Genomic DNA, 72,089 nt, shown 5'->3' with positions numbered 1-72,089 from the left:
GGATTTGTCTTGGTGACATTAATGCAGAGACGTGCTGACAACTAATGTACACACTGATAAGACAGTGCAGGGACAAGAGGGCCGAACACACAGAGGAAATAAAGATTTATCCGCCTTTAATTAAATATCAGATATCATCCATGGAGATTACTGCCTGCAAGGGCTGCACAGAAAGCTGACTGCTGCAAACAAATGCTGTTAATGTCTAAACTGGTCAGAAGTGTTTGTGGTTTTAGAGTTTTAAATATGCATGCATGTTGAATATGAAAACATTAAAAAATGGTACAGTTCAGAAATGTGTTGGAAATCTCTTATGAGCATGGAAACTGTGGTGGGATTTATGGTTAAGTATGGTGAAGGTCTGAATATTTAGTGTGTTAGAAAGTGGTATATTTGCACCTTAGGTCTGCTTGATCCAGATGAGAGCAGATGCAAATACATATAAACTGGGTTGAGTCATAGTTTCAATTTAGTCATGTTGTTCTAAGCTGCAGTTCCTCTAAAGTCCACTTGAGGTTGGCTTTAACAGTGAGTCACACCACATAAGCTATGCCCAACTCCTAGGCTGCGTCCTTCTAAGGACCCGGCCTTCGCAGTCCACGTGGGCCAGGTCCTTCAAAAACCGAGAAGGCCGGAAGTGCGAGGCTGTGAAATGGGACGGTCTAACCTTCAGATTTGCGTCACCAGTTGTCTCGGTGGAGTTTAATAAACTCAGCCGTCTGCTCCTTGCTCCGTAAAATATAACACGAGTAAATTTTCGACCATCTCACACTTCTGTTTAATCAGTTTTCTGTTTGACGTTTGTTCAGTTGCACTTTAATTTAGCAGATATCTGTGTCTGTGTGATGCACTCATACTGTTTATGCATTCAGCTTGCTAACCAAACTAGCTAGCATTACCCAGTACCTTAGCAAATCACATTGTTGTCTGGGCACTCCTGGCTCTAGAAAAACCAACATGGCGACAGATTTCAGTGCAGTAGTCTATATGCAGAAGATCCTGTGTTTTACTTATAAGGTGTGGATAAGACCAAAATCCTTTGAGAAGCAAATATTTGTCAGCAAACCAGGTAATGATGTTTATGGCGAGTAACTTTGAAGTCCTGTTCACCAAGATATGATAACAGTCCAAATCTGAGGTAAAACCCCACTTAAAACCATTGCTAAGGCCTAGAGTCACACAGGCCTAGAGGCTGGTTAGCGACCCTTTGGTAACAACAGTGTGTATTCCCCATTGGCAAGTGGTTGCTGGAAGTTGCTTATTATCACTGAGTGACACTGGTCGAAGAGGAAGGAGCTGCACCAAAAACCCCCTTGTGATGGCTTTGGTTGCTAGCAGATTGCTGTGGTCACATGTTTGCATGGGAGAAGCTGGCTTATTTGCAAACACTCGGTGTTTACTCTCTGAGTGTCAGGGAAGCTTGAAATAGTACAGCACAAACCGCAAGTGGGAAATGTTGCCTTTTAACGTAAAAGTTGCACCTTACTGCTGCCACCAACAAATTTCAGAACATTCATCTTTACTTTGAAGAAAAATGTTCTACATTTCTGGTTTGCACTGCAATCTTTAGAGTTTCACTGGTGCTTAGCAAGTTGTTTGTTTTGCACTACTTGCAACTATGCTAATCTGCTAGCAACCTTGCAATCATGAGGTTTTCCATGCAGCACCGTATACCTCTTTGCAACCTATTTGATGTGAGCAACTGCCAGCAAACTCCAGTAACCACTCACCAACTCCTGGGAGAATGGGCACTTTTCCCTACCAGGTTATGACTGCCAGTCTCTAGGACTGTGTGAATGAAGCATTAGCATTAACACTTTCATAGTGACTCCCAGCAAACTTCAGGAAAGACTCACCAACCAGTCAGGAAATACAAATTTGTCCATAGCGGATGCTAATTGCAAGCTAGTCACCGACCAGACTAGTCTGTGTGACTGAGGCCTAACTTTGCCCTAAAAAAAAAAGCTTTTTGTCCAACACTTATAGATCTAAATTTCAAAATATCACTCAAGCTCAGCACATTCAACAACTCTTGCTCCTCGCACGAGAACAAACATGATACTAAAATACAATGAATACAGTTTCCTTTTACTAGCCAAGACAGTCAACTTTACTACATTAACAAGTCGATATCTCTGCCACTGCACACCTGAAACTGTGGTGAACCTCTACCCTCAATCCAACAAGGCGACTGACTCTTTGAGGACAGAACCAGGACAACCGCTGCCTTTACCATATTCTCTGAATTTCTTTTCAAGAGCTGTTGAGTGCCATCCCTCTCTCTTATACCGTGTTGCTGTCATTTTACACCTCCTTGATGTTATTGTTAGTTTTTCTGTGGTTGTTTTCGTCCGTCTGTAGACATCAAGTAATGTCGGCAATAGCTTAAAAAACGGGGCTCTGCCCAAGGTGACCTCACTTATTTCAGGTAGTTCATTAAAACTCTTCATAATTAACTATATAAATAGTTATATAGTATATAACAGTTATATAGTATAAATAAATACACTATAATATTTAATATACTATATTTAATTCCTATAAGGGAGTCTTTCCTTTCCACTTTTGCCAAAGTGCTTGCTATGATTGTTAGTGTTTTCTCTGTATTATTGTAGGGTCTTTACCTTACAATATAAAGTGCCTTGAGGCAATTGTTGTTGTGATTTTGCGCTATTTAAATAAAATTCAATTGAATATGTACTACAGCTGCAAAAGTCCCCTCCAGCTGCATCAGATACTTTTGTCTTTGTCCATTTTTCTCCTGAAACTGCAGAGGTGGGACACTGTTGGTGTAAAATCCAGCCCCTTTCTCAGTTCTGCATCATAAATCAATTTATGATCGTCTTCATATTTTCCACAGAAATTCAGCTTCCAGCTTCCCCAGCTTCAGGGTTCTGCCTGTCACTGTTTCCTTGTCATATCAATGATCTAGGAAGTAAAGCAGAGTTACTTACTGGAAGTTGCTCCAGGTAAAAAAGCTCCAGCTAAGTGAGTAAAATGCAAATGTAAATGGGAACGTCCTGACTGTGGGGGATCAGTACATTTAATCTGCTTTCTGTTCGGTAGAGGAGCAGCGAATGACTAAAATGTAAATGCAAATGTGCCCGCTGCTTGTTGGTTGTGACGTTGGTGCTCCAGGAATTTAAGCTCACTGTAATGTCTTCCTCATTAGGAGCCACTCTGAATCAAAGAGTCAGCTGTAACCAGACGCCTAAATTACCCATTTAAAACTCCTTGTTGTTGTTAAATTGTAAAGCTTGTCACCCAGGAAAAGAAGCTTGTTCTGCGTAAAAGACTGAACTGTTAAATGTTCCAGTCACTTGCTCTGTGGCTTTTTCCTCCTGCACATTTTTTTAAGCAAACTATAAAAACTATATGAAACAGAATTTACATTGTTTTCTGCCTCTATGGTGCTCTATATAAATGACTCATTTATAAAAGTTTACACTTTTATGGCACTGCAAGGAAAGGCCATTTAAATGTCTGTATGCTGCATGTTTAATTTTTAACCTTCACCTATTCTCTCACTGTTTTCATCCACTAACAGATGATCAGTTCAGTGTCAGCTAGGTGCATCGAATACAACACTTTTCAGCTGCAGTTTTTTTATGTTCCAAGACCTAAAATGTGTTTTTCATTATGAATCAAAGCCACATTTCTAAAAAGAAAAGAGTTTTGTGTTGAAGAATAAACATTTTTACAAGGGACTCTGAGATTTTGAGTGTCAACATCAGAAAATACAAGAACGAATGAACCTTAAAGCCGGCATAAGCGAGAAATCTTAAAAAATCTCATGTAGGAGTTCCCAAACTATGAGTGAGTTTGTGTATAAACGATGGACATAACTCCCGGGTCTGAAAAGTGAAGCTGACACTGGAGAGCTTTAAAGCTGTATTATTTTTAATAGTCATGAGGAGATGAGACTCTGTGGATGCAAAAGATTTCATACCTGCCTCTTTAAGACCATTTCCATTCTTCTGTACGTGACCCTCACACTTTATTATCAATAATTATAAAAGAGAATTAGTGAGTTTTCTGTGTTCATCTAATGCTACCATTAATTTCCAGTCTACACACCTACAACCTGGCAACACCCAACCCGATTCTAATCTGAGCAGACAGATCGGTGGATACTTAGCTGCTGTTTGACGATCCTAGGTCAGTAAAGAACGGGTTTTCGCAAACACACAAAAATAAATAGCAGTTTTGATTCACTGCCGTGTGTGTGTGTGTGTGTGTGTGTGTGTGTGTGTGTGTGTGTGTGTGTGTGTGTGTGTGTGTGTGTAATGGAAGGGTTGTTGGCTTTGGTAAAGTTGGTTACATCTTAATAGTGCAAAAAACAATGCAAATACAGAAGCAATGTGTCTTTCCAACCATAGGCAACAAGTGTTTCCATCAAAACTTTCCAGCGTGTTGTGAGATGAGTGTGAAGAGACAACGTGCAACATTGTAAAAACTGACATGATACACATACAAGACAGCATGGTGATAATTTCAAACATCACTTAAAAGGTGTTTGCATATTTAACTTTATTAAATACAATATTTAATAACTGCACGAGTGCAACTTTCATCAGGTCATGTTTCTTGGTTTCCCAGCTCCACCCTAACTCATCATATCTACTCTTAAAAAGATGATTATGGTCAAATTGGTGATGACAGGATGGTGACGTCTTTCATATGGTATAATATTAACAGCATGGTAGTGAAGGGACCTTTAGATTTTCTTTGGCCAGTTTTCTGGAAATTTTGCTCTGTATTACTTGGAAATCTCCAATGTCACACTTCTGCAGCCTTTCCCATTGCTGAAAGTATGTCACTGACCTTTCAGTCTTTCATGATTATATTATTTTATTTATAGTCTACTTTATGAACCAATAAACAAATATTTACAAAAGTAGAGAATAGGAACACAAGAATATGCAGCGGTACCTTTAATTAATGTATCTTTTTTTCTCTTCTCTGAAAGCTAAAATGCAATTAGAGTTTTTAACAGAGACCTTGTATCTTTCTCCCCCTCACATCTGATTGGTTGGGAGAGATCCCTCCTTCAGCAGAAACTAGATCACAGTAAAAGAAAAGCTGTCCTTCAGTGACTTTAAAGTTCACTGGAGTGCCAGCTGAAAGCTTTCAGATGTAAAGCGTAGCTCTCCTGCTGTGCTGGCCCTGCATGCTGCGGGGGCCGGAGGAGGGCCCAGGCAGGGCTGGGCCGGCCTGCTGGGCTGCTGGGCTACCGGCCGCCCACGGAGAGGCCTGGCTGGGTGGGCGTCATCTATGGAGCGATTGATCCCAGCCAGGACAAAAAGTCTCCCTGTTGTCCTGCTTGAGCAGCAGCAGCAGAAAAAGTGCTCAGAGTCACTGAAACAATGATATATGACTGCAATATTTTTGCATGGTAAAACAGCATTGCTTACTCAGGTTCAATACCACTGCTAAAGCTGCTTCTTTATAGGCTAAACCTATAAAAGAGCTTTTGGGGTTTTTTTCTACTATTAACAGTGCTATCACTAACATTACAACTATTCATAAAATTTCCAGAAATAACTACCAATTTACTGTTTGATTGTTTTCTCTGTTGACTATTTTGTATTTACTCGATTGCTGCTCATTTCCAGCTGTAAAATTTACTGTACTCTACTTTGCATGAGTCACAATTCAAAACAATCCTTAATTATCTTTTATTGGGCAAGACCTATATATACCAGCTCCTTCCTTATTTTTTTAAGTTTGAAGCCCCACATACAGAAAAGATTTGAGCTGTATCTGAGAGGAACACATAAGGATGTCTCCTCTCAGTGACATAATGCAGGTCCAAGACTAGAAAAAACTGTGTGAAACTGACCATTTAGATCGGTCTGAAGCTTTAGCCTTAAGCTTAATATGTGTGCACACACTGACCTCATTCATTATTTGAAATGCTGACCTTGTTTAATATAAACTTCCACCAACGGAACAGTTTTGACAGAAAATGAGAAAAAGGAAAATAGGTCAACTTTAAATATCAGCAGTGAGTTGAAAAGAGTGAATCGAGTGGCTTTTGCCACGTCATAAACAGAGGCAGGAGTTCCCCAGGGCACCTGTTTTAGTCCTCTTGGATTTTATATCTTTTTTTGTAAGACTTCTTTATAAACTAGTTTTGGCTTGTTGTAACACTTTTATATTTCCACTTCCAGCAAGTTTCATTTTGTTCTTTGTACATTTTTCATCACTATGTGGTTTATTTTGTCCTTCTATTCTTTGTCTTTGCTTTTATGATTTTATTTTTGATTAGCACTTTCAGACTTTCTCTATTTATACTTTGCAGGCTTCTTTTGTGTTGTCTTTGTCTTTTTAATGACATGTCTGTCTCCTTCTAAAAGCAGAACAGCCCCATTACTATGAAGTATGTAATTAGTATTAACATGATTAAAACTGCCAAATGACAGCTGGGATAGGCTACAGGCCTTTTGTGACCCTGAATTGGATAAATAGTTAAGAAAACTGATGAATGGATGGATAGATGATTACATCAGAAATGTGTTGTGATGCAGTCTCTCATGTTCACCTCGAGTCACCCATCCTTAAATTTGCTGACCTCTTAGGGGAAACCTGGTTTGTATCTCATAGATATAAGATTACAAGCGCAGCAAAAGATTTTGCAGCCTGATTGCATTTGTGCGAAACTTCAAAAACAGTACTAACCATACAGGTCAAAGGTGAGAAACTTCAGCAGATGGAACAAACTGCAAACCAGTTAATACCCTTTTTGCTAAGATTAACGGTTTCCATTAATGTGGAAAAAGTGAAATGAGAAAGGAGACACAGAAGGTAAACTTTGTGCTGCAGTGCGACTTTGCCATCGCGCCACTCTTCCTCCTTTGAAGTCCAGGCAGCTGTGCCTGGGGGGGTGGGAGGGTGGTGGCTGCTGTGAGTACGGTGTGGAGGTGTTTGCCTGTACAAGGGGAAAGGTCACAGCTACAGAGCTTGCATCTTTTTGCACTTTCTCCTGCACGTCAGAGGTGTTTGTTTAGCTGCTGAGAAAAAAAAAGCACCTGTAGTTTTTTGGCGGTGTGGGCTACACGCTGACTTTTATGCACTGACAGAGTTTTGGAAACTTTAGGGCAGGAAACTAAAAGCAGCTTGTACAGTCTTTATAAATGACTTATCTCATTTTCTGTTTGCAGCTGCTTTATAATTAGTAAATTATGTCACAGTTTACTCATGTCGCACGTTTAAAAGCCTTACCTTTCCTGACATCACTACACAAAGCATCTTACATCATATCCTGTCTCTCTGCTAGATGCAACCAGAACCTCGACCCCTTTATCCCGAGAACAAAGAAGCCCTGTAATCTGACAACTGACTGTTCAGTCTTTATGTTACCTGTTTGACTATCATTTCTGAGCACTCCTGCCCTCTGGACTTCATGTTTCCTGTCTTTTTTTGTTTGCTTGTGAGGTATTCTTGAATGAATGTGGCCCTATGGAGCAGTAGTGGGGTAAACATTTTTTTTCTAGCAATTTTGATCATGTTTTTGATAAAACAAGTTTAGGTGAAAGAAATTGTTAAATTCTTTTGCGCTTCCAACAGGTCCTCTGATAATAAATGAATGGAAAACCAAAGGAAAAACATGCTTTGCACCTGATCCATGATGCTGGTAAGCCTTTTCTTGATGCTTTTATGAGTTTTAAGTCTTGCACGTTATGTTCTTATTTAGAATATAGTATGACACAATCACCTAACGTGCAAAAGATTTGTGTAAGGAAGGTCATCCAGCATAAAAACTGGTGCCAAATCAAATATGTGGCTCCATCTCATGTAGCTACACCTGCGGCAGCAGCTGAAAGCAGCTTTTCTCCAAGGCGGGGCCTAGCATGTGATTGACAAGTCACTATGAGCTTGCAGTGACCCTCAGTTTCTTAGTCAGGTCTCCCACTCGCCTCTTACAGCTTTCAAATAAAAAGGGGAACTCAAGGCTTTAAGATGGAACTTTACAAACCAACAGGTGACTACAAACCAAACCAACAGGTGGCATGGTGACTACATCCATATTTTATATACAGTCTATGTAATGGTGGGAGTAAGGACAACATTTTAGAGGTTTTCAATTTGTTTTTGCTTGTGGACTTGGAATAGAATGGATCTTACTGACAGCTCAAAGAGCATTAGAAAAACCACTCAAACATTAGATTCCTACACTGGTCAAACTTTATCCACCTCAAATCCACAGCCAATTTGGAATAACCAGTGGCAAACATGGAAACTCCCCACAGAAAGGCCCTGAGTCACCACCATGCTATCCTTCAAGCTCTTATTTGCAAAAAACTTGCAAAGTGTAATCACACAAAGCTACGAAAATAAGAAACAATTTGTACTAAACTTAAATGAGAGATAAGCTGAGAGACATATTTTAACTAGAGCGGGATAAAAGGCTTTAAAATGTGGCGTGTATTAAGGTAATGTTGTAGATACACTAGATATTCCCTTTTGATGATTCCGCTTTTGTGCAGATGTGGGTCATCTACTCCGTCTGACAGCAGCATCTGTTGGAGGCCGCAGATGTTGATACATCTGGAAAACAAGTTTTTTGTCATAATTAATCCACTCAGTGACACTATGCACTCTGCAGGCTCTTTAAAGCACTTCTTTCTCATCTCAAGTTAATTACTGCCATAATCCATCATTAACCAACCCATTGAAGAACACTAAGCTCACAGGCAGCCTGCTCTAACTGATTTTTAATGATTAATAATGCATATCCATTATAAGCACTATGTCTGCTCTGTAATCCATATAGTCAGGTTATATCTAAATGGCACAAACAGCAAAGAGAACAGAAAATGTGACTCTGAATCATTACATTTCAGCTTTTCTCTGCTACTCCTCTGATCAGCTCACAACAATCAATATAAAATGGAAAGAAGCAACACTGCCTGAAATCTGTTAAAGGTAGAAAAATATCACCAGCCTGCAGCTACATGCCCGTAATGTCCCATCCCAACGAGACTCCTTTACAGACATCATATTTGGCTGGTGAAATGGTGAAAGGCTCTGGCAAAATTTGGAAGGCACCAACTATTGCGGCCGGTGGATGAGAATGTTAATTTCCTCCCTTGATAATGATGCATGTCGTTCCCAAATGTGATTATACAGACAGAATGGTGTGCGGCACGCTCGTAATGTGCTTAAGATGTTTTAAAATACACCATCATGCCTGCACACTGTGAAATATGAAAGGCCCCAACAGAAACCTTTAAGGTTCTCCAGATTAAAACCACAGGGGTACCGGGCCGGTTCCCTGAGGAACTCCAGGATCAAAGGTTTAAGAACATAAAGGGAATTTGTGGCATTTGTAACACTTAAGAAGATTATTATTATGTGCAGGGTTAAATTATGAGAGCAAAGGGTGAAGAATCACAATTTTTACATGAGTGTACATGTTTACAGCACCTCAGTCACAATTTGTCTCTGGCCAAGAAACAGAACAACCAACACTAGTTGCATAAACCGCTAAGTTAAGTTAATTCATTACAAACCTTTTGGGACAGACAGAAGGGAATAAGGACAATAACTTCCTTCATGCTTTGGATGACTGTAAGTCAGCAAGAAAGATTTTTAAGCCTTATAAATAAGAATGTATCTGCCTCATTTACGATTATTATTACACATGTAAGAATATTATAGCTGATATGATTTATTGGACACAGTGGTGCTGAGGTGCAAAATACAATAACACAGAAAACATAGTTCAACTGTTTTATTCTGTTTTGTTATTGTTGTGTTTTTTGGTTTGTTGTTTTCTTTTAAACTGTGTTATCTGTGTGTGTTTCTGAAGTGTCATGTTTTCTAAACTGTTCCGCTTTTGATTTGGTTGTTATTTTGTGGTGTATTCTGCTTTTGTTGTTGGGTTTGTGTTTTCCGAAACTTTCCGTCACTGGTGTGGTGTTGCTCATTCCTTTTTGTTACGTTTCTGAAATGTTGCTCTAATGTTTTGGTTTTTGTGTTTCTGAAATGCCCAGTTTTGTTGTGTAGTTCTTGTGTGTTTTCTTTAAAATATTGTTGCGTTGTGTTGTGTTTTCTGAATATGTTCAGTTTGTGGTTTTGTTGTTGTTAAAATGTTGCAATATTTTTATTGTTATGTTTGTGTTTTCTGACACTTTTGGTATTTTTTTTTTATTTTTGATGTGTTTCTGTTGTTGTGTGTAAGTAGAAGTAGAATTAGTGGATATTGTCTACAAATGTAAAAACGTGTAATCTTTAAGTCACTGGATGAAAAAAATTATAACAGCAGGCTAATACTGCATACACACAAATATACAAAAATTTACGTCTTCTAATATCCAGTATGCATGTAGATTTGTGATAGCTGGTTATATTTGCTCAGTCAAAATGGGTTTAATTTAACCATAACCTTTAAACCAAGCAGCATTTGTACCTAAACCAAAGGAAACATTAACCACAAACACCATCAAATCACAAAACTAATTTCTTCAGTAATCCCTACCAACTAGTAATAACACCACAGTGATTTTACACAGTAACTGTGTGAATCCCAGGTTTGACTGGAATAAACACCTTAAATAACTCAACCATAACCTCCAAAGTGGAGATGACTAAAAGACTTACCCTCCATTTGGCCCAGCTGCAGTCATGAATATGGTAAACTGCTTGACTATAGAGCATCACGATCACCCAAAGCCTCCCTACAATAAGAAGACAACCCAATTATCATAACATACGACTCATGAATTTGACTTTGGGTTATTGAGGAGCAGGGGTGTGCTCTCTGGGGACAGGTAACACTGCTCTGCCCTCACTTTGTGTAAACAGAGGCGAGGTTGTGTGAACGCAGCCAGTGGGTTGATGCCAGACCAACCATGACAGCTGTCTGCTCTTATATATCGTAGTCTGCTGCACCCAGTTCACACTACAGCGCTCTCACTGCTCTGCACACAGATACTGTTAATGTTACAGTAACAGGAGGCGCTAATGATATTAAGGGTGGGGGTAAATGCCATATAAACACAGGCCTTTAGTTTCATTATGGCAAATGTTTTTCCAGCAAACTGTGCTCATAAACTAGAAAATTATCCATTAGTGAAAGAGACACAACCAGCTGTCTGCTTAAAAAAAGCTGTGGTGGATCCACAGCAGTAAATGCCCTTGCTGGTCCACTAATGGTAGGCGTGGGTTTTCTGTGGGGCAGCATGGTAGGGCAATCACACAATAATCCCACTCATTCTAGGGGTGCACACTGTATCCAGATGTGCCCAGTGGGCCCAAACATTAACCTCAGCCTGCACACACTTGGTCTGCTTTGAGGCCCAGGTGTAGCCCTAAGTGTGGGCCTACACTGTGGGTATACGGCCACTTCAGAGCTCCACAGTCATATGTCCTTAATAATTGGTGATAACATTGCTCAATATGGTCAATTTTCTAGCAGCAGTGGCTCCACAGGGGCAGTTAATCTTTTGTAAATTTTTACCAGTACTTCACTAACTACTACTAATACTTGTGTTTTATATAATAAATATTGTAATATATAAATTTATATATTGTAATATATAAATATATATGTGAAACCACAGCAGCCTCCTAGCAGAGGACCAAAAGAATTCTTGTTAGCAAAACTTCCAAGTATTTTATTATTGCAGTCATATAAAAACTATAATATGAATATGAATTACTGAAAGTAAAACAAACAAAAAAGCAAATGTTAACTTTTTTTTGTGTGTCTTTGCTTTTTTGTATAAAAAAGATACAATCATTTGATTCTTGCTTGTAATAAATAAATATTTATTGTAAGAGATTTGACCCCCTTTTCCCTTCAAACCAGTTTAAATTCTTCATGGCACAGATTCAACAAGGTGCTGGAAACATTCCTGACAGATTTTGGTCCATATCGACATGACAGACAACATGTTGCTGCATAGTTTGAGGACTGCACATTAAGCATGTGAATCTACATCAGAAGGTGTTTAAATGATGTGTAGTTAGTAATAATGGACCCAAAAAGTTCGCCCGTACGATTATACCACCAGCAGCCTGAACCCTTATAGTACAAGGCAGGGTGGGTCAATGCTTTCCTGCTATAAAAGTCAAATTTAGACCCTACCTACAGTTTGCTGATTTTAGCTTACAGGAGTGGCATTTGGTGTGGACTTCTGAGGCTGTAGCCAATCGGCTTCAGGGCTGCTAATAATGTGTCATGAGTGTAAATAATATAATATATAATAAGTGACTTCTCTAATTCATGTCACTTTCATTGACACGTATCAATGCAATATTTACTTTTTTCTTTTCGACTAGACTTTCTCGATTGTTGTTCTAACTTAAGAAGGAATTGATGTAAATTTTATCAGCTGTGAACTCATTTTTCTAGTTTATTCCAACACCGCATAAACGCAAAATAAGCCAACCTATGTCTTTTATTGATTAGCTGATTGGCCAAGCCGCAGGATGAGGGAAAAATCCCTTTGGGATTGTGTCAGGAAGGGCATCTCAGTTAGCACTGGATAAAATTAGCTCTATAAGCTGATACAGAAAAAAAGTGCTGCTGCCTAAGGGAATCCCATGTTAAGCTAGCTGATAATGACTAAAAATATTGAGTTAATTAACATTTCTATAATAGTTAGGTTTTAATAATACATGAATATGATAAATGTTTAACTTTATTTTCAACATTTGACAAATGAATGGTGACACGTGTTTAACCTCCTAGGATCACATTTTGGGTTGTCTAGACCACAATACTAAATTTGTTCTTTCAAATGGCTTTCAAATGAGCCATATTGCTTAAAGGGGCACAATTGTTGTTTCCCATTTTGTTTTTGTACTCAGGAAAAATGCTGCTGTTTTCAGACACCCAATAAAGAGGTTTTCACATCATTACTAAATTTTTTTCTAAATGTTTTACTGAATTTCATAAATATTTTCTATATAAAATATTGCAAAATTTCAAACATATAAAGCTGACTGAAGCAGATAGCCTCTGCTAAGTGTTAGCTAGTTTATTACCCAGCCAGTAGTTAAAGCAAAAACAGATAAAGTAAAATAATAATTACAAAGAATAGATGTAACATTTATACAACATTTAGCTATTAATAGTACATAAATTTGATGAACTGAAGAATCAGAATTTAATTTCAATGACTAACAAATGATGGTAGATATATATGATAATATCAAAGAGACCGATGGCTAGCTGAGCTAATTCTATTACAAATTACTGTTTACATTAGTATAAATTAATAATTCTATTACATTAATATAGACACACCTTTGAAGGAAATTAATTTAAAATTAATCCTTAAAAGAGTCAGAAGCACAATAAAAAAATTTTAAAACACACAAAAATGTGATTTAAATTACACATGTAAGATTTTTGATGCTCATCTTTTTAGTTTTAGTTTTAGTACAGTCATCATCTTTATATTTAAGTATTTAGAGAAAAGGGAGCGATTCAAGATGGACTTTTTAAAAGAAACTGTACTCCGTTTGATAAAATGAGCTCCAAACATAAAGACTATAGAGGTGCTGCTTTGCATTGAAAGAGTTTTCTTTTTTTATTTATTTATTTTTGCTGGAGATTGGTTGTCGTTTGTTTTCTGTGTAGCATCACATGGCAAACACAAACAGAAACTGGGATTTTCTTGTTATGAAATTTTCTCACGATAAAGAACTGTGGTGCAAACTATACGGAAATTCACCACCTCATGGGACTTCTTTTTGTGTGTAGCACTAAAATGAGCCTGTGTTCTAAAATAGGCACAAATTTCTCAGTCTAAAAAGAGAACAAGAGGCATGCAGCCATGTGATATTTTGTCTGCAACATCCTGCCAATAACATGACTCGCTGTGGTCTTCAGTCTGACTCAGACTTGACTCAGGTGGTCCCGATCACATCGCTGCATGAGGTCTAACCGGGGGTCGTCTGGGGGGTTTTGGAACGGAGTCAGCGCCGGGCTCATCTTTAACCCGTGACCTACTCTTCTGTCTGCTCAGTTACACTTCACAGTTTAGTCATTTAGCTCGGTGGTCTCCAGCAGTTTGCCTCGCAGGGCCAAGAGTCTGCAGGTTTCTGTTGTGAGCAAACACTGTAGCAGCAGCAGCAGCAGCAACAGCAGCTAGTTTCACTACCTGGTACAACTCAGAGAGCCTCAAACAGTCAAAACAAGACGTGATGGTGTAGCTGTGGCTTTGGCTTGGAATAAATGAGTGCAGTTACTCATTATATGTTTAAGTATCATTAAACCACATTAAAATGTGAAAATTATGAGAATATTTATAACTGGTAAGGATATTGTCTTCTTCTATTATCTCAACAACATTCAGTCGTTACTAATTTTTAGACTTCTCCTTAAATATCAAAACCTATTTCCTTTTTAGGCCTAAAAAGTCCTTCGAATTGTGCTAAATTTTGGCAAAAGACATACTTAATGAGCAGATCTTGCTTTACTTTAAAAGGTCATGGACTAAAAATACGCTGCTTTCAGCACATTGTACAGTAGGCACTGAAATAGGGTTTCAGCTCAAGATTCCCTCAGAGGATTCCCAAACAATTCTTCGCTTCGCCCTTCAAAGTTTGCTTATTATCTTTCAGTTTTCTCTTACATACCTCTAAAATTTATATATATATATATATATATATATATATATATATATATATATATATATATATATATATATATATATGTACTGTGCGTGCGGACATTTGATGAGGAGTTAGGAGCAGATTTTGCTTTATTTTAAAAGGCCACAGGGTTTAACAAAGAACCTGGTGCCTCACAGAGGTCGAATGCAAATATAATCTAATTTCCTCAGGTTTCAGTGCATCAAAGTCTGCATTTCTGAAGTCTAATGTTTACTGTGTTCATCAGCAGTGTGCTTGTTTAGGCATGTAAATACTGTTGTAGTGAATCTTTGTGCTACGACCCCAGTTGGATGGCTTGATGAATGGATTTTTGGATGGATCGTCACTCTTGATCACCTTTGGGGAACTTTGATGCGTCTGTCACAAAAATGCGCTGCTGATGGTTTCTAACTACAAAAATCAAGAGTGACTGGAAGAATAAAGGATGATCAAATACTCCAGTTCAACGCTGTAGCGTTGAACTGTCGTTTTCAAGCTTGAGTTGATTTAACTGAAATTTTTTAGGGTCTTTTTTGGGGAGGGGATTACTTTCAGGTGTTTATTGTCGTCACAGTTAATGAGAAGCAACCCTACCTCACTACTTCTGTGTTTTTAAAAGATGTTTTTTGGAGAAAATCCAGAAACTGCATGTTCTGATAGCATACGGATATAGAGACCTGGTATTTGTCCTTGACCCTTCTAAGCCAGGAGTGTCAAACACAAGGCCTGGAGGCCTGTATGCCCTACAAAGACACTAGTCTGGTCTCTTGGACGGCTTTGGAAAATGTGAAGGATGGCATAAATATTGGACTTAACTATATTTTCATGAGTTCTACAGCTTCCTCTACCATTAAAGACCTCCCCCATGGTCATTTGACACCAAAGCAACATTTTCTGTCTTTAATTATAAAACTCTCTGTTTTATAATTACAGAACAATCTGAGCAATGAGCTTCCAGAACTTCTTCTGTAATTTACACGTTTATTTATGTTTATAAATATTAAACCCAAAGTCATGCATACAGATTTCTTTCATTTTCTATTATGAAGAAAAACTGAGACGTACTGTTGAAATTACACTTGTTTGTTTATAATTATATATCTCAGATATCTAATTGATCAAAATGATCAAAGTGGACCTTATGTGGAAGAAGGGTATGCCTCTCTTCACTAACCTGTGTAATCAATACTCTTCAGCTGTGAACAGCTGTGCAATTGATAATGCTACAACACACACAAACGCACGCACGCACATTTATTTATATTTTTACACTGTTTTTTGTTAGAAATTCTCTTGTTTTATTTTTGTACTAAGAAAAAAGTTTTTAATAAGATAATGAGACTGCTTATTCACACTGAATGGGACTGCACACGGGTTTGTACTTTTTGTATAATGACAATAAAGATTGTGATTCTGATTTTTTTGACGTGGCCCATGATGTATAATCAGTTTGAGAGACTGAAACTAGCCAATTAGAAAGCGATAACAGTAAAGGTGACTCAGCATTTGGTCACTTTCTTCATTTTGATTTTCAGAGTCTTTGATGCATCTACGATGCCTCTCTAACAAACTGCACCACTGATGGTTTACAACCACTAAAAAGAAGAAAATCAAGGGACTGAAATGAAAATAGTTTGGGGGTAACTCAGATCTGTTTTAGCACCTTTCTGTGGGGGCCTTAAAACCACCTTCGAGAGCCTGGTAAACTTCCTTGGTAAAATCATCATAATGATGAGAAGCAACACTCACCCAAACACTAAACCATAAATTCTGATAGCTCTGGGTTAGAGGCACTAAATGTATTTGCAACCCTCAAATTTCAGGACTGGGTATTTGCCCCTGGTCTCTCAAAGAGGCTGAGAGGACACTGGCTGCACACACTTCAGATTTTAAAATGCTGGAAACTAGAATATGAGAGCAGAAAAAGGGGAGAAAAAGAAACCTAAATTAAAGCAATGACAGCCAGCGTGACTCATCCTCTCATTACTTTCTTCACTGCGATTTTCAAAACAGTATTCAGTCTCTGATGACATCATATGATGCGTGTCTCACAAATCAAACTGCTGATGGTTTCCAACCACAAAAATCAAGAAAGTCAAGGGACTGGAACAACAAAGATTATGGGTTAATGTGTTCATGCTTAATCCCATGAGGTCTAAGTCACCATCGATCTTTTCTAACCCTGACATGATTTTATTTATTTATGGTTCTTTTAAAATTGCTCTCCAAAGTCTTGGCAATCAGGGGACACATAAACTTTTCTTTCTTTTTTTTTTTGCTTCTCACCAACACTCAGGGTTAGGGATAGACTGCACTTTGATCTCATTTTTAAACTCGGGTTTATTTAAGCCAGAACTTTTCAGAAGAATTTGAGGCTTAAAAAGTCGATTCATGTGTCTGGGAAACCTCCTTTAACCCTCTGGGGTCGTCATAATAATGAGACGCAACAGTAATCCTAACCCCTAACTCCGTGTTTTACAGAAAAATAAAATAAAATAAAAAGAAAGACAATATTTTTACTACTATTGTACTGATAGCACAGGGTTAGGGTTACTGAAGGCTTGTAGCTGTATTTGCAGCCCTCGAGTTTCAGGACCGCGCACTTGTCCCTGATCCCTCAAGGAGTCTCGGTGGACATCGGGCGCCGTCGTCACCTTGACTCAACAGTTCCTCCTCAGGGTGTCTGTCTCGCCTCTCTGTCACGGCACAGTGAGGCGAGGGAACTAAAAATAGCTTCAGGTTGTATCTGGGCAGCAGCTGGCCAAGACTGAATGCTGTTTAATATCAATGGTAATTGGTACAATTAAGAAAATAGGCTCTGGATGAGGCTCTGTAGCATGTACATTAACATTAGCTTTTGTTCTTCAGCTCAAAGGGAACAAAGCAAGAGCAAAGGAGCAGGTTAGGGGAAAAAGAAAGTAGATGCTAAGATGGTGAGGCGGTGGAAAATGACCTTCGGGGTGTGAGGGCCTTATTTGACTCCTGAAAATTAGGAGAAAGCTGTTAGTTTACAGCAAAATGTGTTTTAATGTGGCTTTTGGGGACCAAAACTAAAAACTGGCAGCATTTATTTGCATTTTTACCCCCTCCTCCCATTAGTCAAATAATCAAGTTGCAAGATGCAGTAATGACCAACATGCACGACTCTCTTTGTTCGACTAATTGGAAACGTCTGCAGGTCAGCGCTGCAGTAATTCCCTGCAATTTTCAGAGACATGTCAGGGAACAGAAAAGCCGGCCTCTTCTCGACCTTCCGCGTCATTTGAATTAAAATGTGTGGCATTGTTCTGCAGCTCGCGGTCATGACACCTCAGAAGAAAAACAACACCATTATACTGTTCATTATTAAGGACCACGCAAGACAAAACAACAACAACAGCATCAACAGCACCGGGGCTGATGAAATTTCTCCACGGATATCAGACAGGCTGAGCGTGCCAAGACGGGTTTTGATTTTATTATTTCTTTTTTCTTCCTTTCCTTTCCTTTTTTTTTTAACGACAGCACATAGTCTAGTTTTTGAGGAAGCCTATTACTGTCCTCCCACACACACCCATCAGTAGCAGGCGCACCACGACCTCAATAACCCTCCACACACATATAGAGGCTGGCAGAGTCCATTTAAGACTCTGTAAATGCACCAGAGCGCTACTGCCATCAAGTGGCTGCTTTAGCACACAAACACTGAGCACCAGTGCAGAAATACCTCAGTGTGAATCCTGCACACTTACACAGATGAACTATGAAACATTAACGTACTTAAATGAATCACAACACCCCTCATTTAAATAAAAAAATAGTCATATAGATTACACTGGTGGGCTTTTACCTTTGGGGTACTTTTTACTGGAGTAGATTTCTGAATATACGTTTCTACTTTTACTCACGTAAAACCTACTGCAATAAAAATTGCACTCATTTTAGCCACATTAAGGCATGCTCCTTAGAGGAATGTTTGGTTTTTGCAGGTGATGTGGTCTTTCTGGCTTCATCAAAAGGTAGATCATCTCTAACTCACTCAGGGCGTCAGGTCAGCAGCAGATCAGAGTTCACACGTCCAAGGTTGATGTTGAGGTGATGGTTTTCAGCTGGAATAAGTGTGGCGTATCCACTCTAGGTTGGGATTAGTTGCTTTCGCAAGACGAGGAGTTTTTGTATCGTTGGGTCTTGTTCATGAGCAAAGGGGAGGTGTAAGTTTTGATTTACTGGTGGAGTTATAGTGCTGTGCAAAAGTCTTGAGCCACCCCTCATTTCTTTATACTCAGACTTTCTTGTCATTTTTTTTTTTTAAAGCGGCCTTGAGCAATAGCTCTCGAGGCTTTCCGGAGGTCTTTTCAAATTATTCTTTGGACATTGGCTGCTTTTCACTTATTTTCAGTCCAGTCCTTTTACCCGACCATTTTCAGAGAAATGACTTGTTGATTGTTAAGCCATTTAACACTGACCTATGAGTCATTTAAGCATTTTCAAAAGGCTCCTAACTTAACAGACATTCACAATTTGACTCACTCTCCAGTTTGTGTCTTTAGAGAAATTTGGGGCTTATTTTCATATTTGGTTTTTGATTCAGTGCAGTTAAAATACATTAAAAATACCCCAGAATATTTCAAATTACTCAACACCAAACACACCTGTGAAAGAAAAGCAATATAAGGCTATGTTTTTAATAAGAGAACACACTCATTTAGATCAAGTTAATTAAAACTGGATGATTACTGCAATAAAGGAGTGATATTGGCCTTTTCAAAAAGTCCTTTAATTGACCACACATCATTACAGTACATAGAGTAACTTCATCTTTAAGGCTTTCCTACACATACGGCACAAAAACACTCAATACTGAAAACTATTTGGCATGAAAATAAAAGACAGGAAGCAGAGAGTGTGTCAGCTGTTGGCAGTGGAGTGTAGTGTAGCACAGTAAAGGGGTCTTTGCTCAACATCTCATCATAAGAAGTTAGAACAATAATGATGATTAAGAAGTTTAAAGAGGCACTTCTTCATCAAAGCTCCTTCAGTGAGCTCTGACGAGAATTAACAGACTCAGCAGTTCCTCCTGTGAGACTTTAAAAATCTGATTTGTCAAGGAGCAACAAAGGTAGAGGATGTAACGTCTTTATGTGGACCAATTCTGCTTTTCCTACATTTTTGCATCCATCCTCTGTTCCAGTGGCCGAAGCTCATGTTAAACATGGGCAAAACGTATGTACAAGCAACCCTTTTGAGCCGCAAACTCCAAATGCCATCTTATCAGGTAGTTCTTTTGCTCTTTATGATATCAGTAAGAGCAGATGTCCTTATATATTGTCATCGCTACTGGGGATACACTAGGTTTGAGTGTGGGATGCTGCAATGTCTTCAAATCACATCAGGAGTGTTTTAGAAATGTAATCTTCAGTCTACAGAGGGTCTTTTATTTTGAAACTTTATCTGATTTCTATGCCCGAGCATAGAGACACTTCTGAAACACGTCTGCTGGAATCAAAGCGCTTCCTTAAGTGAGTGCAGTGTATTCCCAGGCTGGTCAAAGGGATGAAGTGAGACCCATTTTAAGATAAATACGGATTATTTTGAACTGTGAATCATACAAAGCTACTCTAGAGTCCAAAAATAAAAATATTCTTCCCATTTCCAGCTCTGTCCATTTTTAAGGTACCACAACCTGAAACTGCACTGAAAAAAATAAATTAAATGCATTTAAGGAATTTTAAAAAATACAATTTTAAGTATTACAGAGATTCCCAACAGACCACAGACGTAACCAAATTATTGCAAGCGTATGTAGAAAATACATAAACAACCAACAGTACTTGTTTTTGTAATAAACAGGTTTTCAGATAGTTCTTCTAACCACATTATAACTATATCAATGTCAACTGTCATATGAGGGGCAAACTAATTTACCATCCACCTGAACGTGACAGAGCCCGTTCTTGTTTCCTTTTACGTCCCGGTTATTCGCTTTATTCCCGCGACATTTGAGACATGAATATATGGAGATCGTGTTAACACCACACATGATAATCTTGCGAATAATACGGTGCCATTAACTACCTGAACTGTAATTATATTTCATGTGGTTGCCTTTTCATTAACCTGAATCATTCTCATTGTACAGTTATGGTTACAGACTGTCTACACTCAGATTTTCAGTCGGAGGTTATTTTATGCTTGAATGAATTAAACCCAATTTTAATAAGCACCAGTTTATATATTTGCATGTCAGAATCAGAAAAGATCACACAGGAGAAATAATCTTGATATTTTCAAGGAAATATCACAAATTAATCTGGAGACAGACATTTACTCACGCACTGTGAAGGTGTGCCATCACAGGCTGTGCTTATTATTATTTCAAATTTTTATCACCAAAGTATTAGAAATTATTTTGGTCCTGCAATTAACAGTTAGTAAAAATCAAATGTATTTTATTTTTTACATGTCCTTAGAATCACTTTGTTTAATAAACTTTATGTATTTTTACCTGTTTTACTGCCTGATTTTTATGCACTTTGTGACTTTTTCACAAATATATTTGCAGTCTTTGCAATTTGATTCATTATTTTATGCAACTGTTTTATTTCTGTTTCCTTTTTTTGTGCAACAGTGGAAACGTAGGGGAAAAAAAAGAAAACTTTGGTGAAAGTGTGCACATGTAATGCATAATTTATGGTTTGTTATTCACCTCCAAATTTACATTATTGTGCCTCATCATGACTCTACAAAGACAAGGAGAAAGGAGAGGTCTTTTCTATGAGGAGGGAAGAGAAAGGTGACATTTTTTTTTAATTACAGAAATCTTTGGGGATCGTAGAAAGAGCTCCAGAACAGACATTAGTTAACTTTTAGAGAAACATTAAACTGATACATTAACTTAAATGGGTTAAACTTCCCCAAGAAAAAAAATAAACAACACTGATTTTTAGAAAAGCAGGCCCTCAGTAGAAAAGATAGTCTCTGTTTTATGTGCATTAAAGAAAATGTTTCTGATTTTATTTATATACCAAGTAATCACAGGTTGAATTTAAACTTGTTTTAAAGCTTCTCTGTGTGCTGTATTTCTCATTCAGTATGTGGTAGTTTTCACGGTTAGTTACTTATGCTGCTGCTTCAAATTAAAAGCACTCAGCTAGACACAACTGAGAGGCTTTTATTGTGAATTTAGCCGCACACATTTGAAGCGTGGCCATGAAAATGATCTGCGGCACATTCAGATTGGGAACTGTTGTATTACAGTACGATTAACAAAAAAAACAATAAAAAAAAAAAAATACCTGCCACAAGTTAAAATCCTCAGCTACCCATGAAGTCATTTGTGCTGTCGTCCAGTCAAAGCTGCACGTTGTATCATTACTTCTTTTAAAAGCAGTTCAACAGTTTTCTTCCCATTTTAAAAGTAAATTAAGTTAAATAACATATCAAGAGGCACATTTACAAATGAAGGAATTTCCTTCACAGTCCACTGGAAGGTGTTGCAGTGCGCAGAGATCAGAGTTTCAAACCAAAGTGCCTGCTGCAAAAACCATCCATTAATGAAGTTTAGAAACCACTTCACCTCCAGAATTAAACCATTTCCAGCTTGCTTCCAGTATTCAAGAATAATCCCCCATTTCACGATCATATGTACACACTACACTAGCTTTAAGAATAATCTGGACACACAGTGTTTATAAACTGCAGAGGAATCACTTCACCACACAATAAGATTTTAACACTGAACTGGAGGACAGATGAACTTGTTTAGACAGGTCACTTTGCAGTAATGAAACACATCGGGGTTAAAGCCCTCTGTGTGTGCATTCAATAGTTTTTAAAAGAACACTCAATGTGCGTTTTCTTCTGTGAAGACCGGATTGTCTTTGGGCGCTCCTCCATCTGACGCAGGGTGCGTTTGGTCTTTGTCAGAGTCTGTGTGTGAGATGTGGGTGGTGTCTGCTTGTGTGGGAGTTTCCGTGGTGGATTTCGGCGGGTGTGCGCCGTCATCGCTCGAGTTTCTGTGCGAAGTTGCCACCGCCTCGTACTCGGCCACCGCCCGCTCATTAGGCACCTAGCAACATGAGAAACAAAAACATTGAGGGCGGCTGGCAGGAAGCCAGTTGAACATGTGGCACAATCGCCGAACAACAGTTTAGGTTACATCTGCTAGATCATGTGTAACTGCTTCCAACAAAAGGCTAGCTGGAAAAACCTGCCTGAGCTGTTACTAGCCAACAAAGACATGGATACAATGGTGCTAAAGCTAACACTAGCTGTTTACATAACGTATTAACTATGACAAGTATTTAAGAATTGGGTAACCTTCCCTGAACTTCCTCTGCTACTCTGACTGCTTCCAGGTCATCTTCAGACCTCAGCTCTCTCGTCCTGGCTCTGTTCCAGGCGCTCTAAAGAGCCTGCACGGTTCAGGGTAGATGGCAACATCGGTGCAGTCTGAACGTGTTTGTCGGTGGTTAATGAATAAAAAGATTTCCTGCACTGTTAGCGAGGCTGCACGACCGCAACCGACACCTCTGTGCTTAAATTTTAAAGATTTGAACCAAATTTCAACCTCGACGAGTTTGTCGAGTGATGTTAAAACTATTATATAGAACATGTCAGTACTGATGTTGTTTCTACATTTTAGAGCCATAAGCAATGCTCAGTGTGTTCAAATATGACTACATTAGAAATTTATTCTGACTCAGGAGGAAAAAAACTAGAAGATGGGTCTGGTACCAAAATGTAGGTAAAAATGAGACCCTTCAGATGCTAAAAGACCCTTTAAAGTTTACCCGAAACTTTAAAGGGTCTTTTTGATATTTTCTCTGTTGAATCATTGGAAAACAGATCAAACCTCCAGGGTACCAGTTCTGGTTCCTGTTCCTCTGCTGGACACACATTAGAATGTTGTCATTTAACTACAGATGATGCTTTTCCATGAGATCAGATTTTTGGCTGTGGGTGTAAAATTGATTTGGCGTCAGTTTTTAAAAAGGGCATAAATGTTTTTTTAAATAAGTAAATCTCATTTACTTGAAAGTATTACAAATTGTGCATCTGTATGTATATTGAGGGCCTGTAACTCACCAAATAGTCATAGTACACATAACTTCATTAAATAGCCTGAAGTTATTGTACAAAAATGACAAAAGTGGCTCCTAGATGTGAGCTTGTGTTTACTCCCAGAGCTTACTGCAGTGTTTTACAGTTTCATAACTCCAGTATTGCAAACAGACTCTCACTCCCACACTATTTAACTAACCTGTAACTAAAAATGCTAGCCCTTCATCTGGCAAAGAGAAGCTGTCTTAAATAGGAAGCAGCTGCAATCACACCGCCACTGAATACTGCACACAGGTTTAATGTAACTTAAGTTTATCAAGGACAGATTAAGAAAAGTTAATGAAATGCTGTCATGTGATAGTAAATATTGTGGAAAAATGATTAGAAGTAGCAGCTTTAAACCTCCCTAAAAACCGGTGAGGATACGAAAATGAAGAAATTTAACTGCATTTAAAAAAAGAATCAATTAAACAAAGCTAGCTTTTCATTATAAAGTAAATATATGTCCACCATATGTTTCCTATTATTTTTAACATCATTAGTGTTTGTTTTCGCAGATGTGGGTGGTTTTTTTTTTTTTATTGCAGTTTTACAGATTTTTTTTTTTTAATATCTGTTTGTAAAAATATTTTAAAAACTGTTAAAATTGAATTTAGTGACACAAAAGCTGTTACAATTTTCATCCTACATTTGTTTAGCAGCTTTAATGAAAATCTTGTGTTTTATCCCCTTATAGGGAGGATTTACTGCTCAGCATGGCTTTTATTTTTTTTATTATTTTACTGTGTTTAAACTAAACTCAGAGCAAAGTGCAGCTAAGAGTCTTATTTAATCTTCAGATCAAATTGATTAAATAAGACTCTGACAAAATCTGATTTATTTGCTTGCACGGCTGCTACGTTATGGAAAAAAAAAAAACATATGCTCATTTTTCCCATAGCAAACAATACATCATTTTATCTGCAATTGTAATTATTAACTTAAACATTACACAGTTATTGTTGTGTAATCGCAACAAGGAAATGGGGATAAATTTAAAAATATGTACACACTGCTATAAAAAGTGTTTTTTTCCCCCCCTCTATGGACAGTATAACTCTTCATAAAAACTGTACGCGTGGTGATTTGTTTTTATAACTCATCTATCTGGATACTAAAGTTAGAGACAGCACGTCCAAGTAGTTCATGCTGTGGTTTAGGTGAGTTATATTCCAATTAGTCTGTCACTTAGCACAATTAACAGGTTGTGTGATGCACCCATATAGTCTATGGTAATAAAAGCTTGTTAGCATTAGTTTGGCCAACAGTGTTTCACTGTTTGTCCAAGGTGCCAACATTGAGTCCCAAAACAAACAGGTGATAGTTATGTTATTTTTTTTATTTTTTCATTATTTTTATTTGAAAGGGACTGTGTACAACACTAACATAAATGTTGTTATTTGAGCCACTGTACCAGAGTTAGCTTAAAGCTCATTTGCATCTGCCATACCTTGGCAGGTCACATTTTTACCTACTTTTATGGTCACACAATAAAAGGTCTAAATTGCTAAAACAGTATGTGAGTGAAAATGCACCAACGTTAAGAAAAGAAGCATGCGATTTTTATAACACAAGAAAGAGCTGTGAAGCAAAAAAAGAAGGCAAAAAAAATTATTTTATGCATATCATCTTCTTTTCTCAGCAAAGAAAATGATATGCATATTTTTTTAACTATGAAAATTATTAAATGCGTTTTGGCCAGAAAGTCTATAACAGTTGTGTTTTAAAGATATATTATATTTAAAAACAGAATATATTGTTTTGGGAAATTCTGCAGACAGCAGCAGTGCCATCAAAGCAACAAAAGACTGAAGTAGCTGCTTTACCGAGCACAGATTATCTAAACACCTCATCAGTCAGGGGTAAAGCTCAGTGATCAGCTCCCGGCCACAAAAGCAGACCTCAGACCCCGCCCCCAGAGGGTGGGGTTGGAGGTGACATCACCGGGGAGAAACCCATACATGTAAGCGCCTCACATGATGTCAAGAGTCAGGTGTGGGCGGTTCACAGACACACAAAGACGTACATGCATGTACACGCCCACAACCCACACAGACCCAGGTATGCCTGAGTCACTGTTATCACCCCATGCATGAAAAAACACACACACAGAAAATCCTGAACTACACCCCCACCTCACAGACGCACACACACACACACACAGTAGTTTTCCATCAACCTTTGCACGCAACACCATCTCACCTTTCTTCAGTGTGTGTGTGGGCAGCCAGTCAGGAGGAAGTGTCAGATTAGTGAGTTAAAGCATGAAGAAGAGACATTTCAGACACAACAGATGGAAACAGTGAGTTATTATTACACAACGCCTTGTAATACAGCAGCTACAGCGGCATGTGGCTATTTAAAAAATTACACACCATGTAAAATGTCCACAAATCAAAACCCTTCCCTGATTTAAATCGTGCTGATGTCTATAACTGACTGAGCTCACTTCTAACCGTTTTCTTATTTTTATACTTGTTGATCAGTCTGATTTGTTTTTACTCCTGTTTGGATCGCCAGTAAATTCATCATCAGGAATATCCTCTTTTAACCAGACAGGCTGGCTGCTATTTTTAGATCTCTTCCTGAAAGTCCCGGTCTGACCACTTACACACTACAAAAAGCAACTCGTGCCTCGGGCTGACCCGGATTGCATCTGATAATGAATGTCAGGTCTCAGGCAGTTTTCAGCTTAAAAGTCAACAGTTTAGAAGCATTAACGCTGGTGTTTGGCTATGGTGAGTTAAGGACTTTGTTCAGTTCTCCCAAAAAATAACAGGGTATGGCCGATGGTGATGATAAAAATCGCGCAGATAAGATGCTGCTGGTTTGAAAATGTGCTAGAACAGGAGCAAAGATCACCCATGAGGGGAAGAAACATGAAAAAACATGAATAAATAAAACAATCAGTACAAGAAGCTCCGACAGGCTTCAGACTTTTGTGTTCTTGTGAGATTTTAAACATGTAAACCGATAAACAGAAAATATAGTTTTGAAATTTGCACTGTTAAAACTTTTATACAAGTTAATTCTATAAGAATTCGGGACCTGGACCCTTTAGTTTCTTTCTTTCTTTTTTTATTTAACTCTCCACAACGTTTCTAATATTTACGGTAAAATAATTTTAATCTGCACATCTTTTTCTTTGTTTTCACAGGAGTAGGGATGGGTATTGATAAGATTTTCACGATTTCGATTCCATTTTCGATTCTGTTTAACGATTCGATTCTTTATCGATTCTCTTATCGATTCTTTTTTAAAAAAGGAGAACACTAAGGTCGATTAGCTTAGAACTTTGTTTTATATCTTCTCTTTGAACAAGATAGAAATTTAGGAGTAGCATGGCCTTACAAACCCAACAGTGAGATCTTAAGAGATCCTTAAGAGATCCACAGCCTATGGCTCTTCAATGGGGTGTCACAGGGTCCCCGGGGAAAAAAATTGTAAATCTAAAATAATAAAATAAATATTCTTCTGTAGCAATAAGAAAGTATAACATAAATTATTCTGTAGCAATTACACAAGAATATCCAGTAATGTCCCTGCCTACAATTAAACACATTCACTTACCGAAAATCGGGGGCATCTGGCAAATGGGTGCAAGCCTTTTACCACAAACTTAGTCACTGCTCAGTGACATTCGTATCCTGGTCTGAAAGGAGACGCTAACGGTAGACTGCAGCGACAACTGCCAGCGAGCGCCAGCCAGACTCTGTCTGTCTCTCTCATCGTGGTCACCTAAATGCACAGTAATGGCAGGATTTGTAATAAGGCAGATCGCGCTAACATAATATGCACTGTTAGTTGATTATTTACCTGCCGCATTAATGGGAGAGGACGTACAAACGTTACCGCTGCTGCTGGGTTGAGATTCACGAGTCCGGAGCGGAATTAAAAACACGACATTCATTTGAGGTTATCGCGTGTTTTGTGAGCAAATGCTTTTGCATATTCGTAGTGTTTCCTCCCTTAAATGAAATATCTACTTTGCAAGTATTGCAAGTTGCCCTGTTGTCATCCGTTCTCGTAAAGTATGACCAAACTTTTTAGCGTTTGAGCCGCCATGTTTCCTGCCAGGTAAATGACGCTCCACAACGTGGTGACGTCATTCGGGGCGACTGGAATCGATAAGGGAATCGTTTGCAAAAATGGCAAACAATTCCAAGGAATTGAAACAGTGGGAACCGGTTCTCAACAAGAACCGGTTTTCGATACCCATCCCTACACAGGAGTAAACGTATGCACACAGGAAACACACTGACCAGTCGTATGCTTTGTAACTCATTCTCTCAGCCAGTCAAATCATTTATTCAGAGCATGTGTGAAAACGGAAACTCTGTGAGGAGACAAGCTGCAGAAGTCTGAAGAAAATCAGGGAACAGGACATAAAAGAAGTTGAAGCTAAGATAGTTTAATGTAGTTAAGAAGAAAAGACGAAACTCAATTAAAAAAAATAATTAAAAGGTGTAGTTTTAGTTTTGTATTTTCTTGACCCTCCAGGTCAATGTCAAAATTAATAATAAGCACTGCTGAAAAACTGCTGGATTATACTTTCTTTGTTTTATCTGACAGCCGGTTGTTGGCTTCATACAGACACCCATGTCCAACTGTTAGGTTACTTCAGTTATACTACTTTGAATATGCCTGCTGTAGGCTCAGATGCACTTTAACAGTCTGATTTGGATGATAATGACAATCCTTTTGGTTTAATTCTTGAGGATCAAACCATTTGAGTTCGATCCCAAAATTGAAACCCAATTTTTCTACTCAGATTTCTTTTGGACTTTTTAACCTGGGTTTAGTTGTTGTCTAAAATTTCCAGTTTAAAACACTGAAAACTTGCATTTTAAAAAGAAACTGAACTATCAAAGCCATTAGGTTTAAAATTACTTCCTTTTTCCCCCCCTTTCTTCGACTTATTTTTGATCTTGAACTGCTTGTATATCCCACCATTAGTTGGAAAGAACATATTTTGGAACAAACCATCAGCCCAAAATAAACTTGGGAATGGCTCTAAGCTAAAGAACAGCAGTAACAGCAGCTAAAGTAGCCCACATTACTGGTTGTTCAACATATTTTGAGAAAGCTGCTTGTGATAATGCATAGCTACGACACACAGACGATTGTCTGTAAAGCTCTGCGTAGGACAACCACGCAGGTCCCTCCCAATGCAGACTGCCACTGCACTGAACACAGGTCTCGCTCACCTCCTGCCCCGTGTACCAGGTTTGCCTCCCTGTGACTTTGTGCATTTCCCAAAACTGGAACTAAAGTTGAAGGATCAGTGTTCTGATGCAGTGGAGGACATCCAGCTCACATTACAGAGCCACAAGTATACACGGACGTAACAGTCCTTTCTGAAAAAAGCAGCTACACTGAAAACAGTCTGAGAACTCGAGTCTGATCTGATTAGAGATCAGCTGAAGATAAAATCAGGTGAGGCTTTTGATATTCAGGTATCTGCTCTCAGAACTTTCTGATCACCCCTCGTGTACACATTAATACATTTATCATGTTTGATTCAGCGCACAATGACTTCACTCTTACTTTGAAAGTCCGGGTCAACCAGGTCAGGTTGCTGCTGTGGCATAGAGTTGTCTCAGGTTTCATACCCTGCTTATTCTAACTGAAACTCCACCTTCCTGGATTGCAGCTGCAGCAGACCTTGTGGTGGCACCACTTCTCCACCTGCTGCAGGTTCTACATGTGGGGCTGACCTCCAGCTTGACAGAACAAGGACTAGCATCACCAGCTGCACTGGAGATGGTGGAGGAGGAGTGCGTCCATGAAATGAAGACCCTACTACAGCGGCAGCTGATTAGTGATAATTAGCTCTGTCACCTCACTGCTGACAGAGCTGTCGCTACATTTAGCCACTTTTCTGACCCTTTTTGCTTTGTCTTTCCTAAAAAGACTGAGCTAAAAGTCTATACACTCTCTGAAGCCTCTATACTGAGGCTTCAGAGAGTGACAGACCTGCTGCGGCTTTTAGCTTCTCTAATCATAGCACACTGTTGATGATGTGGTTCTGCTGGAGCTTTCTTCTGGTTGAAAGGAAGTTTTTACTTCCCACTGTCACCACGTGCTTGCTCACAGGGGTCATCTGATTGATGGCTTTTCTCTGTATTATTGTGAAATCTTTACCTGACAGTATAAAGTACCTTGAGGCCACTGATACTGCGATATGGCGCTCTACAAATAAAACTGTATTAAATTGACTGCAGAAGACAGAAAACTGTTCAGGAGAGTCCCAGTTTAATATTCCCACAACTTGAACCAAACATAACATTACTGTAAGTCGTCCGAAATGACTAGTTCTCACATTTTTAGTTCCTAAATCAGATTTTTGTTTTTCTTTTCATGTGCTCATGACTAAAACTCTGCTTGGCTACTGTCTGTTCACCTGCAGTGGGTGAGGGTCTCGAGTGCTGTTCTTTGCCAGGCTGATCATCTCTTTGATCTGGACGAAGGCGAAGGCAATGGTGACCCAGGGGGCACCGGAAAGCATCCAAGCCGGCCTGTTCGGGTCCTCCTGATCCTCCTGATGTTTGGTCTTCCTTACTGGCAACAAGGGAGCCTGTCGCACTGGGGCCGGGCTGCCGTCGGGGGCGTGACTCTGCACCAGGTCGATGGTGGCGATGGGGACTGGACTGGAGGGCACAGGGATGTTCTCTGCTAGCATTTTGTCCTCTGGAAGAAGGTGCAGAGGGAAGAAACACGAAACGACAGGCAGAAAAATATAGATTTTAAGGATCTGAATGTGTATCATGTCACAGCAAAAGCATCAGTTAAAACAGTTTGTTCTGCTAATCTAGAGCAGGGTATTCCAGACATACTTTTCCAGCTTTTCCTCCACCTCTCTTGGTCACTCTCCAGAGCTCATGACCACCGGTGAGGGTTATAATGTAGATCTACTGGTAAATCAGGAGTTTTCCTCTCGATCAAAGCCCTCTCATTACCACATTATCTGTAAAACTGCACCAATCCACATCACTCATGAACATCCTGACACACTTAGACCCAACCCCGAGGGACAAACCCAGCAAAAGCAGTGGAAACATGACCAGCCGTGATCCAACATCCGGCTCAAAATATCAACAGGAAGCACAGCTTTTGTTTACTGCGGATCACATAGTTTTAGCTTTAATTTTTAATTTTTAAGCTGCTCCTTTATCCACAAGGGGCTAAGGTCAAGGCATTAGTGTTTCCTCCTGGGATCAAACCAGGAATCTTTCACTTGTTAGGCAAATCTGTACACCTCAACACTATGGAGCTACTTTTCATCGATTTGCTTTTAGAAGGTGATTATTATGCTGTGTTCTTACACTTCTTATTAGACAAGATTAGTTAATGCTTTAGTTTTCTAAATATTGCAGACACTATAAACCTGCAATCTACTTAGTGACATACAAAACATGCCTAATGTGCATATAGAGCTGGGCGATAGAACGATAACGATATGTATTGCGAAATAAATTTTTTCTCGATAGGTAAATTAAACTATTGCAATAGGCCTCATCTCTCTTGTCCTCTTAAAAAAAAAAAAAAAAAAAGAAGAACAGCCAATCCAAATTAAGTAGCGCAGAGCTGAACCAATCACAGCCGCAGCGTCACGTCACGTGACTTGTTACGTACAGCACAAGTGCCAAGCCGCACATGTGTATTTGTTTGGGAAGCAGCCAGCCGGGCTGCCCAGGTAATGGAGGAAATGAGTGTGCCGACTAGAGAAAAATCAACCGAGAGCGTGAGCAAAGGTTACCGAAGAGAAAACAGATGATGGTTCCAATGCCGGAGAGATTGTCGAACGGAAGGGCCATAGAAGTTCCGTAGTGTGAAGGTATTTCGGCTATTTCAAGTCTGACAAAAAACAGAGTAGCGCACTGTAAATTGTCCCGAAAGCAAGTCTGGAAATACAATAAACCGGTGCATGCTCAATCTCTGACTGAAAGTGCTAATTCGTCATTCGGCTTTTGTCAGACTAAAGTAACTGTTAAAGCTGTTTGAAAAGCTAAGCTATACAACAAGGAGAGATTGAGAATTTCCTTTTAGTTCTGTTTATTTGATATTGACAAAAGTTAGTCAATTTTGTCTGTTCTTCTGTAAAACAAACTAAGATTTATTTTTAGAATTAATATTTTGTTTCTAAGTGGAATTGACAATTTAGTAGTCTGTTTTGTTTGTTCTATTTTGGAACTTAAACGCTTTAGCGGCTGCCTTTTGTGTAGTTTGCAATATTTGCCTTTATTTATCTGAAACTGAAGTCTCATGTTCCTTAAGTACATCTACCCTGTTGAACTTATTATGGGAAATAAATATTTAAATCAAAACAAGCTGCTGATTATTTCACATTTTACTTGTGAGCAACAGCACATTTAAATCTTACAAATATAGTTATTTGGCTTATATCGTGATATATATCGTTATCGCCTGAAATGAAAAAAACATATCGTGATGTGAAAAAAATCTTATATCGCCCAGCTCTATGTGCATATCTGCGATCTTGTTTATTTATTTCCCACCTTTGCCTTCAGTGTCTCCGGTTAGACACTGGATGAAGGAGAAGATGAGGAGGATGACGAGGGAGGCCATGCCGATTCCTCTGAACGTCTCTGCGGCACCTGCAGAGCAAACAGGGAAACCATTAGCAAGGTGAACTCACATTTCTCCTGTGTTTCCTACTCTAAAGCAGCTCAAATAAAACCACTTACACTACACCGGTACTGCATTTAAACATTAGCCAGTGTGCTGCAAGGCAATTTCCGCCTCATGTGCTCGTTTCATACCAAAATAATTGACGAATACTCCTCCGACCATGGCTCCGCAGCCGCGGCCCAGCCCAAGGTGCAGGCCCTGCAGGATTCCCTGTGCCGACGTCCTGAGAGCCGGCGGGACCGCGGCGCTCAGGAAGGAGATACAAGCTGCCCAAACTGAGGCGTGGGTCACACCTGGAGGACAAACAGGGACATACAGAGGGTCACAGCTGAATCTGGATTTAAATAAACTCAAGCATCCTGATGTATTCAATTAACTCCAACATCTCAGCTTTAGAGTCATTACATCAACAGCATGTGTTGAACAAATACAGGCAGAGCCTCTGAAATTATGTTTTTTAACAATTGGCCAGATTTTCAACTTAAAAACACTTCCAGTTGAAAATGAGTTTGCTTAAACATTTCATCACAACATTTAAAGTCAATGTCATGAAGCTTGGATAACTTTCACTAGTGGACTATAGGGCACATTTGAAAAGCATAGACGCAGAATTTAAACTATATTAAAGCTACTAACACCCCTATTAGCAGCATTCATATTAGCAGACCTGCATGAGTGTATGATATTAAACATGCAGAGTGTTGCCCCCATAATGCATTTGTGTACCTCGCAGCATTAATGTTCACACATTAAAGCCTCCTCTTAGACAAAGATTGGCTCTCTGTGCTGCCTCCAAACTCCAATCAAGAGTCAATAACCTGCAGATATTGACTGCTGCATTCTTTCTTATTTATTTTTCTATTGTTATCTATTATCTAAATCTATTTCTAATTCACATTTTTCTTCCTAGCCCTTGAGCAAGTGAATTGCTCTACTGTGGGATTAAATAAAGTCTATGAAAATTTGGCTTTTCATGCATTGCAAGGTCAAATGTCACAAGTTAAATTATTTTTCCTTATTTCTCCACTGCCAAGTGTCAACCATTTGTGGACTCAGGAGAATAAATAAATGCTGACATATATGTTTAATTAACCTGCAGTGACAGTTTTATTTCTTCACCTCAGCTCAGCTTCCTCTCTGCAGACCAGCTAATCATATCGAGGTAAAAAGCAGCCTGCCTCAGCCCTCCCTGTTTTTACACCGCATGTGTTGCAAATGCTAAATATACTTTTAGACTTTTTGAAATTGTGTCATTCTCAGCGTAACGCTGGACCAACAGGTGGAGCACTCAGAGCTGAATCCCCGATGCAGCTTTCACGTGTTTATTCTGCGAGGCTTAGGTGTTTTCTCAGGGCGGATGTCTCATGCAAACCAGTGAGCCACAGAGAGCAGCTGTTCACTGCTCAAGTCTTCACTGTAGTTTTATTGTATACACTGCATTTCTCACCTTACTTTGCATTGGTTAAATAAAGTCAAAGATAAATTAGAAATACAGTATTAATGATCTGGGATGCTAATTCATATGGTGTGATGGGAATATAAATATAAAAAAAATATCAAATTAATTAATATATAATAAAAATATTTTAATATTGAATAGAATATATATAACTATTAAAAACAGAAAATTAAAAAACATAAAAACACAAAATAAAAAAATAAAATTTAAATAATTATATTTACAAAAATACATAAATAAAAAAAATGGAAAAAAAACTTAAATAAAAATATAAAATGTATATTTAGTAAAAAAAATGTATTAAATGTATGTATAAATCCGTGTTGCTGCTAACTGTGGCTTTAGTTTCCACTAACTGTGAATCTGAGCCCACAAAGGAACTGAAGTGACTGAGTGAAGACTGAAAAGCTCATTAATGTGAACATCAGAAAGACAGAAGACAGATTACTGCTAAGTGTTCTGTAAACCGCAGCAGCTCCCGAACAGGAAACTAACCGCTCATAAACAGGACCTATGATGTCATATTGTCAGTTTTTTCCTTTTTAAAACTGAAACTGATCAGCCCTGTTTTGAGAAAACTGTTGCTTGCACAGAAAAGCCAGCATTCATTATCCGGGCTGAAAAAAGTGACACATGGTTTGCAAGTTTGCATTTGACTGATTTGTGACTCAGAGAAAGAGGACTTTTTCTCTGTTATTTTCAAGTCCGGCAGCGCCCTGCACATGTGCTTTCTGACGACACCTCTGTTAACATCCTCTCTGTATGTTGCAATGCTGCTACAATAAAGGAAATAACACAGAGTAATACAGATCGTGCGGTTGAGAATCCGGGCCGTTTCCCTTCCCTTCAGTTTTTTTCAAGTACTTTACAGCTTTCTGTCATCTCCTGCAGCCCTGACAGCCTTCTGCTAACCAGCGATACTGCAGGAAGAGAAACGCTGTCTGATAAGGCGCCATGCTGGACAAACAAAGCCATTTCCTGGCCTGTCCTGTCCTCTGGGTCCTAAAGTCCCAATACTCCCTGCAGACACAGACAGAGAAAGGGTTACCTTGAAGGATCTCCATGGGCAGGACGATCCAGGCGTTCTCCAGGTAGGAGATGTACAGGTAGCGAGCAGTGTTGCAGGCCAGGCCGATGTACAGCACTCTAAGGAAGGAAAGAGAAGAAGCATGAGACTTGTTGCAATTAATTACCAACTCAGTCTGTGTTGTTTCTTTGCTTTAGTGATGTTTGGTAAGACTGATATGCATTTTTAAATCCTAATAACATCTTTCCAAGGACTGAAGAAATGTCTTCAGCTGTTTCTATCCTGTAAGCATCCTGATTCTTAGTTTTACTGGAAGTATGACCATTAGGATGAACTGGTTGTGATAAGGCCACACCTTCAGTCAGTATAATCGTTCATCATTTGAATCTTTAAGTTTTGCTCTTTTTTTTTTTCCACATCAGCAAAGACAACAAATTCATCCTGTAACTAAAAATGAGCAACAGTTCGTCTGGATCTGCTTGCCTTTTTATCTTAAACCCAAACCTGCTGCAGTTTGTTTATCAGACAAAAATATTTTGTGCTATTTAACTGTTTCTTTATTGCAATAAATATTGAAGTTATGTCCCAATGGTACAGAGCATAATGCTGAAAAACTGACAAACACTCAAGCTGGTAAAAAGTCTTTAAAGTCAGCTGATTGATTTATTCTGGTGGTTTTTTGTTGCTACAAAAACAGGAAATGTATTTTAGTTATATGAGCCTGTATTTAAGTGTTCGCCTCATTAATCTTTCTGCTCTTCTTCTGTGGTGCTGTTCGTACCCATCAAGGAGGCTTTGTTCTGCTATTTCGAGAACAATACGGCACAACACGCACCGAGTTCATCGCGCTCATCACCGGGATTATTTTAATGTTTGTTCATCAGCTGAAGCGTTACTGAACACACAGACACACTCTGTTCTTTGGGTGTGTGAACACTGAGCTCGACAAGCTCTCTCGCTGAAAACAACGTTACAGGGAAAAGTCGTGTTGTCAGCATTTCCCAAAGATAATAACAACAAATGAGAGCTGTTAGGCCTCAGCCACACAGGTCTAGAGATTGGACCGTCAGTGCTGGCAACCTCTGGCTGATAGGGAAAAATGTGTATCCCCAAACTGGTTAGCCGCCTTTATTATGAAACTAGTTATAAAGAGCGCGCTGCACCAAAAATCTTGTTTTGATTGCTTTGGTTACGTGGATGACACCAAATAGTCTGCATTTCAAAAACATTTCAAAGGGGCACAACTTTTATTCATTTGCATCTCCTTGTATGGGTCGCTTCATACTTTTCACAGCTTCACGACCGCCTAGAGAGTAGTTGGCAAGTTTTTGCAGACAAGTCGGCATCTTCCATTCAAACTACAGGCAACCACAGTAAACTGCTGGCAACCAAAGCAATTACAAAGAAGTTTTTGTTGCAGCACCCTCTTTGCGCCCAATATCGCCTCCAGACAGTAATGCATTTCCTGCACACAAGCACAGGGATCTAATAAGGTTCAGCGCTTGCTGCAGTGGTGCAGAGCGACTGACCAACATCTGACCTGATTAACATTTAGCGTCTCTCTCTCTCTCTCTCTCTCTAAGAGCTTAGAAACTCTGACTAGCAAACCCAGACATGTTTTAAAGATGTGAACTTGGAAGTATTCAAATGAAGAAGTATGAATTTTAAGTTGTGATGATGTTTTCAGGCTGCCTTGTTGTCTGATAATGATCTAAACCTCCAAAATATTTCAAGTGTTACAATAAAGCACAGAATAGAAACTTTAAAAATAACAACAACATTAAATAAATAAAGCTAATATTTACTGCACCTCTACAGCGATTATCTGATTTGGTGTGGTGGGAAACTGCGATAATCCTCACAAGAAAGTACATCTTTAGAATCTGGACATTATGAGTTAAGTCTGTCCTCTAAGATGGACTCCATTAAGTGCTAAACTGAGCACATCTGAGCAGTAGCAGATGGTCTCTCTGTGCTAACAGGTTGGTTTAAAAGGGTCAACACATTAAACCTTCAGCCTGAGGTCACTTATTAACATGCTCTCATCGGTTAAAATGAAAGCAAGTGACCACCAGAGAGGAAGCTGCTGCTCAGACGCTGCAGTGAAGCAGGAAGTGTGCTTACTAGACAGAGTCACATCCTGAAAACACACAGGAAGATGAAGGGCGTGTTTGCATGAGACTGAATATACACACACAGAGTCGTTAATGCAGATTAAGAGGAACCAGACAGCCTGTGGGCCTGTAAAGGCTGTAACTGTCTTCTATGAAAGGGTGCTTTCAAAAACAGGTGAAATGTTCTCATTGCTTTAAAATTCCTAAAGGTTTCAATGCATATGAACAGAAAGGAGCTACTGTTAATATATTTAACCAGTGTGTCCAGATTTTACACATATAATGAAATAATGGCACAGCAAGCTGCTTTTGATTGGCTAAATTGAAACATGGGAAATGATATTAGGCTTCACAGCTTCGAGAAACAAAGATGACTTCCAAAAACATTTCTGCTAATGCTTCTAGTCACTTAAAAATCTACCATCAGCTCTGAAAGTGAACTAAAAGTCCCCACTGTGATCACAGAGAAAGTTAAGGTCTGTCACGTCAACGCAGCCGTATGGTGGCCAGCAGAAGTTCCCAAGGCGCCAATTCTGGACAGTGCTTACAAGCGTGGACATCCGTCATAGGACTGTATGAAGGAGGAAGATGCTGATCTGAGGAATGAGTTGGATCAGAAAAATGACAAACCGATCCTCAAACAGCTGAAGCTCTCCCTCTCTATCAGCTTCCTACTCCTCGTCTCATGTTGATGTAAAAATTTGAAAACTATTGGTTTTAAATTGCAAAGGCTGAACAGAAAACACTGCTCTACAACATGTTACAACATTTAAAATCTGAGATAGCGAGCAGCTGGATGTTTTTTCATCCTATTGTTGCATTTTTCCCTGTTTGTTGACATTTACGGCGATGATGTGCATTACCTAGATGGCCTGATTTGTCTGTCAGAGGCACTGAAATCAAACAACTTCTGACCTGTGTCCGTGTAAAAATCCCCACTGATGTCTTGCATAAGCACCTCTTCATAGTGAGCATTCCTGTTCAGTTTATTTATATTTTTGCTTCTACTTTAAAGTTAAATCAGTCTAAATATTCCCCAGTTTTAATCTGCTAACTCCCAGTGGAGAAACAAAGACATTACTACTTTCATGCCCTGTGTTTCGCTCATGTACTAACGTATATTACATGCTGTATTTTTGTTATTCTAAATAAAGGAAAAGTGAAATGTGTGTAGTTTAAGATAATCAGCAGCCTTGAGAGGAATAGAAATACTCTGAAACATTATGAATAAAAGTTTCGTTGCTAACTGGAGGTCTGGTAACCACAGTCACAGTCATGTCAGTTAGAGTCCCACTGTTTTCACTTTTTGCCAGTGAACAGCTGAGTAAATTCTTCTCTTTTGAGGCCTCTAAAAGTAAAACAAAGGACAGAAAGTACTCCACGTCTGACACCAGAGAAATGGTGCTCATCATTCATTATTCAGTTACATTATAGACCTTGTCTAGCTTCTACGACTGCCTCATTTTGTCTGAGTAATTGCTGCATGCTCCCAACTATCAGTGGCTTCGTACAAGGCTTTTGATTAATGCGAGGAACAGAAATATTAGCATGCCCTGCAGGTGTATTTATTAAGAACTTCAGCTAAATTTGCTCCATCTTCACCTCGCATAGACTTGAGAGATCTTTGAAAGTCAACAGCAGAGATGGATCTGTGAAATCTAACCCCTTGTTCTCAGATGTCGAAGCTACCCGAAGGGTCCGACCCTGAATTCAATGGCAGCATTGTCCCAAAGAGGAGCGCTCACTTGTCACAGCTCTGACACCAAACACAGCGAGGCGATGACTGAACTGTTTGGACCCACCATTAATGCGATGAATGCACAGTTTAAATGGTTGACCAAGAGTTTTTGCTTTTAAAAAGTCTTTAAAGAAAGCATGGAAGTTGTTTTTGGTCATTTATTTGAGAAGATGGATTTTTTTGAAACTGCTTACAGATTTCTTTGATTTTATGGTGGAAGAGTTAGATCAGAGGCAGCTGAACACGAGGAAAAAGGAACTCATGCTCCAGCAATGGTAATACAGATGAACTGGCTCTTTAAATAGCCCAGAAGGAGAGATAGTACTGTGTATCTAAGGAGAAACATCACCTATGTGAAACCTGACAGCATGATAATAAATAATTAGTAAATAATTCATTAGTTCATTAGTTAATTACCAGATGAGATGTTTCTGTCTTGGTTCCCATGATTATCAAAAACAAAAACATATGGGACAAAAAAAGTCAGAAAAAAAAGTTCAAAGTAAACGTGATCTCCAAGCAGCCTTAACCTCCTCAGGCCTGGCGGCCACATATGTGGACATCACATTTTGGGCTGTCTAGACCAAAATACAAAATTTTGCTCTACAAGGGCCTGATATCCACTTACGAGGACATTATACTGCAACTGTCCTATCAAAATTATAACAAATGTCTTCATATGTGGATCTCATTTTTCTCAGAAACAAAAATTAGGTTAAAAAAAAAAATCTGCTAATTGTTTGTTTTTACATTCATCAGGTCCCAATCAGCCCAAATAGCAAAGAAAAATTAAAAAAGCATGCCCTGAATGAGTTTGGGTCTTAGGAGTTGGGCTGGGCCATATTATACCGTTCACGGTAATACCGGTATAATGTTAGGCAACGATAGGAAAATGAAATATCGCAATAGAATATGAGTAAAACACGCATGCGCAGTGCCTTTGTTTTCATACGCACATGGCTGATTGTTGAGTGAAACAGATGAACCAGAATTGGTTTGTAAAAATGGTGCAACTTCAGTGATGTGGAACTGGTTTGGTGTTTGTCCGTCAGATACACGACAAAGCACATTTTTTTGCAGAACATGCAAGCGGGCTGTCGTTATTGCCGTATTTGTCGGACTAAGATGCTCTTAAATCTGGGAGTAATCTGGGTCCTAAACTCCGTATGCTTCAGGTCAAACAAACACTGCAGCATCACTGAGAGTTAAAAACTGTCTAAATTCTTTCATCTTTAATAAAACGATCAGCGTTGCTGCTTTACCAGGTGTAACTATGAAGTTTAACTTCCAGGCATCCATGAAAACATAATTTATTACATTTAACGTTAGCAGGAAGCTAGCGGAAGTTAGCTCGCTAGTTTCGCTAGTTACCTAAGCATGATATAGCATGTTCTGACTGAGAGATTTCTGAAAAAATTCAAACGTACAGCTCTGCTATCACTTCCAACACAAATGAAGACAGGAAACTAAACAGCAGTGACGTTTGTAGGGTTACTGAAGTTGGGCTAGCTGCTATATAATGATGTGCTACGTGATCGCTAGCGACACAGCTATGTTAGCATAACATAAACAGTAAAGCTGGAGGATGAACACTAACACTTTTCCACTTATAAAAGTTAACGTTAAGGTTCCTGATAGTTAGAGACAAATGCAATCGCATGGCAGGATGCTGTAAACGGACCAAACTTCAGTCAGGAGAACAACTGAGATAATCCATCCACAATATGAGGTTAGTCATTAATATACTGCAACAACATGGGAATAGAGCAGCTGTGATAGAATACAGCATTAATGAATCAATGGTACAGAAGTGGACGAAGCAAGAAGAATGAGTTTAATAAAGTTTGATTTATCTGACTGCTTTGTTTCGCTTAATGTGCCTTATAATCCCGTGCACGTTATGGTCCGAAAAATACGCACTGCACACTGCAGTTTAATGTTGCAAAGCACCTCTTTTTAACTGCAGTGGATATTATACATGGTTATGCTCAGGATATGTCAGCCCATTTCTACTGGAAATGCCTTTTGGTTAAACTTTCAGCAAGGAATTTGCATTTACACTGTTAAATTTTTATATAGCTTTAATGCACATAAAAACCAGCTTCTTGTTTAGTGAAAATAAATGGAAGGTTGTCTTTTTGCGCTAGTAATGTTGTGGAGTTGTATTTTGTCTCGCATCAATTATATCGTCAGTTATATTGTTATCGCAAATTTTCAAATATATATTGTGATAAATATTTTTGGCCATATCGCCCTGCTCTACTTAGGAGGTTAAGGAATATCAACACAAGAAGCAGCTAGCAGCAACATACAACTCAAAATGTCAATGACAACAAGCCACACAACCACTGACGACACAAAGTGTACGCAAGCAACAACCAATAAAAGTGAAGGATACACTTGCAGACATGTGAGAGAGTGGTATTACTGTTAACCAGGCAAGTGGAACCTGGAATGCTCGCTAGCGACCAACTACCAGCTACTAAATGATGTGTGATGAGAAAATCTCTGTATATGCAGGAGGAGCTTTGGTGCTTTGTAGTGTTTGTTCTTACCTGATGTGTCCCACGAGCTCGATGAACTTGTGGCTGGTGAAATACGCAGCGAGCTCTGAGATGTGGCTGAGGACGGAGCAGACCCCAAAGAGCGTGGTGGTCCCGCCCAGGTCCTCCAAGTGCCAGTACAGGAAGCTGAAGACGAAGCCGTAGCCGAAGCCCATGAACCAGGCGACGAAGAGGACGGAGCTGTAGCGCACGCTGCACAGCAGCTTCAGGAGGTCACTGTAGTGGAACTCCTGGGTGGTGTCGGGGTTGCTGGGGTCTGGGGTCGGGGTCTGGTCTGAAGCGACTGACTCCCTCTCAGTGTTCGCAGAGTCCTCCACCACCTCTGGAACTTCCTGCTGGTATTCACCGCCTTTCTCAAAGTAAAACTGAGTGGCCACAATCAACGCCACACCCATCAGAACACCAAAGACAATGAAGGCGAGCTGGTAGTTGTGAAGGCGATAATCGGGCACAGCGCAACCAGTGCCTTCGATCGCCACGGTGATGTGAGTGTGGTCAATCCAAATGCCCACCAGCAGCATTGCCAGACCCCAACCCAGAGAGCCCCACATCCTCTGCAGGCCGTAACGGTCGCGGGCTTTACCGAGATACTGCAGGGTCACCGTGTCCACGATGGTGACGGCGGGAGCGCTAAAGAACTCGCCCACGATGATGACAAGCAGGATGAGGAGGAAGATGGACTCCACCTGGTCCCTGTTGTAGATGATCTCGGGTGCTGGAGCAGGACTAGTGGTGGTCGTGGTGGTGGCCTGCAGGGTGGTGTTTGGTACAAGCTGGGTGGTGTTTAGTAAATTAAATGGAGGGTATGTTGTGGTTGTATTGGCATCCACACTACGTTCCAGCCTGTGGAGCACGACGACGTAGGAGTCCAAGAGTTCACGCACCTCCCCTAGGCTTCGCCTACTTCTGGTGTGGTTGGTGGAGTTGCTTGGTTGTGTTATGTTCTCCTGAGGCTGGACCGTCACCACGGGTGGAAGCGGTGTGGTGAGAGAAGCTCCCTTTTCCTCACATATCATTTCCGCAGGTTTGACAAACCCGATTCCACAGTTGAACATTAACCAGCACAGAACGGAAAACAGCAGCACGACTTTTCCTTTCTTGAAACGGTCCGCCACTACACCCCAGAAGGGGGCGCTGCAAAATTCAATGAAGTAGCGGATGCCGACAAGCAGCCCACTGCGGCTGGCTGACATGCCAAGCTGCTTGTAATACACGGCCAGCAGGGGGTGCAGCGAGCCGTAGGCAGCATAGAAAAAGAAGTAGAAGACTTTGGAGATGAGGAGGTGGCTGTTGATGCGGAGGCACATCCTCTCGCAGCAGTCAATGGAATTTGGGTGTGAGGCCGCCACCGCTGCCGCCTGATCAGGCGCCATCTCAGAGCCGGGCCCTGGTGGCGCTGTGACAGCCTCTTGCTGGGCCATGGAGAGGGTGTTGAATGGCTCAGCGAGGACATACTTCCTCTTCTGTTCCTCCTCATCATCTGTCAGGATGGCAACCTTGTCGTCAGCTGGCATATCTGGAAGATAAGGAAATGAGGGTTAGGGTAACGCCACAGTAACCAAATGAGGCTAAATTCATCATGTAACTACTTCACTGTGAGACATCATTAGTAGTTTTCTGCTAAAATATAAGTTATAACAGAAATCTGCTAATAAGACCCAGAAATAACCCGAAAGATTAAGAGAAATGTTTTAATATTAAATATTTTTAAAACAGAAAAAGAACATTTGTGGATAACTTGTTTGACTATGAGAGAAAACAATAAAAAGAGCAAACCTTGATCACGACATGTCTTTGTCTTTCTGTGAAAGGGCTGAGTTCTCTGGAGACTTTCCAAAAACAATACTTGTCTGACTGTGGCCAAAATCAAACAACCGGTATAAATAGATCTGCCTCTGGAGGAACATTTAGGCAGTTCTGAATACTGTAGACAAGCCCAGCTGCTTTAAAAAACCCATCTATTCAGAGTGGCATTATGGAATATTAACTTAAGGATTATGTCTTAAACAGAGCTCCTAACCTGAACCTATGTTGGGTAATATAATCCAGATTATGGCTGCCCTCTGCCACCCCTGTACACCATCACCAGGTCCTCCTGTCTCGGGAAAGCCAGGACCATCAGAGGTAACCCCTGCACCCCACCCACCACCTGTTTGACCGGTTGCCCTTTGGTAGACACTCAGGTCAATCAGGTCCCACACCTCCAGACTCACAAACAGCTTCTTCCCCTGGGCCGTTCGGACTGTCAGCTAACACCATCCCCCCACACCCCATCCCTGCACACTCACCTCACCAGCCATGGTCTGAGTAACCCTCATCATTCAGACCACTAACAAATGGACTCTATACTCAGACCAAGTCCTTTGCACTACTTCTATGCACTTTGTTCTCTAATATGTAGTCATTTTTGATCTACGCCTGGTGTCAAATATAACCAAATGGTTAAAAGCTATCAAGTAATCTGGTTCCAGATGGGACAAAAGTCTCACAGAATCTGAATTTGAAACTGTCCCGGATGTTTTCTTGATTACATAATCTATAGATTAAAAGAGTCTAAATGCAGCAGGTGATGGTCTAGATCTAGTCTCATGTGGTCCAGGAGCCAAAAGAAAAAACCTCTCTTTAATCACATGTTTTGTGTGAAAGACATGTCTGAAACTGTTTCTCAAAACATTTATTGAAACGGTTTGGTAATGAATGATAATCCAGATTAGAACAGTATCAACGTAGTGGTCCATGGTCTAGACTTGGTGTCATGAAGTCTACATGATAGAAAAACTGTGAATCCAAGCATTCAGAGGTAGAATAAAAGGTTCAAAGAATCTGATTCTGTGTTTTAAATGGCCCTAATGGGTGCTAGATAATATAATCCATTCTAGAAGGGGCTAAATGTGTAGAGTATTGTCCAAATTGGTAAAAAGAAATGAAATCATCATATTTCTGTGTCACAGTATTCACATATATTAAAACAATCTGTACACTCTCCCTTGTCCAAATTAAATGAGTCTAAATGGACGAGTTCCTGGTACTATAATCCGACCTGTGTAACGTCAGTGTTTGTGGATGTACTCTGAAGATCCTGATATTTTGTTTTTATACAAAGACGGCCAGGTTAGACTCCCTGAAGGTCCCTAAGCCTTACTTTGAGATCCACTTGTGTATCGTGACAACAATAAAACTGAAAGCTGAGCAGCAGTCACCAATACAGATATTTCAGCAAACATACGACCTCTGGAGGTCCTCAGACCCCAGTTTGTAAGCCGTCCATCTATCAGTGATGGTCTCCGCGGAAGTGTCAGACATGTTAAACAAAACTACGGGTTATCTAAATTGTATAAAACAAACCAAAGTCGGAACGTTTAAGGGGCAATTTAAGGAACTGCTAAGGAAGTGCTGGCGCTCATTTAAACCCGGTTAAACACAAAGGAAGTGTCTCCGAATGTCAGGACTTCTACCATGTAACCCAAATTAAACGTTTTAAACATGTATTTCACGAGACTTAATTTAAAATAAAGGACAAATTTAACGACAACGCAAACTAATGTTCTTACCTGCTCAGGTCACCGCTCTCATTAAACTATGACTGCGCAGTTTCTGTTCAATTTTCTCTCTTCTCCTGCGGACATTTTTCACAAAAAACGTTCAAACTACCGCTTTTATTTTCTGTAAAATATTTACAGTCTCCGACATAAGTTCATGTTTTAATTCGGGGGGAATTTTAGGTCTTTCTCGTCTCCGCCTGTCTTTGTATTGAGAACAACGGCAGCTCGTCAAACCGGAGCTTCCACCTGTCCAGAAAACAGAGACGCCACGGTCAAGCCCGCCATTGGGACCTCTACGACAACATGCCAAGACTTTCAAAATAAAGCTCATGCGTATGCGCTACCTTATTTTGTTTTATAAAATTGTATTTATTTTTAAATTATTGGATAGTTTGGACTAATTCCTCTCAGAAATATAAAATAATAAACTTTAAATTAAATTTCACCATTAAATGAAAGACTCTGAATAAAGTTGATTTTTGTTTTTCTATAATTTACTGTTTATTTTGTTTTTGTTATTTGTTTTTTAATTATTAAGTCTAAAAAAGTGTTGTAATCTGTTCAGGTAACACATAATAAAATGTTACCATAAGCACATTGGTACAGTATTTAGAAATAAGGGGAAAACAGTTTAAAATTAAAATTTAAAATTTTCTTAGTGGATCTTGGGGAAGAAATTGTTTTAGAAAAGTTAACATGTTCGGTTTTAGAAAGTTTAAAAAAAAAAAAACAAAACAAAACATTTGTTCATTTTATTTAACAAAAATGTTGCTACTTTTGTGTTTTGTGAGCCTACTTTTTTTCAAACCTGATGACACCGTTGTGCTTTTAAGTTTTCATCACATCCGGTAGTTGCGTGGTGTAAATTCTGGCAACTTGATACCACAAAGCGACTCCGCCTAAACGTCTCCAGTGCCTCAATTAAAGGGGAAAGTGCCATTAATCGCAGTCAAAACATACAAAAACACAGCAATAATTCATTTTTAAAGAGACACAGGCAGTTCAAAAATGACTGTAGGACTCCCTGAAGGCTTATTAGTCTACAACAATAAAACATTTTTCACCATAAGGAGCATTTGGCATCTTTCTTATGATCATTATCAAATTATTATCCAATAATCACACAGAAACTCTCTTGTTTAATGCACTCATGCCCAGTTTTAGAGGAACAGTAATCAAACCTTCCTCTTTAAGAGGCTTCATATTATATTTTAGCTGTAAAAATCATGAACTGTGTAAACTGGCTCTATTGTTAAGTCAGAAATGTTCCTTCAAGATCACCATCAAGTCTGAAAGGTGTCATGTCGTTTTCCATTTTTCTTTGTGACAGAAATTAATTGGTTCAAACACCGTGACAATCAATGAGATGGAAAGGAGTTTATTTGTACACCTTCTTTGCTTTACAGAACAAACAGAGCAAATACAGAAGAGCATAATTCATGCCGTATTTAACAAAGGTGTACAGACAGGTGGGTGAGGACTGCTGGCTTTAAATACAAGAGCAATGAGAGTTCCTGGAAGGCATCATAAAGTTACATCACCAGGAAACCACACACTCCACCCAGCCGCTTGAAGTAAATAACGTCTCATGTCACACAGTCATTTTCAGAGCAGTAAAAATCTGTACCTGAGGAGCTGTAGTCATACACACTCATGATTATTGATTTAAAGAACAAACGACACACATTCACTACAGCTTTTTAAGAAGTGGTTTGGTTTTTTGTTTTCTGTTTTTTTTTACAAGGGGTTCCTTGAACTTTAAATGTGATTGGATGAATGGAGGTGGAGGTGATGGGAAAACAGAACTGCAGGAGAGGGATTTGGACCCAGAACAAGCATCAGTCTCACGTGCTGAACACACAAAACCACTGCTGAAGTGTGCAGGGCACAATTTTAGGAACTGCATCCAGACAGAATGAGGCTACCTTCATCTACTGTTAACTCCAGGTGGCCCCTGACTATATTCCTGATACCTCGGAACTCGGGAGCGATGTTCCATATGAAGCTAGTTTCTGTTGTTTTGGTTCTTTGCCATTCAGATATCACTAAAAATACGTCACTATATACTTAGATACAGCTTATTTAATGAGCTAAAAATACAGTGGCAGTACAGATGAAAGGTTTACAGCTTAACTACTGTTTACGTTCAGTGCCGCCATCTATAATTGCTTCTTTTTTCTTTGGCTAATGGCCATACTAAACTTAAGGCCATACCACTGTGAGCACGCCTGATTTCATCTGATCTCGGAAGCTAAACAGGGTCAGGCCTGGTTAGTACTTGGAAGGGAGCCATCTCTGATTGCTTACTCGGAGGATGTTGGTCTGCTCCAACTTTCTGAGTGGGAAATCCAAGTTGAGTGTTCCTCAAAAAATTTCCAATTAGGAACTTGGAATTTCTGACTTCCAACTAATTCAGGGGCCCACTATTACCCCAGCACACATAAAGACCCCCGCATGTGCACCTTACAGCCAGCAGCTGCAACCATTGGAGTGAGAGTGTGTGTGCAAATGTTAGACAAGGTGCTTAGGCATAGAAAAAAGCACCTGTATGACTGTGTGGGTGGTGTGGTGAACGAGGCTTGTGGTAAGAAAACACTTTGAGTGCTTAACTAGAGTAGGAAAGCAGTATATGACTACCAGTCCATTTACCATCTGAGCTGATGGGAATGAAGGCAACAACCAACAGGTTGTCTGGAGGATGTCTCAAGTTGCCTATTGGAAATTTAGTGCAACTAAACAAATGGCAAAGGACATGCCTCTTTGAAGAAAGGTTGATTGACTGGTACTTATATAGTGCTTTTCTACTCTATTTGGGCAGTCAAAGTGTTTTCTTAGTGAAAGCCTCATTCATGCATTCACACATGCGCTAAGCTAACAGTCAAATAGGTGCACTTCAGAGTTCAGCATCTTACCCGACATCTACTTCAACATGCAGACTACAGGAACTGTGTATGGAACGGGCAACCTTCATGATTAGCTGTTAGCCCACTCTACCTTGTGACCCACAGCCACTATCAGCCACTACAACAACAGTAGTAGAAAAAAATGGGTTTTGCTTGGTGAAGTCCTATGAAAGCTCCAGCAACAGGAGATTGAGGACAATTTTGTCTAGCCTTTCATGCTCTTGAAACTGCTGCAGAAAAGATAGACTGTAATGGAATATCCCTAAAATAGCTGTCAGTCAACTGGACCTTTCGATTGTGCTTATGCTGTTGGTGCCTTTTGGAGCATTTTAATGCAATGATCTATTATAAGCTAACTGAATGGATAAACACATGGGTTTGCTAATCTCAGCAGATAATGGCTGTTCAGTACTTACAATTGCTAAATGGTTGTGGAAATCACTTATGTTCTCTGTGTGTCTGCAGGCTTACCCACTGGCTGGTTTTTGTATAAATCTATCCTTGAGCTGGTTCCCTCTTATCTGTGTGTATACATGTGTAATCAGCAACCTTCCCTTCAGTCATAACAGACATGCTTTAAAGGGCGTTTTGGGAGTTTTTCTGGGAGGAAACCCTCCAAAGCTGGGAGGAGACCGTGGGGAAGATCCAGAACATGTTGGAAAACTTACTTGTTTCAGATCATCAAATACATTTAAATAATAGACAAAGATAACCCAAGTATGAGCATCTACCCCCCCACACCCAAGTTGACTCTGAGTAACCACATTTTTTTGGAAGGCTGAATTCAATGTCACTAGTTACACCCGGACCTGATTACGACCACACCTGTTGAATCAAGAAAATAAAATAGAACCTGATTTCAATATTCTCAAAAAGAAACACATTATGTCATGATCTAAAGAAACAGCTGACAATCAAAGTCACTGACATCTATCAGTCCGGAAAGGGTTACAAAAAGAACAAAAACAAACCTACACAGCATTTCATAAAAACAGCATCATAGCAACAGTCAAACATGGTGGTGGTAGTGTGATGGTCTGGAGTTGCTTTGCTGCCTCAGGACGACTTGCTGTAACTGATGGAACCACAATTCTGCTCTCTACCAGAAAATTCTGAAGGAGGATGTCCGACCATCAGTTCATGCCTTGAAATCCTCAGTTAAAAACAGCATTTTATATCTACTCAGGCTTTCTTTGTCTAAAATTAAGATTTGTTTTCTCATCTGAAATATGTAAGTTAAAATTTCAGGAGATCCAGAGCACAGATCCAGATTTGTTGTGACCACAACCCAGCTTCACATAAGTAGAATGCAATGAATGGACGGATGGATGGATGGATGGATGGATGGATGGATGGATGGATACAATCTCTGCTGCCTTCTTGGCCAAGTCACTTTTGAAATACAGGTTTTTAATCTCACTGAGGCTTCTATCTGGACTTTTTTAACTCCACTTCTAGTCTAGTTATGAGCACTCTTGGTTGAAAATACTACCAGACTACAGCGCGAGAAAAGAAAATGTGATATATTTAAGTCAGAAACAGAAGTTGCTTCAGTAGTCTGACTCGTCTGAAAAGTCTCCCTGCTGCGTCCAGTGGAATCCCTTCTTCTTCCTCCTCCTCCTCTTTCTCTCACCCATCAGCATGGCAGCCAGCAGGGTGATGATGACGGTGATGGTTATGATGAGCACAGTGACCGTCTCAGCAATGCACAGCTCGTCATCCACGTTTATCAGAAGGTAGCCCTGGAGGTCAGGTGGCGAACTGCATGTCAGGTTGTAGTAGTCATCCAGGAAGAGCCGCTGGATGCTGCGCAGCTTCCGGAAAACTCTCTGCAGGTCACAGTCGCAGTTCCAGGGGTTCCCCTCCAGCAGGAGGTGGGTGCTGTAGGTGTGGATGCTCAGGAAAGTCTTGAAGCAGATGGTGGTCAGCTGGTTGTTGGCAATGTTGAGTAACGTCAAGCTGGCAAGTGGCTTGAAGACACCAGTCTCCGCCTCACTGATCTGGTTTCCGGCCAGGTTGAGGACTTCGAGGGAGCGAAGCATGGAGAAAGTGCCACTCCTCAGAGACGTCAGCTGGTTGTCCTGCAGGTGGAGCTGTCGGAGGAGGCTCATTGAGGAGAACGACCTCATCTGAATGGTCTGGATGCTGTTGTTGGTCAGGTTTAATCGCTGGATGCTGTCCAGGTGCCGGAAGGTCCGGCTGTCCAGGGTGGTCAGTCGGTTGTGGGACAGCTGCAGCTCCCGCAGTGAGGCTAGGCCAATGGAGAATCCCTCAGAGAGAGTGGTGATCTGGTTCCAGCTCAGATCCAGCTTCTGGAGGAACTCCAGCTGTGAGAAGGCACCATCCTCCACCACGCTGATGTTGTTGTTCTGCAGCAGGAGTACCCGCAGTTTGCGGGTGGTGTTGAAGCTGCGCTCGGGGATGATGGAGATCCAGTTGTCAGACAGGTCGAGGAGTTCAGTGATGGGAGGCACTCGGCTGGGGATCCGTGCGAAGGAAGCCCTTGAGCATATGGTGAACTTGAGGTCTCCACGACAGTCACAGCCCTTCTCACACCCAGAGCTGTGAGACCTGCAGGACGCCTCCATCACCAGCAGGAGGAGCAAAACCAGCTTCATGATGGCTCTCTGAAACAACAAAGAAGGATTTTACCACTCAGTGACCTCTTTCAGGACTGTGACATGGATCTCATACTGTGCAGGAAATATATATGGATTTAGTTTAAATCAGCGGTCCTCAACCCCCGGGCCACGGACCGGTACCGGTCGTTTGGTACTGGACCGTGAGAGCTGAGATGTGAAATTTATGGTTTTTAGGGTTTTTATCGTTAACTCGGTTTCACTGGGTCTTTTCCACTGTTGTAGTTGTGTGGCTTATTTTGAAAGAAATTACGCATTACCATAGCGACCAGAGAGCATTAAGGGGCAGAGAGGAGGAGGTTACTCTCAATGTTGTTGGCACTGCTAATAAAGTTACACAATTACACAGCGAATTTGCGTTTATTATTAAATGTACAAAATACCACAGTTTTTGTCTTGGTCGTATCATTTTATTTTGTTGTATTTATCCACAACACCTTAAAGGCCGGTCTGTGAAAATACTGTCTGACATTATACTGGTCCGTGGCGCAAAAAAGGTTGGGGACCGCTGGCCTAAATAGCTCAATCTTTGTCTCATCTGACCTTAAAGCTTTAGGTGAGTGTATGTACATATTTGAGCCTGTGTGGATTAGAGGAAATCCAATATAAATTCAAACTTGTGCAGCCAATTCTTGTTTTTTAAAGTTATTAAAAATGTATCCTGTACAATCATTCCACGCCTGAAAAAGACAGTTCAAAGAAATCATCATAATATCAAAATTACAGTTACATTCTTGCCCATAAGGAGCAGATGTAAATTTCTGACTACAGCTGTATATTTCTGTGCTTCTGTTGAATCTACATTTTTATAACTGAGAAAAACAGCCAAACAAACAGCTGGAGATCTCTACCAGTAAATGCTGTTGCCTTCATTTGTTCTTCAGTGTACAGTGAGTTAGATTTTCTTTGTTTTTATAAAGGTTGTAAATGCTGACTAAAACAACTGTGGGAAAAAAAATTATCCTTTTTTTTTTCATCACAGGAGCTCATAAACTAATCTTGTGACCCTGTGTGGGAGCTCGACTTCAAAGTATAAATCCACTAATCTACAAATGACAGCTTTCAGCAGGACTTCTTTACAGCACTGAGAATTTAAAATTTCCATAAAGACATATGCAGTACTATTTGTGATGAGATAAATGAGAAATCCAGCCTAAAAGGCTAAGAGAGAGATCCACTGTACCTTGGTGACACTGCAAACTTTTTAAAGGTGAATTTTTAGATTTTCTCATTTAAATTCATTCAAACTCATTTAAATATCCTCCAATCTGATCTATGATCAGAAATGGGTCAGGGAAAATATTCCTTTATTGTAAAAAAAAAAAAAAAAAAACAGCAGTCAGATTTAACTAATCATCCATTTACAAAACAGATGTTAAAAAATCTGAGATTTTTCCCCCACATTCAATCACAGCTCTGCCATTCAATCAGGGGTGTTTAAATGAACATCCATTTAAACACCACTGGGTGTTAAAACCAAATCAGACAACTCTAACAGAAACAACAAAAACCCTTTAATAACTGTCCAAATAGACAGACCACCTTTGCCATAAAGAGGTTGCACAGGAGTAACAACGATGGGGGAAAGGAGATCATGAGGTAACACATGGGGAAAAAAACATGAACATACAGGCGACACGACAAAGAGGAGGACAGGACTATTTATACACCGAGGGCTGATTGAGGAATCACTCAGACAAAAGAAGTAAATATAGCACAGGTTCCAAAAACCTCTAACCCTCAAAGTAAAACAGGAACTAGTCAAGAGAAAAAATGCTAAACACAGAGACAAAAAGAGTTGCATCAACTATGAAGACATACACAAGAGGACTGGAGGACAAAGGCATGAAGCGTATGAGACAGTAGAAGAAAAAGGTCAACTTTACACGCAGTTAGAACTTCACTAATACAGAAAATAATGCTCAGTAAAATCTAAACTGAAACGCAGACTCACTTAAAAAACCCTGGAATCGCCCCTGAATTATGCCCCACTCTCATTAGTCTGCAAAGCCAGATTGGGTCACGCCTGGTCTAATCTGTCACATTGCGTCAGAGATCATTTAAATAAGAGCTGTTGCAGCTCTATGGAGTTAAAGAGATGCTGTAATTACACATTTTAGAAGGTTTAGTTATACTGAAGCTATTTTTTTGATTATTTAATAATGCATACTGGACGTCTGAAGCCTAAGAGGTTTTTATGGTTTAAAATGTTCAGTAGTTTTGATTTTATTTAATTATAAATATACATATACTTTTGTCACTTTTGCTTTTGGGTTGCAGTGTTATATAGTATTTTATAATGTTATTTTTCCGAATATTACAACACTTTTTGTAATGCAAAATATCATGAGAGAAAAAATAAATAACTAAAAAGTTGCTGATTAGTTCTGGAGAAATTTTGCAGTAAAAACACATTTTTAAGTGAGCGTCTGCCCCCTAGTGGGTAAAAAAGGCACTGCAAGTGGACCTTTGGAAGTAATTTAAAAAAAAATCTAGTTTAAAAAATCCACTGGATATAACAGGAATCTCTTGGTTTTCTGACATATTTTCACTATTTTCCTGAACTTGTGTTGCAGTATTTGAATGAGAAATAGGTGCAGTGATTTATTTAGTCTTCAGACATAGTTCTCCATTTTGACAAGATGTTCAAGATATCAGCTTTTTCTCCCTGTTTCCCTTCCTTAAGCATGGCTTCCTTCCACGAACACCATTTCTGAGGCTTCAGTGAACAGTAGATGAAGGTCCAGGTGCATCTCTCAGGTCCTGCTTGTTTTGTATGTCTCAAGGACAAGACTTTCAGATACTGTAGATATTTCTTTTAGACCTGAGACTTGTTCTTTTGTTATCCACTTTTCCAGTTTCCTCAAATTTTTTAAGGTCAGACTGCACACCATGCAAGTTTTCAGCTAAAAGCTCTCTGAGAATCACCTTGTTGGTACAAAAATAATATTTAACTTCTGTCAAAATTCAATTAAAGAAATGGGAAAAAATTATGTTTTTGTGACTGGCTGTTGGTAACAAAGTGACTAAAGATAAACTTTATATGTAAACACAACACTGGTTCATCCCTTAAGTTAGGAGCATTTTTTATGCTTGAATGATCAATAATAGGCCAGAATTAAGTGGCTTAACAAACAAATAAAAAAAACCCATTCCTCCAATAACGGTCAGTTACAAGGACTGAAGTAAAAATGAATGAAAAAACATCCAATTTACAACATAAAACTGTAAAAACCATCAGAGAACTATTGCTCAAGACCACTTTAAAAAATGACAACAAAGTCTGGCTGCTTGGAAGCAAAATACAAAGACATGACAAGCTGTGGCTGTCGGGAGGCTAAAGTGAAGCTGTTGATGGAGAATAACCATAATTAAACTAACTGACAAAAATATTTATCATTAAAAAAAAACATGGAAAAATATTTTTCATCTTTGCCTGATGTGATGACCAGAGTTGTGATTAAAGGATTTTGGGAGTTTTCCAAGAAAGATTTCCAGGAAACAGACTGCTGACTGTAGAACTGAAAACTATTCAAACATCTGCCTGCAGGTGCAAAACACAGAGAAAAAAACCCAAAAGTCCTTTTGTGCAAACTGTCAGACTTTGTAAAGCCATCCAGGGGGCCGGACTGATTCGTCATGTGTGCGAATGGCGAGTTAATTTAGTAAAAGCTGCAGCGTCTCTGCACTACTCATCTGAAATGGACAAACGTGAATTCAGACTTCATGTCAAAAGTAGTCTGATAGATTTTAATAAGAGAAACAACAGAATTCTAACATAAATCCTATAGAATAGAGCACCGAGAGGTTTAACAGCATATTATAATACCAGAGAAGCAGCACTGCTCTCCTGTGTCACCAAAACTGATTTTGTTGATAAAAACAAACAAACAAATAATCATTTATTCATTAAAAAAAATTAGTTTATTGATTACAGATCTGGGAATGAATAAAGTTCATCTGAGTATAGAAAACTGGATGCAGCGAGAAAGCAAAATCACATACATGACTCGAGCACTCTCACAGTTTTAAAAAAGGATCCTCATCAGGGCGATGGCAGTAAAAACATCCTTTAAATGAAACAAATGCTCAGCAGACTCATTCACTATGTTGTTCTCTAATAAAATTATACCTGAACATGAGAAATAAGAAGAATGAGGAGCAGATGCAGCCTGTGAGATAAAAACCTCCAAAAAGTCTGTGTTATCTGACCATAACAGAAAGGTTTCATCTTACCAGCAGCTGCTGCTCCTGCCTGCCCCTCCGTCTGTCTGTCTACCTGCTGACAGTCGTCAACATCCAGCCAGCAGCAGGTGGAGAGTGGACGTGATGAAGCAGAGGGAGGGGCGGGTCTTCACGGTCTGGAGAACCCGGCGAGCGACAACACAAAGACAGAGTGATGGAAAGAAACACAGAGAGGGAGGGAGAGGAGGCAGGACTCGTCAATAATTCACCAAGCAGCGCTGTTGGTGTGCTGTTGTTATGTGGTGTGGGTGTGGGTTAGGAGACGGGAGCTTTAAGAGATTGAAGCCAAACTGGGCCACAGAGCAGAGAATTAGGAGGCCTGGACAGATTTGATTGACCGCAGGCGCCGCTGTGTTTATCTCCCCGATGTTCCTGCATGTTTACAGCAGGGTTCGTACACACAGCTGCATCAAAGTGTGGAAAAAAATTGGATCATCAAAGAAAAAATGGAAAAAATATGTCTTCAGTTGTAGTATTTATCAGTATAACCACCCTGAGGAGGCGTCGGTGCATCCATATACTGACCATACACCAAATTAAAAGAAAACAACTGAAAATAAACCGAATTAAAAGCAAAAAACTCAAAACGAAATCAATATATAACAAATCTGTTTTCGAGATTTCGAGATCAGATGTTCCATCACAAAAAAGGGTGATTTGTGTGCTTTCATGATGAGTGTCTGCGTCTTTTTTAAAAACTGGATGCAGAGAAAATTGCAAAAACACTCTTTGCGGTTTTGCTTTAATTCAGACACACTGGATGATTTTCCAGCATGAACAGCCTGTTTAAGGTCACGTCAAAGCTTCTCAATCTGGTTTAACTCCAGACTTTGACTCAGCCACTCCAAAACCTTCATTTTGGTTTTTTGGAGCGATTCAGAGGTCGACTCGCTGGTGTGTTTCTGATCATTGTTCTGCTGCAGAACCCATATGCTCCTGAGCTTCAGAGCATGAACTGATGGTCGGACATCCTCCTTCAGGATTTCCTGGTAGAGAGCAGAATTCATGGTTCCATCAGTCCTGAAGCAGTCAGTCCACAGAATATTTTCTCTGGGTTCATTAGGTGTTTTTGGTAAATATGAGACCAGCCTTTGTGATCTTTTTGGTCAGCAGTGGTTTTCTCCTTGAACTCTCCCATGGAGGCTATTTTCCCCAATCGCTGTCTTATTGTTGAATCATGAACTTTGACCTTAACTGAGGCAAGGGAGGCCTGCAGTTCTTTACATTTTGTTTTGGGTTGTTTTGTGACCTCCTTGATGAGCCATCGAAGCTCTTGGAGTAATTTTAGTCTGTAGCTTCACCACTGTTCCAGGTTTCTTCTTTGTGTGGATAATGTCTCTCACTGGTTCACTGGGGTCGCAAAGACTCAGAAATGGCTTTGTAACCTTTTCCAGACTGATAGATGTCACTGACTTTGTTTCTTAGCTGTTTCTTTAGTTCGTGGCATGACGTGTTGGTGTTTGAGATCTTTTATCCTGCTTTACTTTGTAAGACAAGCTATTTTTTGGCTTGGGGGTTTCTTTGTCTAATATTAACATATGTTGATGGGTTGAAATATGTACGCTTGATAAATATGCAAAAAAAACCAAAACAACTAAACTAAGAAATGAGAAAAGGGGGAAATACTTTTTCCTTCCACTTTATTAACAGTGCACTATAATTTATATCCAACGACTCAGCGAGTTCACTTCAATAATAACCAGAACTCTACAAAGAGCAGTGCAAACTATCAGCCCCAAACCCAGCAGACCCAATGACGCAGAGAGTGATTTAACCCAATGAACAAAAATAATACAACTTGAGCTCAGGTTTCTCTCTGAAAACAGTAATTCAGGTCAATGAGACAAGGACGAAGGAGCATCAGTGTGTTTTGGTATGAGCGATAACTCCCTCAGGACTCCCATGATGTCCTGAGGACTGAGACTCGGGTGGAGCAGGAAAAGAGCTGGTTTTATTTTCATTTAAAAAAGCAAAACATGCATTAACCTCTATCTTGCTAGCTTTTAATCTGCACAGAGCAACAGTTTGTGGATTTTAAGAGGGTTTATGTAACTTGATAGATTCACCAGAGGTTGAAACTTCGGAGATGATCGTCTGTTCTCAATGTTATGAAGGTGGATCACGTTTTAAGCTGCGGAGCAGATTATGTTCCAAATGAGACATAATCATGTACCAAACCACCACCTAGTGACCAATCAGATCTGTGTAAAACAGTGTCACCGTTCCTCAAAGAGCCCTCAAACTTCAGAGTCCAGAAACGATCACATCAAAAATCTCTGTAGAAACTTTACTCCTGTTTGTTTCCTTCTGAATAAAAACCCAGCACCTTTACCAAGAATTTTACTTGATGATCTTATTTAAATATTCCAGGTAAGTCTACTTTGTGTGGTGTGTGTGTTTTTCATTTTTTTTAAACAGTAGAGAGGCGATGCTGTTAAGTGTTTTAAGTCTGTATTTTTTCAGCATGTTTACATATTTATTTAGCAGTAGCAGAAGACCACATTAGATGACACTCCCATTAGCTAAGAACAGGAAACTGAGGGGATCCAACCAAGTAATAGCAAGGTGTACCTAATAAACTGATCAGTTGGGATATATATATATTATTGTTCATAATGAATACAATAAAATCAACAAATGCACTTTTTTTCATTCATATATTTATGAAAATACAACAACGACTACGTCTGTGATCACTGTTAAATCTCCTCTAAATCTAATTCTGCTATCAGTACTTCCTCTGTTCCCAGTACACAGTACTACCAGTACCAACACTACTTTAACCTATATTGCATTTACTTTTACTTCCTCCTCCTCTCACAAATGTGTCCAGCTGATTGGGTGTCTGTGTTAAGAGCTGTCAGACTATCATGGAGCCGGAGGATTACAGTAAGACAGAAACCCTGACAGTGGAAGATGAAGATAATCCCTGAGGAGGAGGATTACCTTTATATTCTTCCCCTGCTGCTGCTGCTGCTGCAGAGGGGAACATTAAAGTCGCTCTTTGATTATCAGTATTTTTCCCTAGCTGCTGCACTCATTTTTCACTATTCTCTTTTTTTGGTAAATTGCTTTCAAACGGTTTTACAGCCATAATTTCTTTACACTGTATTCATTATTTGCATCAGAAGCTGTACGTGAAACAGGCTGTGATATTTACTGTAGGCTGTGAGCAGATCTGGTGTAGTTTCTGCTGCTGGCCACCAGAGGGCGAAGCAGGTCTGTTAGAAAAGGATGAGGCCGCAGGCGGTGCAGCAGCACGAGTAGTAATGGTTCTCAAACTGTGGCTTTTACTTCAATAAAACTAAAATTGGATCCTTTTTTAATTTTTAATGATAATTTTATTGATCATGATGAAAACTGTGGGCTGGTGGGAGTGAACGTTTTTGGCTTTTGAGTTTGAGAACCACAGGTTTAGATCAAGCATCAGCCTCTGGGGCTGAAAAATTAAAAGCTGACAAAAGTTGCAGTTCCACTAATCACCACCTGGGGTGAAAAGTCTAACTACTTTTTACTTTCTTACTTTGAGGACATTTCAGAGCCTGTACTTTTTCACCTTTACTCGAATAAAAATATTTGCTTTAGTATTTTTTAACACAGGTATCTGTACTTTTATTTAAATAAAGAAAGTCTCTACTTTTAGCCACCTCTGGCTGGGAATGGGAATCGTAGTTGTAGCACAAATATGGCAGCCTCAGCAATGAATCAAGTCTGTTTTAGTTGATGCCTAAGAAGACCAAAACCAAACCGCTTCTTTGAAGGACTGCTTCAAACACCAAACCAGCGTTCTTAACGTCCTCAGCCTGCAGCACCTGATGGACCTGAATGATGAGTTCACCAAAGCCACAGAGCAGAACAAAGACTGCTGCTGGAACCTGTCCTCTGAGGCGGTGCCATCGTCCACCTGTGAGACGAGCAGGGTTTTAATAGTTTTGCAATTTTCATTAGTTTTTATTTTTATTTAGTTTTGACTTCAGATTTTCAATTTTATATCAGTTTTAATTAGTTTTTACCAATTGTTTGCTAGTTTAGTTTAGTTTTTATTTTTTTGAAAATCCTTAGTTTCAGTTTAGTTTTGATTAGTTTCAGTTATAGTTTTAGTTGTGTTTGCAATAATTAAGTGTAACAAAATCCCAGTTTCATCATATCAGTCATGCTCTTCTGCTTATCCTTGGGTATGTTGCTATTCCAGCTACCATACCCTGCACCCTGGACAGGTCGCCTGTCTGTCGCAGGGCTAACACGCAGAGACAGACAACTCACATTCCCACCTATGGGTTCTTTAAATAAATAAATAAATTAGGGCAGATGAACAACCATTGATACCAGGCAACTATAAAATGTATATCTTGGCCCCAATGAGACTATTAACTCTTGCAGCACCGGGTGTTCGTAATTTTGGTTCAAGTGAATTGATAAACTTCTTGAAGGCAATTGACTCACACAGTTATGTAGATATCCCAGTCCTGTTGTCTCGGGATGCATCACGCTGCCTTGCCTGGGGTTAGCTTCTGTTTCTGGGGATGAGGGTTGAGTGTGCTCCCTTACCTTCTCAAGGTAAGCTAGCTTAGCCTTCTTGTGTGAGCTTTTCAAGTGCACTTTAAGGTTTGTGGGATTTTTTCCCTTTAGAAATGTCCCTCATAATTTGTCTCTTTCCACTACAAGACACTTGCTTTATCCAAAACACAGTCATAGTCAAAGTAATCCCAAATTGGACTCTGGCGCTTTCTCCCGACTTTTCCTGACATTTTTCTGACAGTTAGTTTTCCTTTTTTTGTTTTTATTTTTATTTCCGTTAACGAAAATGTTTTTTCACTTCTAGTTTTCGTTATTTCGTTAGTTTTCGTTAACGATAATAACCTTGGAGACGAGGCAGCTACTTATTAATCCTTTTAAAAATGCCTGCTTCCAGCTGTGGAAAGAGGCGCTAGATGAAATTAGAGGGCTTCACACACTCAGTATAGACACACAACTCTACAGGACAGGACCGGCCCATCAGCCGTCACTTGTCGCTCTTATTGTCAAAACACTAACCTGCAGGTGTGTGTGAGCGTGTGTGTGTGTAATGCATTGAAGTGCCAACGACTCCGACAATGGCAGAGTGACGTGGCGGCCTGTTCACACCCCTCCTCAGATCCGCCATGGCAGCTCTGACTGGGTGACAGGAAGAGACTCGGAGAGGTTGTGGAGGTCAGGAAAATACGGGGTGTGCCGGCGGGAACAGATTGTCCCTGCCGCTGTCAAGTCTTCAATCAGGTCCTCTGATTGAAACACAGCGAGAGGACGCCCAGGGAAGTGATGACGAATTTATTTATTTATTAAATACAAGTGACTGTTAATTACTGCTGTCCCCCTAAATGGTAGGCTGAGTTACCGTGCGTTCACACCGAACGCGATAGAGGCGGCCAGAGCGTCAGGTGTACATGTAAAGTCAATGGAAAGAGCGCGATGACACGCGATTGCGCGTCCGGCGAACATGCGGAAGCAGATTTGCGTCGCGAAAACGCCAAAACGCCTGAAACGCGCGTCAGTGTAGCGCGTGGGGCGTGTTTGACTCGCGAAGAAAACCACGCGTGTCAGATTCTGTGTTGCATTTTGTGCACACGCGTGTATCGCGCCAACCGCTCGAGTTGGAAAATCTGAACTCCGGCGTCAAATCGCGCCGCGACAACCAATCAGGAGCCTGGTGACGTGGCTGTAACTAGGTAAAAGGGGCAGATCCAGCCAAAGCCCTTCATTCGTCATTCAGTATGGAGGAGCAGCTCATCAGTGCCGTGGCTAATCATTCAGAGCTATATGATGCTAGCTGCTACTTCTACCGAGACAGGAATAAAAAGGACCTAGCTTGGAGGCACATAAGTGAGGAGATTGGGCAACCTGGTAAGTTCATTCATTCTTCTTTTTAATTTTCAGACTGACCCGATGAAGCCGCGCAAAAGCTAGCAAGCCCGCCTACTGTCCCGTTATTTTCCCACTGATGTACAAATACCTTTCCGCTAACAAGATAATGTGTTTATTCAGAGGACATCTGCAGCACAACACATCTGGCACAACTTCCTCCCACATTCCTCCCACATTTCCGGTTCACGCGTGTGAAAAGATGCAATTTTGCGGTGCGATGGATTTTTCTTGGACACGCGTTGAGGTGCGAATGTGCACCCGTCAAATTAGGGGCGTTTGGGGCGTTTTCGCTCGCGCCTATCGCGTTCGGTGTGAACGCACGGTAAGGGCGTGAAGAAGACAGGGTGTTACGTGGAGTTAAAGTAAATAAATACATTTAAAAATTAAAAAAATTAAATTAAAAACACAAATTAATTATAATAAATGCGAATGAAATAAAACATGTAAGAATAAAAATAAATAAATTAACTAAAAATTGAAATCGTGGGACGAGAAGAAGAAATAAAGTAATTCTAACTAATGATGAGAAAGAGCAATATTAATAGTAATGAAAGAATTGATATTTAAAAAGATACATTTAAATGGGTGATTATAAAAAATAATCAATAATAATGATGATATAATGTAAATAAACACAAATATAAAAAACAAATAAATAAATAGCAGAATAAATAGTGAAATTTATTATTGTTGACAGCGAATAGATAAATATTTATAAACAAATTAAATTTCTGAGGCAGTGGAGAGACATAAACAACAATAAATAAAGCATAAAAATAACACAAATATTGATAATAAAATAAATACAAAAAATGTAAAAAAAAATATAACAAACAAAACAATAACAATCCCATTTTAATTTTGGGGATTGATCAGCACAGTGCTCTTTTAATTAAAAAAAGAAGAAGAAAATATTTAAATACAAAATTTTAACCACTTAGTTCTTTTATCTCAGGTGCTGAAAAAAAAAGAAAGTTTAAAATCCTTTGAAATCAGATCCCACTTGTACGTGCTGTGATGATGTTAAAGAGTCTGATGGAGGCTCCTCGCTGAGTGTGAACCCATTCCTCTGAATAAACATCATCACTTCTGTCATCATCACCATCGCCACCTTCATCATTTGTCTGATACTTAATTACTGCTGAGATCAGAACTTCATAAACAATCTGGCAGATTTTTACACACATCTAAGTCTGAGTACTCGTGCTGATGTGACTGGTTTCTGCTGCTATTATTATTTTTTAAAAACACTGCAGTACTCGTTCTGCTATCAGCACATCATAGTCACAAGTACTTGAGCTACAATAAACCTGCAACCACAGTAAAATCTACTGCTGCTGCTACCTTTGAAAAACTACTACAATGGGTCAAAGTGATCAGTCTAAGAGTATTGCTGTTCAGTGAAGGTGTTCCTCTGTTCCTCCCGTCTGGCAGCTCCATCTTCAACATCCTTTTTCAGATATATCCACTATCCCTCCTCTGCACATGCCCAAATCATCGCAGCCTTTGCCTCTCTAACTTTGTCTCCAAACCGCTCAACCTTTATGTACTCATTTCTAATCACGGACATTCTGGTAACTACCAATGAAAATCTGAGCTCGGACTTCCATGTTTTCATCAGCACCACTCCAAAATCTCCAAACCGTGCAGAAGACAGAAGAAGGTCTCTATCATCTTGCAAACCTTCACTTTGACCCTGTCACAAATCATCTCCACCCACTCCACCCTGCATGTGCTCTCTTCTTCTCCCCTCTTGTGCACTGTCTGTTGCTTTGAGTGGCTGACCCCAGGTATTTAAACTCATCTACCTTGACTCTTGTCCATCACCACTGCAAACAAGAAGGGATTCAGAGCTGATTCATAACCCATCTGTCACTCCTTCTGCACACCTCACCAATGTCTTGCTGTTCTCATACATGTCCTGCACCACCGTCACATACTTCCCTGCCACCCCCATGGTTTTATTATTCATACATTACTTCCAAAAATTATTCCTTTCACCTTCCAACTGCACAATCTTCACTCATAAGTACATTTCCGTCTCTATCCTTATTCATCCTAACCTGTTGCAGTTCTTTTTCAGCTTGATCTCTCAGTCTAATCAATGACTACAAGTTCTTTTCTCCTTCCTTTGATTTCAGCTTCCCATACAACTCACTATAGGCCATTTCCTTTCCTTTTGCCAGCTTTCTCTTTGCTGTACGCCTAGCCTCCCAGTACTCGTGTCTACTTTCTTCATCCACTATGTCCTGGATCTGCCCCAAGGTCTTCTGCCAGTTGGATACACCCAAAACACATCATCTAGAAGACATCCTAAGCAGCTGCCTCCTTTCAATGTGGAACTCCTTCCAAATGACTGAGTTCCTCATTCTACCATTTATGCTGCTTGTATGTTCTTATTATCTCAGTTTCTACCCACTGTTCAACCAGTAAATGGACAGCTATGGTTTCAAGCTCCACTCTCTAAGTCTGTAGGGGTGGAGTGCATTTACAATCCTTAGGGTGGAGATTTGGATCGTTTTCGTCAATGGAAAACGTCATGAAGTGTGATAAAGGAGAATTCCTCATAAGCACTTAGGAAAAGAGAATCTGGCTTCATTCACTCTAGCCACTCTACTAACGTTAACCAGGGTTTTGTTGTATTCTATTTGAAGCCTGGTCACGGATCTCAAGTCTACCATCTGTAACAACCAAACAATTCTTGTGTGACCTCTGACCTCTGTGTGCGTGCACGTTTCCAGACAGAGGTGCAGGCGGTAAAGAAGAAAACACCTACACACACACACAGTCTGCGTCTCCAGTGGTCTGAGGTTGTCAGGGTGGATCCATCAGACCAACAGGAGGGAGGCAGTGACCTCCAATAATGCTCCTCACTTCATCGCTCTCCCAGCTCCTTGTTTTATTCCTCCTCCTTTGCTTTTTAGCTTTCCCCCCCAAATCCTTTCCACTTTCCTCCTGTCCATATTCTTTTCCTCCTTTCCTCCCTCATTCTATTTCCCAACCTCATCTGTTCCTCTTCAGTCATATCTGCTGCATCTGCTTTTTTCTTCCTTTCCTGCTTTTTTCTTCTCTGATTCACCCATTTTTTTTACTCTTTTCCCTCCTGCTTTTCATTTTTTCTTCATATTCCTGTTTTCTTCCTTTTATGATGCTTATTTTATTTTTCCTTCCTATGTTTTCCTCTTCCACCTTTACCATAATTTTCTTCTCCCTCCTTTCCTCCTATTTTCCTTCTCCTCTACCCCTCTTGTGCTTTACTCATTTTCTTCATCGTCTTCCTTCCTCTTCTTCTCAATTTCTTACTACTTTTCTCATCTTTTTTCTTCATCCTTCCCAACTTTCCTCCTCTTCTTTCCCTTTTCTTTATTCTCCTTTCCTCCTTTTCCCCCCTTTTTCTTGTGTTTTTCTAATTTTCTTCATCTTCTTCCTCCCTCCTTTCCTTTCCTTTTCCTCCTTGTCTTTCTACTTCTCCTCTCCTTCCAGTGTTCCCCATTTTTATTCATCCTTCTTTCCTACTTTTTCATATTTTTCTCATTTTCTTCGTCCTCCACCCTTCTCCCCCCTCTTTTCTGTTTCTTTCTCATTACTCCCTTATCCTCTTCTTCACTCACCTTCTTCCTTTCTTTTTTCATGTCTTGGATTTGCTGTTTCTGCTTCTCAGTTAACTTTTCTTTGACTTCTTTCTTCCTTCTGGTTTTAAAACTTTCCTTCTCTATGAAAACACTTCCATAGTCTGTTAAAATCTCTTTTTTTTTTTTTTTTTTACAGTTTTTAATTTCTTCCCTTCATCTTTGTTTCATATCTTTTCCCCCTTTTGTTTCCTTCTCTTGGTTTCCTCTCTTACTACTTTATCTTGTATTATCCCAAAACTCATTTATCGCTCCACCTTTTCTTTCTTCATCATCTCTCGTCTCCCCTTGTCCTTTTTGTTCTCTTCATCTCCACCTTTCTCTCTTTCAGCCTCTTCTCCTCTGTCCTCGTTTCACCTCTTTATTCTCCATCCTTTCATTTCTTGTATTGATGCTCTTGTCCTTTTCCTTGAATCCTTTTCTTCTTCTTTATCGACTATCTGGGTCAAGGTTGTGTAGCTGCTCTCTAGTCTGGACATGTGACACACACACACACACACACACACACACACACACACACACACACACACACACACACACACACACACTGCTGTGATCGCCCCTTGAGATGTCAGAGCTTTTAGGTCAGCCTGATCTGTGAGCTTCAGCAGCTTCCTGGAAAACCAAAAAGCAGCAGGATGCTAAAAAATCTTCTGAATTATTCAGCATCATCGTATCAAAGTCAAGACAACAAACAGCAACAACAAGAGAAGCTGTCAAAAACGGAGGAGCACGTTCACCTGTTGGTGCCATGAAGGATTTATGGTTCCACATTTTTCATATTTTAGAAATGGCCACCAACTCCGGCCATAAAATATAATTTCTGCTAAAATAGTTAGAAATGGACTTCAGTTTTAAGCTTTAAGGCGATTCCCCACCAGCTTGCTCAACTCTGGGCAATCTTCTCCAAATCCCTCCAGGAGTGTCTCCAGCGCCAGAATTCATAGTTTCTCTTCATATTTTTGTTTTTCCTCCATGGATAAATGATCCGAGTAGTCTTGGCTCAAAACACTTTTGTCCTGCAGTACTACCGACTGTCCACTACTGACCATCATGATGAAGTAATGTTTTGCCAAGTCAGCAAGTTAGTCATGTGACTGTAAACTATGAAAGTTTGTCTGCAGTCTTCACTTGTAATCTTTTGCACAGACAGCGTTCACAGTGTAGTATAGCTTTCACACCGGTGTTAAACATCCTCAGCTTCAGAATCAGAAAAGCACTTTGAGTTTGTTGTTTCTTTCCATCACATCTGCATCCATTCCACTCATGTGTGTCCCCCATGCTCCCAGTAGATAGGTAAATGGGTGCACCTCTTCTAGGGAACCTCTGCCTGTCTGCTTCATCCTCATGATCTTGGTCTTACTCTCGCTGATTTTGAGACTTAATAGTCTGAAATTACTGAGAAGCTTCTTTGAAACTCATGTGTAAACATTTTTTCAGAGCACCACAGAGTGGGTGTGTGATTGAGGGAGAAAAACTGGTAAAACAATCAAACAAAATTGGTAGGAGAGCCAACCCAAAGTTGGATTTATGTAAGACAGCTAACCTAGAAACTGTAATCAGATGCAAGAAAAGAAATGGAAGGAAGTGGACAGGTAAAACCAATGAACTCAAAGGACTTTCTTGTATGCAACTTTTAACCTAATGTTCACAGACCTGGGGTTCAGCACCTTGCCCGAGGATGCTGCAGGTTGGAGGAACCTAACTCTTGATCTGAAGTCATTGATTAAATGGCCTCTATGACCTGGATAAAAGGTAGAAATCTTATGAATGTATGGACTACCATGGGAAAAAAATCAACTGAGTCCTTTTCTGATGTCTTCTATATGCGCTGTGCCTTCATGTGTTCATTAAACACACCCTGAGAACTGAATCCGCTCTAAAACTGAGAGTTTCAGAGTGAGCGAGAACTTTGTCCAATAAAGAAAGTCTGTGTTTCTTCTGAGGGGAGCAGAAGGTTTGGCGTTATTATCCGACAACCTCTCTACACTCCTTGCTCGCTGGGGTCGCCAAAATAAACGCGCTGATCCAACCCGATTTGTCACACTGATGTGAAAGAAGATGATGAGAGCCATGTCACACATAAACTGGGTGGTGTGTGAGCATTTGAGGCTGGGTTGAAAGTCAAAGCAGGGAAAACGCAAACACGAGGTCTTTCTTTGTCTTTCTATCTGGTCTCCTTCTACATTACTGCATGGATAGATAACATAAATAACATGAAGGATGTACGGCTGCATTCAATTATCTATTTTCTAAAACTGATCTACCATCTCAGCTCGAGAGCATGACACGTCTCTCACTCTCAGCAGTGATCGTCACGCTTCACTTCACCTCGTTACAGACTTTGTCATGTAGAATTAGTGACTCTTCATTCACTCTGAAAGCAAATGATTTCCTGCCTTTAATTTAGACTACTGTTTGAAAATGACTCATTTATATTGAATTATCTGTGCTTTTTTTTTCCACATACAGAAAAGTCTTGATGGGCATATTTGCTTCAGTCAATAATTTCGACTTGATTTTAGTAGGTAAAGAATATTTCTGCACTAAGAAATAGAGTGATGAGAATGTTTACCTTCAAGGCCTACATTTAGTAATGCTGTTCTTAGACTTGGATGTATAGTGAAGCTTTCCATGGGTTGTTGGTCAGGTAACTCATGAAACAGAGTTTCTGTAACAGTGCGCTCTATGTACCACAGAAATCTGACAAGAACTCAGATCTCTGTTTTGTAGCACATTAAGGAGAAGTTTTTATTCTGTATAAGTACTCTTCTAAAAAAAAAAGCTCTAGGATATTGATATTGACATTATAATTGTATAAAAATATAACATTTTAGAGCCTTTTTACTTTGGTGTATTGTTAGGTTTATGTACAGCACACTCAAAATACACAAGCTAGCACAAACTCCATTTCTTGAGGCACAACATTTTTTTTACAGTGTTTTTTTTTTTTTACAAGTTCTTTCAGTAAAAACAAAAGTACATCAATGATTTAATAGCTTGTAGAAACACCTCCACTGAAGTCTGTTGTTTTTTTTTTACAGTATATAGCGCCTAATCACAATAACAATCGCTTCAAGATGGTTTATATTGTAAGGTACAAACCCTACAATAATACAGAGAAAACACCAACAATCAAGTGACCAAATATGAGCAAGCACTTGGTGACAGTGGGAATGAAAAACTCAACAGGAACCTAAGGCAGACCAGGCTCAGAGAGGGTTAGCCATCATCTGTGACTGGTTGAGAGTGAAACACCATCAACAGCAATAACTTAAACTAATAATTTTCTGTATGAATTTTTCAGTCGCTCACATTGTTGTGGAGGAATTTTTGTCTTTACAGCATTGTTTCAGCTCCTTGAGGTTCATGCACAGCACAGCTCTCTTAAGGTCCCACCTCAGCATTTCAAACAGGATGACGTCTGGACTTTGCAACTCTTTGATTCTTTTCTTTTTCAGTCATTCTGTTGCAGATTTGCTGCTGTGCCATCAGACAGATGGCCTTACATTAGAGCTGAAATGCTGTGTGTGGTTTTGTGCATTACGACCATACGTCTCCACTTTGGTCTTATCTGTCCAAAGGATAATGTTTTCTGAAGTCGTCTGGTTTGTTCAGATGCAGCTTTTCAAACCTAAGCTGTGCTGCCGTGGTTTTTTGTTGTTGTTTGTTTTGTTTTTTGTAGAGAGTAGAGGTTTTCTCCTGTCAGTTTTTCTGAGCATGCTCCACATCTCCAGGTCTGAATGCTCCAGACCAGCATAGTACAAATATTTCTTCTTTTATACAGGTTCTCACATTTGCTGATTATTAATTTTAATTCCTTAGGAAACATTAAAGGTGTAATTGGTTTTTCACTAAACTGCAGTTAAGTTTATAAAACACATCTAACATAAACTTAAAGGGTCCTCCACTTTTAGCTCTAAATGACTGAAGAACTTTGAAGTAAGGTATTAATTCTGAGTATCTATCCTTAGAGGCACTTTTTGTAATTACCCTCTGTGGGACTTAACTCTATTTTTCACCATTAGGGGGCAGTGTTTTTCCAACAGGTTTGATGTTTTCAGATGTGCAATGCTGTTGAAATTTAGATATTTCTTTTTATCTTTTGGTCCCTATTGTCATTCTTTGTCACCAACATTGCTCCACATATAACCTTACTGTGGGAAGACAAGCCTTTTGGACCCATGCTTCATGCTTAAATCACCTTAATGAGGCAAATTTTGCACTTACATAAGCATCAGGTGAAAATCACCTGGGGACTTGCTGCTTGGTGAGTTCAGTGTTGTCTCTAACTTAAAATTTTGCAACTCCAAATTGCTGTTATAATGTGTGTGATTAATGTGTGTGATTAATGAGGAGGTTTACCATTTGGTGGGTCCTTGGGCCAGCCGTCAGTCAAATATCGGACCCTACAGGACATCTGTGGAGATTTGACCCAAGCATCACGCTGAGGTCGAAACCTGCACGCCGAACGCTGACACTCACAGTAAAGGTCAGGACAGTGGAGCACAGGGCTCTGCAGGGTTGGTGACCTTTCAGCTCGCTACATGTGGACTTTAAGTGAACCAGGTTTTTAGGAAGCAGAGTGAGCAGTGGCCCGACTGTCCTGCTGTGAGAAAATTAGCCCTGTGGTCCATCTGCTGGTTCATTAGACAGCTGATGGTTTGACCTCTACAGGAAGAACTCTGTTCTTGTGAGGAAAGGGTTGCGGTTGATCCCCGTACCTTAAGAGGAAACATTTATATTCTGATTGGAGCAATCGCTTCCTGGCTACCTCCTTTTCCTGCTTTTCTCAATAAAAGGCCTTGTAATTGCTGCTATTATTTTGAAGGTGTTGCAACAGTCCGTCTGACCATTTATCCAAAGTTGGGCCACAGTGCCAGCAGACTAAGCAGGTATCCCAGCAACATTTTCTATCTCCTCCTGGGGGATCCTGAGGCATTCCCAGGTCTGACCCAGTGTCAGTGACCCAGTGTTTTGATTTTTGTATTATTATTATTATCATTGCTATTCTTGTTCCCCAGTCAGTCGTGTCTTATGTCACTCCTGTCTCTGTGCTCCGTGTTATAATAAAGCAGCCTCCTTGAGTTCATTCCTCCGTCTGAGTGTTCTGTGTTTTGGGTCCTACATCCTGCCTGCCACAGCCGTTTCATGACAGAACGACGCGACCACACAATGGACCCAGCAGCACTCGCCCCCTCAGAAGAACTCCGGCAGGATATCATTCACTCTGTGGACCAGCTATGTACTGTATTTTCCGCACTATAAGGTGCACTTAAAATCCTTCAATTTTCTCAAAAATCGACAGTAGGCCTTATAATTCGGTGCGCCTTATGTATGAATTCTGGTCGTGCTTACTGACCTCGAACCGATTTTATGTGGTACATGGCGATCAAAAAATGTTGTAGTACGACTTTGGTAAGCTACAAAGCCGCAGCTGGAGCATTACGGCTACCATAGTCAGGAGCCGTAATGGAATCTGGGTCCAAAACTCCGTCTGCTCAGGTCCCAAAGTCAAACGAACACTGTGGCATCACTGAGAGTTAAAAACCATCTAAATTCTGTCATCTTTAATAAAATGATCAACGTTGCTGCTTTACCAGGTGTAACAATTAAGTTTAACATCTAGGTATCCATGAAAACAGAATTTATTAAATTTAATGGAGTTAGAAGTTAGAAGTTCACAATACGAAGTTAGTCATTAATATACGGCAACAACATGGGAATGTAGCAGCTGCGAGAGAATTAATGCATTAATGAATCAATGGTACGGAAGTGGAGGAAGCTAGAAGAATGAGTTGAGTAAAGTTTGATCTGATTTTGTTTTGCCTAATGCGCCTTATAATCCGGTGCGCCTTATGTATGAGAACAGACCCGTTCATCGACAGTGCGCCTTATAATCTGGTGCGCCTTTCCAAAAAATATGGTAACCAGTGGCTGGATTTTCCTGAGGAGGAGTATCATCACGCTGTAGCTAACCGGCTACAGCGATTAGTTTCTGGTTTCCCCTGGCTACTGAATTCTCTTCACCTGCTGATACAGGATTTTCTTCTCAATACATTGCACCTTCATTGCCCAACTCCAACCGCTCACCTGCCCGGCCTACCGGAAAATTCGCTGTCCGACCCAGCAGAGGACTCGCAGCACAAGCCACCGGACGTAACGCCACCCGAAATGTCGGTTCCTCCTTTTTCCCAGAGAAAGCGGCGTTCACGCCGCCGTCATCCTTCACTCGCCGAGAGAGCTCCGGTGGTCATTGGAAGTGACTGTTTTAAGCAGAGCTGTTCCACATCGCCATCAGCTTTCCCTGCCGCTACCGCTCCCTCTTCTAAGAGGAAGCAACTTCCGTGCCACCGGCGGTCATCAGTAGATGCGGTGAGTCACAAAGACTTTTGTATTACTCCATCCAAGTCTGGTGAAATAGAGACTGTATATTCTGAGGCCATTTATTCAGGAACTATGGAGTTAAAAGACTCATTTCATCTTGCTCAGTCCAAGCCAGGAATTACAATTTCTGAGACTGTTTTTTCTGAGGCTAAAATTTCCCACTCATGCTTAAAGGAATGTTTTTCTTGTGTTCCTCCTGGGCATAGTAATACAACAGACTTTGTTCATTCTGCTCTTTCCGAGCCTGGACTTACACACTCTGTGTCAGTCATCCCTGAGTCTACAAACTCCATGACAGCTAACTCAGGTTATGTCGAGTTTAAAATCGTAAATTTAGAGACTGTTTTTTCCAAGGCCACATTTTCAGCCTCTGTTGATTATAAAGACTTTTTTCATGCTCCATTTGAGCCGGGGACTATAACAACAAAAAAACTGAAGGCTAACTCAGAGACTGAAGATTCAGAAACTGTGCATGTAGCTGCTAAGGTAGCGTTTCTAGAGACTGACTCTTTCTCCAGGGCTTCCCCAGAGGCTGGGCTTCAGACCTCAGCTGACTCTGGACCTTTGGAGGCTATAGAGCTAGTGCAGCCCGCTCCACCATCCGTGGCAGCTCAAAGTCAAAGTAAACTTTATTGTCATCTCTGCTATATACAGTACAGTATACAGAGAGACGAGACGACGAGGCTCCAGTTCCATTCAGTGCAAAAGAACAACAATAAATATAGGAAGAGTAAGAATAAATATACACTATAAGACCAAGGTAAGGGGAGTAAATATACACTTGAGGTAAAAAGAGTTAATAACAGTCTAAAATTTACAATTTACAGTTGAGATTTAAAGTGAACTTGACGTAGTTTAAAATGACCAACGTAGCAGCTTTGCAGTTTACAATGTGGTAATAAAGTGATCAACATGAGCAGGTTTCCTGAGAGTAGGATTTTCCATAGAGCAGCATCTGTATTTACAAAGGCAGTAGTATGTGGAGTGCAATAGAGTCAGTTAATGGTTTGTGTGGGTGTGTGTCGTGGGGGGAGTGGGGGAGCTGGTAGTGAGTTCAGGAGTCTGATGGCTTGCGGGAAAAAGCTGTCTCGCAGTCTGGAGGATCGGGCCCCAATGCTGCGAAAGCATCCGTGGATGCTGAGTGGTGTGTGGGTGGAGTGAGTCTTCCTGAAGTCAACGATCTCCTTGGTTTTGTCCACATTCAGTGACAGGTTGTTTTCACTGCACCAGAACGCCAGCTGCTGAACCTCATCTCTTTAGGCTGACTGTCATTGCTGCTGATGAGTCCAAGTTGTGTCATCAGCGAACTTGATGATGTGGTTAGAGCTGTGTAGGGTGGTGCAGTCGTGTGTCAGGAGGGTGAACAACAGTGGGCTGAGAACACAGCCCTGAGGAGCTCCTGTGCTCAGCCTGATGGTGCTGGAGATGTTGTCGCCGATTTGGATGGACTGAGGCCTCTCTGACAGGAAATCTAGTATCCAGTTGCAGAGAGAGGTGCTTAGTCCCAACTTGCTGAGTTTGTCAAACAGTTTTTGGGGGATAATGGTTTTGAATGCTGAGCTAAAGTCTATGAACAGCATTCTGACATAGGTGTCTTT

The 72,089-nt window shown here is 40.0% G+C and overlaps 2 protein-coding genes across 2 annotated transcripts; both read right to left on the bottom strand.

Moving 5' to 3' along the window:
* Positions 1-19,352: 19,352 nt before the first annotated feature.
* On the bottom strand, positions 19,353-45,025 carry mfsd6a (major facilitator superfamily domain containing 6a). The gene is made up of 7 exons (XM_063467123.1): positions 44,797-45,025; positions 41,237-42,761; positions 34,851-34,948; positions 32,475-32,636; positions 32,211-32,309; positions 30,095-30,381; positions 19,353-22,657 (listed from the first exon to the last, which is right to left on the bottom strand). Exons 2-7 carry the CDS (start codon positions 42,757-42,759, stop codon positions 22,433-22,435), a joined length of 2,394 nt encoding a protein of 797 aa, XP_063323193.1. The 5' UTR covers positions 42,760-42,761; positions 44,797-45,025; the 3' UTR covers positions 19,353-22,432.
* Positions 45,026-46,159: 1,134 nt separating this feature from the next.
* On the bottom strand, positions 46,160-54,726 carry LOC134620933 (insulin-like growth factor-binding protein complex acid labile subunit). The gene is given in 3 exon segments (XM_063467289.1): positions 46,160-49,296; positions 49,298-50,317; positions 54,566-54,726. Coding segments are annotated over 2 exon segments (1,158 nt in total). The 5' UTR covers positions 50,309-50,317; positions 54,566-54,726; the 3' UTR covers positions 46,160-49,149.
* Between the last annotated feature and the right edge of the window lie 17,363 nt (positions 54,727-72,089).

The sequence above is a fragment of the Pelmatolapia mariae genome, linkage group LG23 (assembly GCF_036321145.2).
Source record: "Pelmatolapia mariae isolate MD_Pm_ZW linkage group LG23, Pm_UMD_F_2, whole genome shotgun sequence".
NCBI lineage: Eukaryota > Metazoa > Chordata > Actinopteri > Cichliformes > Cichlidae > Pelmatolapia > Pelmatolapia mariae.
Note: the sequence above shows the minus strand (reverse complement) of the source record. Positions and strands in the feature narration are given on the sequence as shown.

Bases quoted from the DNA above. Each gene is read 5' to 3' on its own strand.
- mfsd6a (XM_063467123.1), bottom strand. From the start codon at position 42,759: ATGCCAGCTGACGACAAGGTTGCCATCCTGACAGATGATGAGGAGGAA. The intron at 32,637-34,850 runs GTAACCCTTTCT...TTTGTCCTCCAG, and splicing joins GCCCATGGAGATCCTTCAAG to GTGTGACCCACGCCTCAGTT. The intron at 30,382-32,210 runs GTGGGAAATAAA...ACCTTCTTCCAG, and splicing joins CGGAGACACTGAAGGCAAAG to AGGACAAAATGCTAGCAGAG.